General features: G+C 39.2%; 3 protein-coding genes, 1 long non-coding RNA gene and 2 pseudogenes across 4 annotated transcripts; 2 read left to right on the top strand and 4 right to left on the bottom strand.

Annotated features, from left to right (window-relative positions):
* The first annotated feature begins 8210 nt into the window (after positions 1–8210).
* LOC148742900 (uncharacterized) lies at positions 8211–13900 on the top strand. Its single transcript, XM_088749082.1, has 4 exons — positions 8211–8267; positions 9302–12128; positions 12261–12824; positions 13275–13900. The coding sequence occupies exons 1-4, from the start codon at positions 8211–8213 to the stop codon at positions 13898–13900; spliced, it is 4074 nt and encodes a 1357-aa protein (XP_088605208.1).
* A 7007-nt stretch (positions 13901–20907) lies between these two features.
* On the bottom strand, positions 20908–23247 carry LOC148742899 (ryncolin-1-like; annotated as a pseudogene).
* Positions 23248–31391: 8144 nt separating this feature from the next.
* On the bottom strand, positions 31392–45998 carry LOC148742897 (uncharacterized). The gene is made up of 12 exons (XM_088749076.1): positions 45931–45998; positions 44883–44954; positions 43815–43889; positions 42993–43064; positions 41790–42810; positions 40761–40842; positions 40135–40173; positions 38766–39019; positions 37912–38179; positions 33885–33923; positions 32288–33127; positions 31392–32105 (listed from the first exon to the last, which is right to left on the bottom strand). The coding sequence occupies exons 1-12, from the start codon at positions 45996–45998 to the stop codon at positions 32062–32064; spliced, it is 2874 nt and encodes a 957-aa protein (XP_088605202.1). The 3' UTR covers positions 31392–32061.
* On the top strand, positions 36611–37901 carry LOC148742898 (uncharacterized; annotated as a pseudogene).
* A 1262-nt stretch (positions 45999–47260) lies between the features above and the next one.
* Positions 47261–49645, bottom strand: LOC148742896 (uncharacterized). The gene is made up of 5 exons (XM_088749064.1): positions 49503–49645; positions 48839–48910; positions 48621–48692; positions 48077–48148; positions 47261–47330 (listed from the first exon to the last, which is right to left on the bottom strand). Exons 1-5 carry the CDS (start codon positions 49643–49645, stop codon positions 47261–47263), a joined length of 429 nt encoding a protein of 142 aa, XP_088605190.1.
* A 284-nt stretch (positions 49646–49929) lies between these two features.
* Positions 49930–54776, bottom strand: LOC148742895 (uncharacterized). The gene is made up of 3 exons (XR_015996788.1): positions 53675–54776; positions 50828–50896; positions 49930–50011 (listed from the first exon to the last, which is right to left on the bottom strand). It is a non-coding gene; the product is annotated as an uncharacterized LOC148742895 (long non-coding RNA).
* Positions 54777–72089: the final 17313 nt, after the last annotated feature.

Here is a 72089-nt window from a genome sequence, read left to right as displayed (position 1 = left end):
TGCTGCTGTTTCATCACCAGCAATCACTTCATGCGTCTTAGAGACTTCAGGTTTCTCTATAATCTCCGACTCCGTCTGCGTGGGTTGCTTTTTGCTGAACGATTTAAAACCACCTGTGGAAAATGTTGACCCCATTCAGCGATAACTACACTCTGAAAATAGAATGTGTTTGTGGTCATCAAAAGATTTCGTAAAGAAGACAATGTTAAATTGTGGTATTCTTTATATGCGATTTTGCAAAGAAAATTCGGTACGACAAAGACCATGCATGTAAAAAAAATATTGCTATGTCAATTGTAAATTGACTAAAGTGAGACTGGCCAACGGATCTGACCGACAGGGAAAAAAGGAGGAACTGTAAGCGGGAAGGAAGCGATCAAATAACAAACACATGCTCGACAAGAGAAAGAAAAATCGATGGATGCACTGTCAGACGGTCGGGTGGACACACCCACGAACACGGGTGTGGTCGAGTATGGACGGAGGACCTGCGCGCGGACAGGTGGCAAAGGAGATTGCAAAATATGAAAAATATGTTACTTGTCAACACTATATGTAGCTCACTAGCACTTAACGGAAGATTGCTTGTCTAATCTGATATCTTTCCCACTCCCGATTCCATAGGCACGCTAAGCTATAATTTCTATATGCTTTCGGGGTTGACTTAAAATTTTTGAGCTTGCTGATACCGGGAATCTTCCTTGCGTCATCATTGACGAAATCCTCCATGCTGTCAATTGCAACTACTCTCACTCCTTCGATGCCTCCGTGGGAAAGAAGAGCTTCTTGGAACTGACTTCCTGTCGTTGCCATCGTTTATGTAGACCCTTACGTGGCCTTTACATTTTGCCGCAAGTCTGTCTGCGGCACCTTTACCCCCCTAGGCCTGCGGGTCAGAAAAGTCGATTTCTGTAACCTAGACACCAGTAGATTCTGCAATGGCTGGACACGCTAGGATCGTGCATGATAAATGATAGCAACCGGCGTTATCTTGCCTGAAATATGCCTTCGTTACATCCCCGTGTTCAGCTTTAGGGTCTTCAGAACATCCTACATGATAGCCACAACTTCAGGACTTCCTTGACTGCACAACTGGATTTGATGGGTGAATCCCTGCCATTCAAGAAGGCCATTTACGCGTGACGATAGATTTTCACACAAATAATTCTCGGAAAGTTCTTTTAAAATTGTGATGATAGTTTCCTCGACGGATTTTTATATTGTTCTTTCACGCAAGTTTTTGAAAGCAGAAATAAAAGAATTTGAGGCGATTTTTTGTTTACCTGAACATGTTAAGCGTCACGGCTTAGGTCACGCACAGGTCAATAAACTTGATAAATTGCACACGTTGTCTAATGCTGTGAATGATCCAAATATCTTTCTTTTTCTTAATTTAAGCACGAATATTTTTGTGTATATATATATATTTGATAAGAAGCAAGTCAACACATTAATTTAAGTGTAAGTAGCGACGTTTTAGCCAACACTGTGATTGTTTTCGAGATGTTCTGAAGTTTGTAATTTCCATCAGCTGTATTAACATGTGTTAAGAGACACGCTGGCACTTAAAACGTAATCAAGAAAGATTAAAAACTACTTTGCTTTACATTCACAGCTTCACAGAAGAAACATAACGATGCTGACGCCGTTTAATGGTCATTTAATTTTTTCTGTGTATTTTCGACAAACTGACTCTATAATTAGCTTGAAATGAACATCGAATTCTGCACGCTTACATGGCGTTTGGGTGGCATCACGTTTTATTTAACTACCAAGACGAGACTTAATTTCCAACGGCCAAAATATCCAGGTGTATAGTTTGATAAATGAGCTCTCGTCTGATATGGTTTTAATGTCGAAATTTTAGGTACCAGGTGTCGTTTAAACCGGTCAAAGTTACCCTTCATTTTGTCTCCCAAAAGGACCTGCAAAATACACCATTATAAAAACGGCAACAAAACCCATACCAAAGAGAATTACAAGAAACTTGTTACGTCCTTTTATTTTGCAGTTATATTGCAATTACTGTGCAAAGTTTGATGGTGAATGGACTTGTTTAGCGCTACCAACATCTTTCTAAAGTTGCGTGACGATTTGACCGTTTAGGCAAAACGGCTATTTTGACGAATTTTCAAACTTTTTTAAATTTCAGCCGAAAAAAAATCGCTGAAACTTTAAAATATTTTTTTCAAAGCTAGTTCATAGAAAGGGATGTTTTGGTAAAATAAAAAAGAATTCGAGTTTTCGTCACTGATTTTCGATTCTCGAAATATTCTGGCGGCTTCTCTTAACTTTGTCAGATATGCTGATTTGACAATCACAGAATACGTAAATGAGAGGAAACTAAACAAGCACAAAACAATTTTTTGGAAGTAGTTCACTTTAATGTGTACAATGATGAGCAATTGTTAAAATCTTTCAAATGATCAATAGGAAAATGTGGAACATTAACTACAACTTATCCTTTTTCTGTAATTAATAAGATATACCGTGATATACCTCACAAACTATGTAACACAAGAACAAAAGAGTTCTTCAAAGGAAAATTTGAGGAGTTGGCCAAATCTGGTAAAGTTGTTGAAGCTGGTCAGTCACTGAGAGACAACCTAAAGACATTTAGTATTACTGAAAAAAGGTAGACTATTAATTTTCGTGTATGAAGTATGGAGCTCGGAGACATTATGTGATCACACAGGTCAGGACAAAACATACTTTAAGGTTATAGAAATTTTGAGGGCTAAAGAAAACAAACTAATAAGGGAAGCCTGGCCCTAATTTCTAACCCCAAAAACATTTATGCTCTTCAATTAAGTTTTTAAGGTAAGTATCTCTAGTAAAACTTCATTTTCTTTCAGTCATTTCAGTTATGTGATGCTCCCGATCTGCATGTGTGATCTACATTGAAAAATTCCCTTCTTTAACACCTGTCACATTCTACCCAGCCACCAGGGGCTACAATTTGCCGGTATGAGCTGTGGCATACCTGTGAAAAAATTCTCTTTTTGCAAGCCAAGTTATACAGCAAACATGTAATTGCTTGCAGGGCAAGCAATACATGACCCTTAAAAACTCTTATATGTTAAGTTTAATGTACTGTTATCCCCATTCACTAAAGTCAAAGAACTTGGATTAACTTTTATGGCAAAACGCCTACGTGCAATCATAAGAAACAAATGTAAGAGTGCGCAAGCCTAGATTTTCATTGAAGAATTTTTGCATCACCACTGAGTACCAATTTACAATATCACGACAGCTACCCTGTCCATGAGGTACATAGCCTACCATGGCTCCACGCTGGCCGTGGGAATGAGAATCTACAATTGCAATGGCTTCTGTCTCCCAAATTAGAACTGCCACAGTGCGGAGGCTAGAGATCATAACAGCCACTTGCTTCTGTTGCCGGCTTGCCCTTGCTTGCAAAGTGGTGATCAGAGGTGAAAAATCTCCTGATTGCAAATCAAACCCAATGGCTTGATCATAACTTGAAATATGAAAATCATCTCCTCAGCTCTCCACAGCATCTTCTGTGTCAAGATTTCTAGCCTCTCCATCAAACAGCAGATCATGCAGAGCATTTCCTTCAAACATTGCCTGAGCTAGTACTTCAAACCACTGACTTGGTAGGGTGCTTGCAGTTAACTCTGGCAGGGCATGTTTGCCAAACTGAAAGCCAAACAGCGAGGCAATAAGGGTACATGCATTACTTCCTTAACGGCCACCAACAGTTGACTGGCTAAGGTTACCAGAAAGGGGAAACTGCTTTTAAACCAGTGATGCCAAAAGGATCGCAAGCCAGACAAACTGAGTAAGATGAAATAAGGTGAAATAAGGACCAATAACATGACACTTTGAAGTTTAATCACTCCACAAAAATTGAAGGATATATAAGATTTTCTGTTGATCATAATCCCCTCCAACACTCAATATACACATCATGTAGCCAAGGCAATTCTTCTGGACTCATAGCATAACCCCTAATGTTCCCATTCATTGAATTCCAAACAATCTTTGACTGCACCTGTGTTTCAAGTAAAGTAAATGCTTCCAGGTAAAATCAACTACTTGCAACATTGTTGAAGTAACTGTTAAATTTCTTGCACTGAAGATGATTGCACTAAAGCAATGACTTAATTTTTTGTTCTGTCCTGTGTTTAACTTTTGCCAATTTGGACATCCAGAAATTCATAGTCTTAATTTTCAGCACTTACTTAGCTGACCTTTACAAGTGTAAAGATTTTCTACTGTATAAAACTTTTCTTTAAATAAAGCGTGATATAATCATAAGAAAGAACAAAAGAAAAAGACCCAGAAATACATGAACCAGCAGCTATATTTGTTAATTTATTTATTTTTATATTAAGACTTTATTATGGTTGCTTTTACGAGCCTTTGTCTCATCAAAAACTAGGACAATGCCTAATGGTCTTTCCTTTCCTGTATCAACCTGTATTTTGGTGAAATTTTCATATTCTTGCCTTTGATTAGCAATGTAGTCTTCATGGATCCAAGGCCCATCAGCATTTTTGCTAATGATACGTTGAAGATATTTGGTGCACGGTACTTGCAGGATGCCTAGGTCTCGAACAGCACGAAATGCTGCTGGACTTCTGGCATAGATAGCAAGAGCTATTAAATAAAAGAAGTGAAATTACACAAAATCATTTATGTACAGTACATTAAATTGTATAAAACAAAAATTATATGGTCTCCTTTTCCCTTTTACATGTAAATCAAGAAATAGACCAAGAGTTTTTTTCTGTGTTTATGACACATTGTCAAGCAATTTTTCTTAGTTGTTTTTGTTCTGATATTTGGACTATTGCATACAGGGCAACCCCATACTAGTAAATTCATGCCTTTGATGCATGTTTCTGGCAAAAATTTCTCTGGAAAAGCATATGAAAATTAATTAAATAAAAAACTTATCAACTCTTATCGTTGCAGACGACCATTTATTACTTTGTCTTCCAGTTTCTAGAAGAAAGAGAAAGAAATGACTCGATGGGGAATGACATAAACAGAAAAAAAATTACTTATGCACATGACCCACATGTAAATAACCGGATAGCGAACGAATATTTTCTTAAAATCGAAAAAGAACACTCTGCTTCAGACAGATACATTTATTTTTTGCCAATCTTCATTCATCGTACATAGTCTATATAGATATAGTTAAGGCAAAAGGAAACGCAGCGAGCTCTAATGAGCGTTTTTTAAGGTTCCGACCAATGATTTCAATTTAAAAGGGTGGCATAATGAGTATCACTTTACTTGTTAATTAACTGGTATCAAAGAGTATTTTTCACTGATTGTACATTTGTACATGTGCGTTAATTTGTCTTACAAACTACCTGCGTTACTACCACACTTTGTTTTTAAAATAGTATGAAAGAAATACGACCCTTTGAGTATCATACCGTAACTCTGGTGAAATATGGTAATGAATGACGTTTACTTTGTGTTTTTGAAAAAAAGGAAACTTAAACTTCTTGACTTACCATTTTTGGCCTGGTCCTTGAAAAATGATTCCTTCTCCATCTGCCACATTTCACGGATAACCGCTCCAGTGTCGGGCTTGTGATTGTCAGCCTCTTCCACTACTTTCGTTAAACCTTCTTGTCCTTCATTGCACTATTCAATTGACTGAACTAGTTTCACCAACTCGCTATTCTGTTGTTGGTTGACTGTCACAGATGTTCTACTGATCATTCGCTCCGCAATTCTTATCAAATTCTTTCGCTCTTTTCGAACGTTCTCATGCCTCAATATTTGGCTTCCGGGCTCAAGCAGGACAATCTAACTTTGGACGACGCCTGCTGTCTTTCAATGCGCCCTTCTTCTAGCAAGCTCGTTCTTCTGTCACGAACAACAAGCATTTGTCTCCTCGCAAGTCTACACTCGCTGCATATGTCGCACATTTCGTCGGCCAAATCCAGCTTCCTCGGTTTGTGCCACAACTTGCACTTTCTAGCACTTATGTGTCTCCAGGGCCAAAGCTTTTTTTTTCACGTTTGATGGTTGAATGCGAATATCCGCGAAGACAGCATCGTAGTCTGAAATTCCAGGGCACATAACAAAACCTGAATGTGGTCGAAGAACCTCAATCACTCGCTCCACAGACAATCGATCGTTCAAGTCAACTTGACCCTCGTCGACAGTTTTATGGATGAATACCTGTAATTTTTAATGCCCTGATGGACAGAAAAGTAATCTTACTGGATGGTACGTGCCAAGTTTTTCACTGAAGATCCTCTCCTTGCGAGGATAGACGCTGAGAACTGCACTTTGGTGATGGCCGGATATCGCTTCCATTTCACAGTGCAGCGAAGCGTCAAGTTGATAGACTTCTTCCGCCAGCTTTTTTAATGTCTGCACTTCTTTGGAGGTCCTGAGTTCCCGAAGATACTGCTCTTGGGATAATTCCTTGGCTTTCTTCTGTTTCTTTTCAAGAAGACCTTTTAAAGCTTTAACCGCGAGACGCGGACTTCTTCTCACGGTTTTCCCGCCGAAGGAAACAGAATTGGAGTCTTCTTCGGAAGACAAAACCTCGCTTATCTTGCGCTTACGAGTAGGACCGCTTTCTGCAACTTCTTTTTGTGGAACGCACTCACCAGGCCCTTCAATAGACTCATCCGGTATATTTATGCCGAAATCCAGACGCTTGTAAATCGCGGTCGAATACAAGGTCATGTTGAATATTCAACAGTCGCCATTGCAATGCATATTATAAATACAAGGGCTGGCGCGCTTCAATTAAGATGTGCGGACGTCCCAGGAATTAGACTTCCGTTTATTTGTAACTCTAAAAATAACTTTAGTGAAATTCACAAATCCCGGCCACGCCCTCAGATTCGCTCTCTGTCCCAAGTAGTGGCTGTTGATTTAGAGAAAGATAAACCTGGAGTCAAAGTAATGTTTTCGAAAACAAAACTCGGGTGATGACTGCTCCTGCATGAGCTCAATACACGCTGGGGAGGGTCAAGTTCAAAGCTGGATATGAAAGCAAGAAATATTAATACAACGAAATTAGTTGACACTTAAGTCAGGCAAAATATATAAAATCGTGCATTGCAAGACAATATTCTCGTCAAAATGAAATAATCCGGGCGATATTTGGATCAATTAGATTTTCTTTCAAATATATTTTACTAATGTCCAACCAGGAGAAGAAGTTTAGTCGTTTTCGGGCCGGGATACCTTGAGACCAGGCTTCTGTTCTAAATTGATTATAATTGTGAAGCCTTTGAGATATAAATGACTTTCAATTCTCATGCAGATAAATCCCAAAATTAGAAAGTGTGAAGTTTGAGAACTCGGAAAGAGTCCGATTATAATGCAGCTGACTGCAACAGCAACTCGCGGAGCGAGCTTACTGTGCGCCCGCAATACGTCCATGGCTGTTATTTGATGCTGTCCCGACCTGAAGGGACTCACTAAACCTGCACTGGGTTTACTAGGCCAATAAGGCTATTTGGTCTTTACTGGATTCTCGACTTCGTTGATGAATCGATTCTAATATTATACCAATCATCCCACTTCACCAAGAAGCAAACTGAAATCTCTGGAACGCCGATTGAATGGTGGAGAAATACAATGAACTGACTAGAAAAAGTGCGCCTTTAGTGTTTGACATGGAATATTCAAATTTTTCTGCGAAAGACTGTTGATGTAATTACGGTGGTTCTTCATGTTGCTTTGGGAACCAGCTCCTGTGAAACCACAAAGGGAACTGTTAATGTTTCGTAAGGTGGTACTGAATTGAATATTAATGTTTTTCTTTTCTTTTGGAGGAAATTAAAAGACAAATATTTTGGAAATATCAAAATACGAGAAAGTGGTGGACTGCTTTCTCTTCTCTTTTTCGCAAAATTTTTATTACCGGGTTGGGAAAAAATAGGCCCAAATAAGGAGGATTTTAATCGGTTGGTTAGTCTGTGGTAATGAAACGCAGGTTCAGTTACACCAAACTTTATCGCCACACTGTTCGTGTATTTTTCCTCAATAACCCAAAAGGGAAGCTTGAATTTAATAATTTCTTATTACAGCCAAGCAATAAGTAAGGATATCTAATAACAACTAAGGATATGTTCAAAGTTAATACCTTTCTGAAGTTGTTAGAGTCCGTGAAAGATATGTCCGGATTTGAAGCGTAAGCTTTGTTTTCAAAGCCTTGAAAACCATAAGAATGAAAATATCCGTACCGCTTAGTAATGCGTTTGAGTGATTTATTGAACATTGTCTATGGTTCTGAAAAGATTAAGACTCCGGTAAGACCGGGAAATCTTTCTGTTGTCGGTTAACAGTCAGAAGCGATGAAACCAAGAAAGGAAATCAACATAAACTTAAGGTCTTAAATGCTCGGAAAATATCTTTATCCTTCAAATGCTCAAATGAAAGCGTGAGGAGCAATATAATTCTTATAAATTTGAACCGCAGTACAGACAAGCATCACTGAACTGAGGCGACAAACTGCTAGTTAACTAAAGGTAATTCAACTACACACGGAAAGATAATAGGGAGATTTTTTATATCCGGGTTGATGGTTTGGTCAATTAAGTGACAGCTTGAGGATAATCTTTATCACAACACTGAATGTTATTATAAATCGAAATGTTTTGCAACACATTTCTGAGTCGTTCGAATAACTGAACGTTACACTTTCTCTTGAGACTTTACTTTTATGCCAAACCCTGATACATTAAATTAAGAGAGAAAAGTTTACATCCTTAAGTTGAAGTTAATTTCATAGCGTCATTAGAGACAATATTTTCTATGGAGTCAATCATTAGCATTGTTGAGATAACGTGATTTCAACTGTGCGTTTCCGTTTGATAAGCTAATTCAAGAAATCATTGTTTTAGAATTAAGGACAGGTTTGAATTATTGGGTAAAAGAATAGCACATAGAATCGTATTTTGCATAAACGCACGCGAGAAGCTGGTGAATACGATGACCTATAGTCAGTACTGTTTAGATTTCATAAACCGGCGTTGTAGGTATTCATTTAATGTTTGCCTACTGGGCAGGATTAGGTTTTCTCTGTTGGATCGTACTCACTTACGAGCTCAAAGGAGACTTATATTGAGATAGAATAAATATATGAAAAGCATATATTTTCATATATTTATTCTATCTCATTTATCACTTTCACGGGTTCATTACGAATCAACTTAACGGCCTGCTCTCAGTTGGCTTGTTAGCTCAATTGGTTAGAGCGCTGCACTAGTATCGCAGAGGTCAGTGGTTCGAGTCCCGTACAGGCCTGATTTTTTTCAGGTCTGAATTTCATGAAATTTGGAAGTGCGAAAGGTTCAAAGGTTTCACATATGGAGAGAAAAGGAAAGTTGTGCAACAAGGTGGACTTTGTAACAAATGTCTTGTAAAGGGACACATAGCTAAGGAGTGCCCCAAAGTGAATTTCAAGTGCCAGAAGTCTAGTTGTGGAGGTAACCACCACACTCTAATGCATCGTCACACTACAGGAACCGGAGGAGAAGCTAATGCTGATGCTGAACAACAATCGCGAGCAAGACAAGAAAATGCTTTGCTTCCTAATGTTACTGGGGCCGGGAATGATAGAGAAGTAACTGTAGCGGCCACTGGGGCCGGAGAAAACCGAGTTTGTCTTGGGATCCTGCCTGTCAAAGTTCAAGGAAAGGGTAGCGACAGGATGGTCGAAACGTATGCTCTGCTTGACAATGGTTCGGAGGTGACTCTGTGCCATGAAAGGCTGGCAAAGGAACTTAAGCTTAATGGAAATAGACTTAGTTTCACATTGACTGGAATGACGGGTTCAGCCCAGGTGGAAGGTTGCCTTGTAGATTTGGTGGTGAAGTCCTTGGATGAATCAGTTACTGTCGAATTGTTGAATGTGAAAACAGTCAATGATATGCCAATTTCTACAAGTTGTATAGCGAAGACAGAAGACCTTACTAGGTGGCCTCATCTTCGAGACATTGACATTCCAGTGCTAGAATATGGAGAAGTCTTGCTATTGATCGGGCTCAAAGAGAATCCTGGCCTGTTCCTTCCACTTGAATGTAAATCTGGTGACCACGATGAGCCGATAGCTATCCGATACAGCTTGGGATGGACAGTGATGGGTCCAATGGAGGGTCAGAAAGGGGATCACGGTTGCTCAGTGAATTTTGTCCACACGAAGGAAAGTCAGTGGAGGCAAAGGGGAGTCCACGCCAACACTGAGCCGTTTGATGTTAAACACCATACTGATGATGAATTCTTACATCGCCAACTCGAGCGACTTTGGAAAACAGATTTTGGTGACTCTTCCGTTGGAATAGATCCAACGATCCAACCATCGATTGAAGACAACAAAGCCTTATACAAGATGGAACAATCCCTGCAAAGAGTGGGTGACCACTTTCAAGTTGCTCTGCCATGGCGGGAAGAATTGCCTTATCTCCCCAACAATAAACCAATGGCGGAACAAAGGTTACAACTTCTGAAGAAACGACTGCTTAAAGATGGAGAGTTGCTTACGAAGTACCGAAGTACGATGCAAGAGTACATAGTTAGTGGGCATGCCCAGAGAGTTCGAAGGGAAGAGTTAGACGTGAGAGATCGACCAGTTTGGTACCTTCCGCACCATCCTGTGACCCATCCGTTGAAACCAGGAAAAGTAAGAGTGGTCTTCGATTGTGGTGCAAAGTATCATGGGACCTCCCTTAATCAGCAATTATTACAAGGCCCTGACTTGGCAAATCCTTTAGTAGGAGTATTGATCAGATTTCGCCAAGAATCTATCGCCATCGCAGCCGACATTGAGGCCATGTTTCATCAAGTTTACGTCGAGCCCAAGGACCGGGATGCGTTGAGATTCTTATGGTGGCCCAATGGAGACTTGAACGAGGAACCGCGAGAGTACTGCATGGTGAAACATCTATTTGGGGCGACCTCTTCTCCATCTTGTGCAAACCTTTGCCTCAAGAAAACAGCATCGATTTATCAATCAGAATTCGACCCTGTGACAGTTCAAACCGTGAAGAAAAACATGTATGTCGACGATTTGATGAAGTCTGTAAATTCACCAGAGATTGCAATAAGGCTGTCTTCACAACTAAGAGAATTGCTGGCGAAAGGTGGCTTCAGGTTAACAAAATGGCTTAGCAATGACCGGAAGGTGTTGGCTGAAATACCACAATCTGAAAGAGCAAGTTCAGTGGTCAACTTGGACATAGAAGATTTGCCCACAGCGTGTGCGCTTGGTTTAAAATGGAATATAGAGACTGACAAATTCATCTGGGAGGTGTCAGCCAAAATTCAGCGATTACTGGAAGAGAAGCCAATGACTAGACGTGGAGTGTTGTCAGTTGTTAGTTCATTATTTGATCCACTTGGTTTTATCTCCCCCTTCATAATGAAGGCCAAGCTATTACTACAAGAACTTTGTCGGAAGAAGGTGGGATGGGACGGTGTCATTGGTGAACAAGAAAGGGTTCAGTGGTTACACTGGCTAGAAGACCTTCCAAAATTGCAAGCATTCCAAATCGAACGATGTTTTAAGCCGAAGAACTTTGGCGAAACAAAGAATGTTCAGTTGCACATTTTCTCAGATGGATCTCGTGTAGGGTATGGAGCAGTAGCCTATCTACGCCTTGTTGACGTTTTCGACAACATCCATTGCAGCTTTGTCATGGGAAAGGCACGGCTGGCCCCCATCCACGAAATCACGATTCCAAGGTTGGAATTATCAGCAGCAGTTATCTCAGTTAGGCTGTACCAGATCATAAGTCGAGAAGTGGAAATCAAGATAGATCGAGTGAAGTACTGGACGGACTCTACTACCGTATTGAAATGCCTTAAAAATGACACCAAGCGGTTTCACACCTTTGAGTCGAATCGCCTTACCATGATCCGTAGCATATCATCCACCTCAGATTGGAGATACGTCAACCGAGATGAGAATCCAGCAGACGATGCATCCAAAGGCTTGAGGCTTGACGAGATGATCAAGAACAAGCGGTGGTTAAATGGTCCAGCGTTCCTTTGGGAACAAGAATCCTGTTGGCCAGCAACCATTGAGGTGCCCCCCTTGAAAGATAGCGATCCTGAAGTAAGAAAGGAAAGCCGAATCTACACCACTGTTGCTGTACAAGATTCAATAGGAGGTTTGATACATTACTACTCTTCATGGTGGAAATTGAAGAAAGCGTTTGCGTGGATTTTACGCTACAAGAAGTTTCTCTAGAGCAAAGTTTGCAAGCAGGAAGTATACGATGCATCTCCTCTAATTAGTTCAGGAAACATAGTTGGAAAACTAACCGCACTCGAGCTGCAAAAGGCTGAAGAGGAAATTGTTCGTCAGGTCCAGAAAGCTACCTTTCCAAGGGTGTTCGAGGCACTCAGTAACATCTCGCCTGGCGCAAACAAACGGTTGATGAAGAAGGCACTAAAGAGGGAGGGCTCCTCGATATTCCAATTGAATCCTAAGTTGAGAAACGGGTTGCTGGCAGTTGGTGGAAGACTAGAGAGTGCTCCTGTAAACGAAGATTTGAAGTATCCTTACATTCTACCCAATAATCACCATGTGACAGAACTAATTATTCGGCACAACCACGCGAATGTGGGCCATATGGGCCAGGAATCTGTGCTATCATCACTGAGAGAAAGGTTTTGGGTCATAAAGGGACGCTCTGCAGTACGACGTGTATTGAGAAAGTGTGTTGATTGCCAAAAACGAAAGGCACCCACCGGAGAGCAGTTCATGGCAAAGTTACCTGAAGACAGGATCACCCCACATAAACCTCCATTCACATATGTCGGGGTGGATCTTTTTGGCCCCATAGAAGTAAAGCAGAAAAGAAGTAGAGTCAGACAGACAGACAGACATCTATATTTATACAGGATAGCCCCTTCAGTGTAGTAAACACTGGTATCAACGGGGGTCCTGTTACCCACCCAACCCACCCCAGGGGAGGACATCCATCACACAGTAATCTCGTGCGTGGGAAATTAACGTCTCCTGCCCCTAACCCTGCAGGAGACGGGACCTCCATTTATTCGTCCCTATCCGAGAAGACTAGAATATCTAACCAATTCTTGATGTTAAAGAAAGGAAGCATATTCTTCTCAGTTAATTTTAAGACCCTGAGTGTTGGTCCGGCCGGTATTGAACTCTCGACCTCCCGCACAGCAGTCCGGCGCTCTCCCAATTGAGCTAACCAGGCGGCGGTAAGTCAAGAGATATGGATGTATTTTCACGTGCTTGTCAGTCCGTGCCATACACATTGAGGTTGCAAATACTTTGAATACAGATTCTATGATCAATGCATTGAGGAGATTCATTTGCCTGAGAGGATGTCCCGAGGAAATCAGGAGCGACTGTGGAACGAACTTAACTAAAGCAGACAAGGAGTTGAAAGAATCGATTGAAGAATGGAATCAGCAAAGGATCGATGGATTCTGTGCTCAAAGAGGAATTCAGTGGATCTTCAATCCACCTGGGGCAAGCCACATGGGAGGGGCATGGGAAAGAATGATCAGGTCCGTACGTCAAATCTTGAAGGCCCTATTGAAGGAACAAGTGGTCTGTGACGAAGTGCTTCACACCGTGCTGACTGAAGCGACTAACATCCTCAACAGTAGACCCTTGACACGAAACAGTAATGATGTTATGGATGAAGAACCGTTGACCCCAAACCATCTTCTAAACTTGCGACCATGTTCCAGTTTGCCCCCAGGAATTTTCGACAAAGAAGATCTTTACTGTCAACGCCAGAGGAGACAAGCGCAGTACCTGTCAAATCTCTTCTGGAAACGGTGGATTAGTGAATACCTCCCGACCCTTCAAGAACGAAAGAAGTGGAATGAAGCAAAGGAGAATCTGAAAGTGGGAGATGTCGTTCTGTTAGCTGACAAAAACTTTCCCAGAGGACAGTGACCACTCGCGCGAATCATTGAAGTCTTTCCTAGTGAAGATGGGCTTGTGCGTTCTGCAAGAGTTAGGACCAGTTCCACCGTCATGACCCGCGCGAAGCGCCAAAGACAGAGGGAGGTGAAAACGACAGTGACTACCCTCGTACGTCCAATTACGAAGCTGTGTCGTCTTGAATTGTCAAATTCCTAGTTAGTTAGAATCATCCGGTGATTCTTCGATCACACTTTCATGTAGCACCTTGACGTTATGGACGTGTCTGTGCAGCGTTACAAAGTTTTATTTGACGAAGACTCTGATCTAACCTTATAGACTACAATGGCCTGGCATTTGACATTTGTAACATATTTTGAACTGGTGTGGATCTATATGGACGACAAAATAATTAGGTGTATTTACGCCGGCACCTGATGACATTGATCTAAGTTGTGGTCAGTTAGTTTATATTGCTTGTATTGAGTAGCTTCGCGTTATTTCACGTTAAATCGCACTGGTCGCAAATAGCCTTTGTAAATGAAATAGTTTGTGTAAATTTCATTTAGGGGCCGGTGCAACTCCCATTGCGGGCCTATGTTCACGTAAACATCCGGGCAATCTCCCATGTGCTTTGAGAGGAAAAATCGTCACGTTCATTTTCAAGAATGTTTGGTTGCTGTTTTATTGTCATTGTTTGAAAACCCTAAGCTCGAACAGTCGGTGAGTTTTCATTTCAGTTGTTAATGTTGTAATTTCGTTTGTTTTAAGCGTGTTTTCTGTTTGCAGAAAACCTCTCCTTTACTGGCGAGTCGAGTTTTCGACTCGGGCAAATGTTTCTGTGAAATAAACAACAATAATTATGTCAAGAGAAGAGTGTTCTATTCCCCAACATTTTCAAGACAGCTTGGAAGCTGAGTTTTTAAGACAGTTGGTTTAATGTATGAACCAAAAGCAAATATTTTAACTGGGCCATTTCTTAAGACTGATATGAGGTTTCCTCTCCATTGTGACTCCTCATCTGCTCCATAATGTTAGTTGATGTGTTCTATTTTTGCCCAGAATTTGAACTGACAGCTGTTATGCTATCAAACAATTATACAAATAGTTTATTGTCGGTGACCTAAGCTGGTGTGTGCTGTTCCCTATTTCCCACTAAATGAAGTTTTGTGTCCAAGTCTTGTTATTCTGCATTGGAGCTGAAGTAGAGGTGTAACATTTGCAGTTCTTGCCTTGTAGCTTTAAGTGTTTTTGTCTTCCATAGAAGCTTTAAGGAGGGATAAAGGTTCCAGTTCCCCTCCTAGTCTTAAGTCTTGTTGGTCTTCTAAAGGGGAGACGGAAGGACTTATTATACTAGTTCTTGCCTCTTGGGCTTAATTTTGTTGCCTTCCACAGGGGTTGAAGTGAAGGACTAGGTGGTGCTTGATGGATTTCGTATAGTTGCAGTTGATCCAGAGAAGGGAAATGGTGTTTTAAGGGCTGTAGGCTGATTTATTCTGGGTAGTAAGCAGCTGTATTGTTGTATTTCAAGTTAACCCTTTTCTCTCGAGTTGCAAAGGGTCTAGTAAGATTAAAACTATGCAAAGGTTTAATAAGAGATTTCCTTCTACAGCATGCCAAGTGTACTTGAACTTTTTGCACGTGATTGACTAATAATATAATTTGTTTTTTTTAAAGCTAACTGTTGATAACTTAGTCACTGAATTCTCTCTAATGGCTTAATGCCCCCCAAAAAGCTTGAATTATTTTTTTAAAATGAGACCAATACTCCGTCAATTGATTCTGAAAAACTGCCTTTAAATGCTTTGTTAATTACCTTGTTGCATAATTTACCCCTTAAAGGTATTCAACTGTTTGAAATCTGAATTTTCTATTAGCAGGTAAAATGGTTACAAATATCTTTATGCTTTTGTTATTTTTTACCTGATTTTCCATAGCCTTCTGTTGATGATCTCACTAAAAAGACCACCTGAAAAAACCCAAGCATGCATGCTGTTAAGTACACACACGAAGCTACAGTCAACTGCAACTTACCATCTGCAGAAAGAGCTTGAGATGAATAGAGTTGTCTTCTTCATATCTATCTTAACTGGTCCATGAGATCAGCTACAGCATCATCTTTCCTGGAATTAGTAACGGTTAGTAATATCATCTTTTATCGAAGTGGAAATGTTAGCTCCCGAAAATGAGCTAGTCTCTGAAAGTGCACTTAAAGTGGTTTCTCAAACAGAGCAAGGGTCATTAAACTGCCAAAAAGCGCATTTGCCCCCGAAAATGGGCTTCTTCATGCTGCCCTAGAAGAAAAGTTGAGTGCATTTTTGCCTCCAAATGGGCCCAGAAATCCTGAAATAAAAGATGTTAGTAGCACTTACCTTCTTTCTGGAAAAAAATGTGGTATTAGTTAATGTTATGTTAATTGTACTTGTAGCCAATTTATTTCAGAGTAAGACACAAAAACACAGAGTTTTGCGAGTTCTTATTTTTGAAAATGTTACATGAATCATTTTATTAGTTAATCGTCTAGGGTAGGATGCGCTTTCCTATATGAAAAATTTAGCATCTGTCAAAACCTGAAGTGTTCTTGTGTCAGTAAATGTTGACATCCCAATTAGAACATTAATGGTGTCCCAGATGGTAGCTAGCTAACGAGTCAAGGTCGTTACCAAGCCTATATACGGTAAATTGGATGCCAATACCTGGTGTTGAAATCGAAGGCCGGAGTGATAGCCGAAGTGAATTTGAAGCTGAAAGCCGAACTCGGAATAAAATAAAACCCACCCACCTGGTGATATCTGGCAGACCTTGCCCTACCTTTCTGTGGGTTGGTTGCTGTTCACATGAGGCTGGGATGTTGAGTGAGGAGTTGATTTTGCAAAATTTGGTGACAGCCTGCAAGCTGACTCGTGAAACAATTAGCTTAATGTATGTTTGAAAAGCAAATATTAATACTGGGCCATTTCTTAAAACTATATTATGTTGTCTCCTCTCCAGTGTGATTCCTTTTCTGCTCCATGATGTTAGTTGATGTGTTGTATTTTCGACATTAATGGGCCCGCAATTTGGACTGATAGCTATTATGCTGTCAAAATACAGCATACACTTAGCCTAGTTTATTTTCTCTGTGACCTAAGGTGGTGTGTGCAGTTCCCTATTTCCCACTAAATGAAGCCTTGACAAGCGGCTTCAACTGGAGTTAAACCACTAAACACGATAGAAGTGGCAAATGAGCACACTTCCCAGTTTAATGGCCTAATTTGTCCAGTTAAATTATAGCAACTAAATCGATGTCTGGTTGAACCTTTGGCCAAAATGGGTTGCCGCAATAATTTTTACAATATAATTTGGTTGAAAATGCTTCACTAGATTGCAGTCTATGGAATTGCTGCTATCGGGTGAAACATTATGAAATTGGTATTTGAGGCGCTACCAAGCAGGGAGCTCCAGCGCGGAAGAGTGGATGTTGATGTCTATGGTTGAAGAGCCATTTTAGTCCTGGAGGATATGTGCACAGTTGATGCAGTCGTGATGTAGAATCAAGGCCGAAATTGTCTAAAGAAAAATCTTAAGCCGAAACCTAACCTAAGCCGAAAGTACCTGAAAAGGAACCCTATTAAAATTAAGGGAAGAAAAAAGGGAGGCCCAGCCAACCCCAGGGGACCCAACTATTTTAGCTAACTACATTAAATTAAGCCGAATGACAAGTTTCCAGACTTCTGTCTGAAATTTTAAATGAGGTTCAACCAGTGCTTTATATTATAGTCCCTCTCGTCCAACCCACAAGGAATTCTCTGACCTGTTGTGTTTGTCTTCCATCAGTGTCTTCTTGCTGACTCATTGCCAGATGATCATCAGAGTAAATGCATGTAACAAGATGTAGGAGACATTGGAAAGAAGTGAAGAGAAACTCGAATTGTGGTCTCATCTTCCCAAACAGTCCAATTCCCCACATCTTTGTATTTTCTCCATCTGAATCAATCTGGAAGGAGTCGGCCTTGACTTGTTATGTGTAAGCTGGGAAGCAGTAGAGTGGACTGGAGTGGCCTGGAGTGGACTGTTGGAACTGGAAGTGGACCAATTTGTGAGGATCTAGTCAGGAACTGGAAGTTATGGGCAGTAGTCAATGGGAGCTGAAAATTGATTAATGAATACATAGATTTAGCGATGTAAACTGTAGTACTGTTGTATTTTGATTGCAAGAAATTGTTTGAACATTGGCAATGGGAGGGAGAGCTTTAGAGATAGTTTCATGATAAGGATAGTCTCTAAGGTCCTTTACACATTAAAAAGAGCATGTCAATTTGACACTCAGGATAAGCAAGGACTGGTCTTTTTAGGAGTAAAAGTCATTCTGAAAACTACAAGAATGTTGTGAATATGAAAACTTAAAGTTGTAAAGAATTTCTTAGGATTACTTTCATGTCCACCAGATCGCACGATACCACAAATGTTTCTTCCACAAAATCTGCCAAGTAGATTGGCCGACACGTTGTATCCATCACGAAACTCAAGGTACATATCATCACTGCAGGGCTTTCTCTCTGAAATCTTCAAGGTGAAATTCGGCTCCACATAATGCCGTTTCGGAGCTTGCAAAAGTTGGCTTAAGGGAAACTGTGACACAACTCTGTGAAGGCATACTTCCGCCATTAGCCCAGCTGCTTATGAAATCAAGAGAAAAAGATAGGACAGTCAGGAAGGTTCCTAACTGAGATCGTGAAATATGTCAATGTCGCCAAAGCTATGAAAAGATGGCATGGCTCCTAGTTATTTAAGTAACCTGATCTGTGTTAGATCATCGTCTAGATATTCGTTACGCAATAATAATGCTATGATTTAGAATGCCCAAAAAGGGGTTATGCGCATAATTTTAGGTGCCTACTCGTTTCATGCCTCTGCGCCTGCGCTGTGGAACAGCTTGCCAACGCATATCCGCACGATTGATTCGCCAGAGTTATTTAAGACATCTCTTAAGATCTATCTTTTTAAGCTAGCGTTTTAGATCTGCACTACAATCTTATCGGTATTTTGAATTCATTTACTTTTTATTCATTCATTCATTCAATTATTGTAATTATATATTGTAAATAGTATCTTTATTGTACTTATTTACGGTAAATGTTGATTCTCCAGGATTGTAAAGCGCCTTTGATCATCCTATAATGTTAAAGGGCCATATATAAGTAAATAAGTTATTATTATTATTATTATTATTATTATTATTATTATTAAAAGGCTTGAACGGTATTCGAACAGCAGCCTCCCTGATACTTATTGGGGGGGTGCTACCAAAAGGAGATACGTAGCCACACGGTGCATATTAGACGACGAAAGAATGGACGTCGAAAGTATTCACCAAGCCAGTCAGAAAAATTATACTCGGAAAACTTGGATACTTCTCCGAAGCAGGAAAAAAAAATAGCTTGGATTGTAAAATTAACACCAGACTCACTTTTTTTCGGAGGACACTTCCAGTCGCAGGTATGGCAACTTGCTCAAATGACGAAGAAGAAGACAGTTGTATATCACAGGCGGCCCAGGCTCTGTCGCAGTCTCTGTCACAGGCTCTTTCATATTGGATTATTACAGAGTTTGTATAGTGGTTTAGTTGGACTTGCTTTTGAGCTCCGTAAATATAAAGTTGGGTGAAATAATCAAAGAAATAAAGTCTTAACTTCATAAAAAGTAGTCTGTGCTGTTCTTGTCGCGATTTGAGGCTGTTTCGCTGTGTTGCAGCTTTAAGTCCTAGCACTACCAAATAAAAGGGAAAGTAGGAAAGCTCTGTCTCACACACGCTCGTGAAAATCGTTCGAAAAACACTTTTAAATACTTCCCCTTGAGTCGAAACTTGGTAGCACGAAAGCCAAATAGTTGCCCTTCAAGTTCACCAAAACAAATCCCTCAAAAGTTGGGTTGTCGAGCAACCAGCCCAGCGAAAATCTCAAATTGACCGCCATTTCAACGCCATTAGAATGCGCGTCTGTCAAATCCTGTGCAGTCAAAAGTTCGTTGCGACGCGGTCGGCCTGGACACTAGCAAAATTAGGCCCAACGGGTAGCCCCACGATATGAATGATTAGTCATGATCAGTGTTGCTAGTGTTTAGTTCGACCGCTTCGTAACAAACAGAGCCTGTGACAGAGCCTGGGCCGCCTGTGGTTGTATCATCTTAGCAAGTGCAAGCCGAATTAACGCAATTCTGTTAAATGAAGGCAATAAAACGGTGGGAAAAGTCTTATTGAATTAATTTCAGGAATTTCTCCATATTGTGTGGTATAGATCTTCCTTTTTTTTTCGTCAGGACTTTATAAGCATTTAATTCACTTCCTCATGTAGCTACCAATAATTGATTACAAAGTTTATTAGTTGGCTTAGGAGAGAGATCAGTCGGCTGTAGCGATGATCTATACAAAAGTACTAATCTATTTTTTTCTGTTCTACTGTATTACAGACTATAAAGCTTCTGGCATCCTTATCATCAAAATTAATCCCGGTAAACTCCGTCTCGGTTAATGACACCTCCCTAAAAGCGATGTTACAATCATGATAAGCCACTGTAGTAAAGAGTCACTGTACGCATAGCAGATATCTCTAACTCTTGTAAGATTGTGCCTGCTGAGAGCTTAAAGACAACTTGTACAAATGAAATAATTGTCCAGTCGAACATATGAGGCGCTCGTAGAAACAAGAGAGGCCAGTCTTTAGGAGAACTCAACGAGTTTATTTGTACCTCAACATAGCACGCCTCGACCATGGATTACAAGCTGACAGGCCATAATCAAACTGTACACGACGCAAAGCTAGAGTTACCTTAAGAAACAAAATTCACGAAGGAGCTAAAAACAAAAATAAAGAAACAATCTCACCAAATGATAAGACAAGGCAGTATCAAAGCGGCGCGAAATCATTGTTTGAGCACATTTTCTTTCACGAACGCCTCACCAAATGCGAAAAAAAAAAAAAAACACGCTGGGCATCATGGTATTACGTAATTATAAAACCGGAACAAATATGGACACTGTTGAGGAATGGCCTCAACAGAAATCATGCTGGCCGAAGTTTGATCTTGGTGCGCTTTAACGAATAATCTAGTCCTCGAAATGAAATCCAGCTAAATCCTTGAGCTTGACCTCCACCTTGGTACAAACCATTTGGGTTGGCCCTGTGGCAACTAATGTACCACCAACCACCTTTAAAATACTATGCACAGTTTCCGACGTCACTGAGTTCGTTGTCTCTGTCTCTGGTTGTAAAATTCATATTTCTGTATTAAAAAAAAAAAAAAAAAAAAAAAAAAAAACACAAAATAACAACTTGAAAAATTTAGAATGAGCTGGATAGTAATGCTGCTGGAAGCATTGCATAACCTACTGCATTACCAAAAAAAAAATGCAAACAATGTATCCATGATCCGAGGAAAGTCAAAGAGGAAAGGAACATAGAAATCTGTGTAAAACGCAGTGTACAGAAAGTGAGTCATGCTGCAAGGAGCTATGTTGGGTCGCCAATTTAAGAAGAGCAATCATGGAATTACCTATGACATACCTCATGGACTGAATTGGAGATAATGAGTTGCTTACGGTGCCTCGGTATCCATCGATTGTCACCCGATAATAATCGCTTTCGTCGGCCACAGAAAAAGTCGTGTACTCGGAAAATCTTCGGTCGCCTTCGTAATCCTCCATATCAATGCGAAACATTATGTTGGCTGATACAGTCTGACGGTGAAGAAAATCATTCCTAAGCCAAAACTCGCTCTTTAGACTTCCGAAGCCTTCTTTGTATGATTCCCAATGGACATAAAAGTCTACAGAGCCATCCATGCACCTTTGAAAGGTGGTCCAGCCTCCGCCATCTGTTGTCATGTCACACACTACTTGGAAGGGTTCTTCTTCATCAGGGTAAATCAAGTACACACCATCACTCGTGGAACCATTTTGATAATAGTCAAAACAATTTTTGGGGTAATCTGCGAATGGAAATGTTACCGTCATTCATAGATACACCTTATTCGATGGTTTAACTTACAAAATGAAAACGTGACCAGAAAAATCTGATTAACTTGAACTTTTGTTCCTTTAAAAGTCAAAGCAGATTAGCAACCAAAATCATGATCGTTCGTCACGGCCATTTTGTCCTTCCCTCTTCCGTCCGTTTTTTTTCCTTGTTTCACTGTGTAATGCCGAGGCATACTTTCTGCGTTCAGTTGCCTTAACATAGTAAAATGGCGTGGGAGTGGGAAAGTAATGTGTCGTAATTATTTCCAGCGAAGGGTAAGATTTGGCCCTTTAATCTTTCTTTAGTAATCAACGAAGGTGTTTCAACATTCAAAACATCGCAGTCCTGTGCTGATCGAGGTAACAGATGAAAACATACGTCTTGATTAATCGGCTTGAGAGGACTTTCTCCTCTCTAACGAAAAAGACTTGAGCTGCTCTCAAACCAAAAAAAAAATTACGGATTTCCACTTACCTCTGATACGCTTACAGAAGTGAGTGTTTGATTTGTAGCTTGCGAGACATATTTCGTTTTCCTTGTACGGGTCATCTTTGCAGGTGCTCTAACATTAGGGAAAGAAACTGAGAAACGTTTTATTTTCAAATTTGGATAGCGGAAGTTTTGTTTCTTTTTGAAATTTTCAACCCTTTTTTTGATTTTACATGCAGGAAAACGGTTTGCCATTTGAAATAGTCCAAGAGCGAAAGTTATGACACTTAACAAATTGTCAAATATGTCTATAAGTTCTGGGCCTGGAGGTATAGCTTATAGTTTATGGAGATTTCGCTCCATTTCAAGTTCGCCCAACTTCCATCGTTGCGATTTCAGCCCCCTGAAGTTAAAAAAAAACTCGCTGCCATCTTGAATAGTTCGCTTCCTTGCACCCGAACGTACTCGTGCAATTAACGTAACGTGCCAATTCTTCACTTTGTTGATTAGTGCACGATTACTGAAAGAACTATGCAAAGAAACTGAAATAGAAAGATCCAGCTACGATTATGAACAAAAAGATTAAAAAATTGAGCCGTAAGGAATTTGTGGTGCACTAAGACCGATTTAGCTTACCATTATTCCTCTGTAAAGGAAATCTTTATCCTCAGTTAAGTTAACAAATCCAAAAAATCGATCAGAGTCGCTTGGCTGACACTTGAATTTCTCTGAGTCGCCATTTATGGTTCCAAAGTTGTAAGACTGACATCGCTCTTCATCCACACACTCAAGCTGACAGGAACTTTCCGTATCGACTTCTATCTCTTTTATCAGGCTTCCGTTTAGTTTTTGTCCTTCTACCTTGTCGACGAGGTTAACAGCTCTCAGATCTGGCTCTGAAAGGCGGCTAATGCCGTAAACAGCTGCACAGACGAGATTGAATTTCCCCAGATGCATGTTAAGTCTCCATAGAAAGCTTTTCGCGTGTAGTTATGTTGTATCTTCTTGGACTCTGGGCCGCGACCTTGGTTAGCAGGTGAAAATACATCCTGAAATTGATGTAATGGTTCGCAACTCTTTTTATTACGCTCCTAATACGCGAAGAGTGCGCTCGATGAGGTCTTGTAAATAAACTTTTGTCATCATTACAGTCCTCATATCCTAGGTAGAGCGGACTGTCAGAAACTAATCAGATTCATAAAAGGAATAGCCTCCGTTAACCTGTGATATCACCATCCATTTCTTCAACGGCGCAAATAATGCGCTCGATAAAGTCTTGTTAGCAATCCTCTATCATCAGTATTAAGATAATCATCGTTCCCCAGGCAGAGGGGAAAGTTGTTATAAACTATTCAATTTCATAAAAGGGATACCCTCTGTTAACTTTTGAGATCACCACTGATCTCTTTAACGGCGCGACGAATGCTCACGATGAGGTCCTGTAAATAATGAAACCATTGTCATCACTATTATTATAATAATCGTAATCCAGGCAGTGGAGAACAACTTATAAAGTAACCAATTTTATAAAAGGAATACTCTCTATTAATTTTTGAGATCACCAGCATTTCTCTTACGGCGCGAAGAATTCACTCGACGAGGTTTTGTAAATAATCCTTTATCATCAGTATCATCGTAATCATTATACCCCCTGAATGCAGGCAAACGGAAAATCACTTCCTTTAATTAACTACATAAAAGCATACCTATAAGATCATTATTTAGCTCTTTATACGCTAGCTCTTTATTTATACGCTATATTACAATCGTTAAAAACTTTTACAAAAATCACTTTCCTTTAATTAACTACATAATAGGCATACTTGTAAGATCATTATTTAACCCTTTATACGCGAAGAACCTCCCACAAGGTCCTTCAAATGAACGGCCGGCTTTTATCATCGTTAATATTATCTCTATTTCCTGTTTTTCGCTATTATATGGGTGCATTCTTAACTTCTGATTATGAAATTCCATAAAGACTAACCCTAAAGTTTTCATCCGGCTAATAAAAAAGATGTAAGTCTGAAAATCAGAACAACTCTTTTCCAGCTTGGGGCTGACCAGACTGAGTTTTTCCGGTAAACAATTTTAGTCGCAGGAATGGTTCGGATCCCGCATCCTTCTCTCATTTGTTTGAACCCCCTATGACAACTAACATCTAGCAATTGGCCGCGCGACAAACACAAAAAGGTAGCTGTACGCAGCTGCCACCAAAGCAAGCTGAATCAGCGCAATATTATCAAATGAAGGCAATCAGTAACACTGTGGGTAAATTGTTGGGAATTAATTTCAGGAACTGTTCCTTATTAGGTGGAGTAGCTCGCAATTCGTTTGTATTTAATATTTAATTTTGTCAAAACAGGGAGTCAACAGAGAGAATTGGGCAATATAAGCTGATGATTTCGTCAAGCAGCGGCTTCAAGAGGATCCAAGTGGTTAAGAGGACTCTATAAACATAATATGTATTCCACTTCCTTACATAGCTACAACCCCGGACAAAACTGTTGAGACATTTCAATGCAATTTTTAATTTCCCGCCATGCAACAATCGTTTCCAAAAGGAACAAACTTGCCCCCCTCCCCACCCCTGGTACAATGTTGTTGGGGCTTAACAGCTTAAGCATGCATTTCTTGTGTTACCGTAAACAACATTGCAATAGGGGAGGGGGGAAACAATCTTTGAATTTGCGACGGAAAGCATGTTTGTTAGGATGAGTGCAAAAAATAGGTATTTTTGAAATGTATCTCAACAGGTTTTGTCCAAGGTTGTAGCACGAAATGATGACAAACTGTAATAGTAGGCACTTAGAAAAACATTCGGTATTTCAATGTTAAATTATTAAAGTACTGAGGTGCACAAGCGAATAATATGTTATACAAACGCTAAACTCAGAATATGTAATTCTATTTTTGTTTCCTATTGCAAACAGTAAAACGTGCATCTTAAATGCCACTATACTTATGCTATATTACAACCTTAAAATAAACCTTGACCAAAATAAAATTGTGCAAATAGAAGATATCTCCATCTCCTTAAAGGTAGTGATGGCAAACCTCATCTCAGTCAATGCCACTATACTTAGTATAGGTAATCACATGATTTCGTTCATAATATGAATGAAAATATGTTAATAATATATATGAAAAAATACGAGGTAGCTTCTCATAACTACGCAGAAGAAAAGCGCGCGCATCAGGTGCAAAAATAATTTACACAAAGCCTGCAAGCGACACTGACATTGACATTGACCTTGACATTGACCTTGACATTGACATTGACCAATCATTCTGACCAATCAGAATGTCTGGTTTTTTTCTGTCTTTGCACTGAATTAACTATCTTCTGCACAGAATTAACTCTCTTCTGCACTGAATTAACTGACAACTGCATTCATCTTAACCAATCAGAACTGAGAAATTTTTTCATGTATGTTATTATACGCTATACTGCAATCATTAGAAACTTTCCAAAAAAATGTGCAAATGGCAGATATCTTTGTCTCTTGAAAGGTGGAGATTTGCTAGATATATCTGACATTTTATGTCTACTTTTCTGATGTTGTACAAATAGCATGTTCTGCAACATCGGTGCGTATCAAAGTTATTTTAACAACTTCATTTGTAAAGTCTAATTTAGCTATAAAGATTATAGAGCTCAGAATTCTTCCATTTCTCAAAATATCTTCTTCGACAGAGTAAATCTTGTCTTACTGATAACAAAGTCGAAAACTAATGTATCTTCTATTTTAGCCATTTATTTTCATTAATTATCAAATATCCCCACAATGGCTTCCATCATGTTAACGACCGAGAAATGGGGGAAACGGGGCGGGTTGGTTCATGACGTCATCCTGGGAACCGATTACACATAATTCATATCATTCAGCGAGAAAACAGTCACAATACAGACAAGGAAAGAAATATAGAATTATGCCCGGAAGGCGTGTTGTTTGAGGCTACAGCACTACAGCTTCCTTAGAAGATGGTTCGCTCTCCATACTAGCCGGTATCTGGTGGACAATCACCCTGAAAGGAAGAAACTCGTAAGGTCAATTTCTCGACGTGTCGGCGGGCCGGCGTAACTCCTGTAACCGGAAGCGATTAGAAATCTTCTTTCAAAGTTAAGAGTCGTTAAGCGCTAATCAGAATGTCTTCTAACGACCTCACTTTTCGATATCACCCTAATTGGTGTGGCTTCTTCAATATTGCTTTTGAGCATGGTTACTTTTAGATAAAATACTATTTCTCCGTCACTGTGTTCTTGTGGTTAGGTAGGGCTAAATGATATCGTCTTACGCTAGGCAAAGTTTTCTTTTGTTTGCTATTTTCCCTGTTTCGGAAAGACCTTTCTTTCCCAGTAAAATTAAATTTCTTTCAAAATTTGATCTGGGTATCCTCTACTCTTCGAGCGTAACTTGTACATATCTGTACGTTTTCAATGTACGTGAAGCGTGAGACATTTTGATCTTAGGGAGCGTAGCGCTTCCTTTATTACGAATCCTTTTCGCCTGGAAAACGACGCGAATGAAAACTCGTGTATTGGAGGGTCTCCGGCTCTTTGTAATGCGTTTTTACGTCAAGGGTTGATTCCCTGTTAATGTGTCACCTATACGCCATTTCGTGTCCGAAAATGTAATTTCTGATGCCGATTTATCAGTCGTGAATTTGTTCATCTTTTAGTTGTTCATTCGACGGGTTCCGAATGTTCTGCTTCCGTGACTCAATCTTTTATCCTTCTACATTAGTCTGTTTTCTTTTGCGACTTTTAACCTCATCTTTTTTATTTGGGTTAACTGTAAAACATTTGTCTGAATAGAGCCAAGTTGATTGTGTGGGTAGATGGCTTTTCCGTTTGTCACAGCGGTAAGGCAATTACCTAATTAAGGCTAATCAATTTTGAAAAGAAGCTGTTTCATGACACGATATCACTCGGTCGGTCGGGATGAATGTGGAACGAAAGAGGAACAGAAGTATTTAATTGGGCATCAGCTAACAAAGGGTACTTTTTGTTTAAGAGCGTGTCCACGAGAAAACTAGGCAAGGGGCGATAAACCTCAGGTCACCGATTTGGCTCAGACTTAGCACAAACGCTAAGTATCACGAGTTAACAAATGTGTGAAAATAATAGGACAAAATATTCTGTCTGATACTTACTACGAAATTGATTGTCGACCCCCCCTCTTTAATCGCCTCACCTTTGAATAATAATCTGCACTTTTGCAATTGACCAATTTCTAAGGTACATCTCGACGAAGAGCCAGATATTACTCTAGACAGGAGATTACACATCAAATGTATGCAATAAACCTCCGATTTAATATGTAAATGATTTCTATATACGTGTTAAGTTTTTTACCATTTTCTTTTTTATCGCTGTGCTGATAGGAGATCAATATATCACCGGTTTATTTCCTTTTAGGTAAACCAGCAACTATCTCAAGCTTAACAAATAACTATTCAAATATGTTGGTAACCGTAAATCCTTGTTATATTTTAAACTTTGTAAACTATAAACACAACATGCCAAATGAATGTCAAAGTTGACCGCTGAACAAAATTGCAGGCGCGATCTGATCAAAGATGGCGAATTGTCCTTTTGAGTAACATCAGCTTTTAGAGCAAATTATCTTTTTGTCACCAACACATATCATGTAAGTCGATAAGTATCATGCCGTAAAAGACCAATCATTTAGGTGGATCTTTCCGAGAGCTCTGTCTGGGTTTAATATTTCAACAAGGCAGCGAAGCAAATCGAATCTGGTACATTGTTGACATAATGGCTCCTTATCTACAAACGATATCAAGCCAAAAGTTGCAACTGAGGCACCACAGAGACATCTACGTACTATCAAGTTTCTTCCTAGATTTCTTTTGTCAGAAAGTTGGAGTACCCGCCCCTTTGATGTTCATCATCAACTGCTGCGTTTCCACGAGAATAATCCAAATATGGCTGCGAAATAAGTTCTAAAAAATGGCTCAACTTGCGCTATTCAAATATTCTCTCCTCGTTCATGTTTAAACGATAATCTCTCGGAAATTTCATGTAAATTTCAAGTTATTTTAAGTTAAAACAAAGATGTTGTGTACGGAATTAGCGGGAGGTAGATGTAAATTTCACGTCATGACGGGCTATGAAATAAATTGCCCAAAAATTTCATTACTGACTTTGGAAGTCCAGTGAAGGCTTTCACTGCTAATAAAGGAATAATGATCAGAAGTGGTTGCCAATCGGAGGTGCTGGGTCTTAAAATACCCTTATTTTTGGACTTTGTCAAAACTAGAAAAAGTCGTCTTTATTTAAGCGAGAGGTAAGAGAAGAAATGAAATGAAAAAGTTAAAAAAAATTCAATTTCCTTGGAGTGTCGCGCTACGAATCGAAAACACCTGGACTGATAAAAAGTAACAAATCTTGAAAAACAACATCACTACATTGCTTTCATTCAGCAATAAATGAATTACAGCTTTCGTTGCTCTGGCCTGCAGTTTTTCATTGATTTTTTGTAGCGCAATTTTTGATAGGTTTCATGAGAATCAGCGACTAGATCACTAAACAAGGTGAAATTTATCATCCGCTTTGACAAAAGTCACCCATATTCATGTCATAAAAGCAATGAAACACACTTTCTATCAGCTTACCCGCTAATAAACTACTAGAGATGTTGGAGGAACTCGAGAAAAAAATTTGTAAACTACCCGGCTGCTTTCATTCTTTTTGATACTGTTACGAGGATCAAATTATTTTCACTGAATTTGTCACGCAGTCCCAGACTTTTCTAGAATTGTTTTTAGTCTGTACACAGTTAATCCTTTGAAGTTTGCCGGGTTTCATAACCAGTCCCCTCGATTAACTGTGGTCTGTAATATTCCAGAAACTGCTTTCATGTGACCACAGGTGGTCCAAGCTCTGTCACAGGCTCTCTCAGAGTGAATAATTAAGGAGTTTGTATAGTGGTTTAGTTGGACTTGATTTTGAGCTCTGTAAATGTAAATTTGTGTGAAATTATCAAAGAAATATAGTCTTACCTTCATAGAGAGTATTCTGTGTTGTTCTCCTCGCGATTTGAGGCCGTTTTGATGTGTTTTAGCTTGACGCCCTAAATCTCCGTGCACAAAATACGGGAAGGTCAGAAACTTCTGTTGACACATGCTCCCCAAAATCGATCGAAAACAACAATTAAATACTTTCCCTCGAGTCATAACTTGGCGGCACCAAAAGCCAAATATAGAGTTTCCCTTTAAGTTCACCGAAAAAAATCCCACAAAAGTTGGTTTGTCGAGCAACCAATCCGGCGAGAATTTCAAATTAACGGCCGTTCTGAATTCTTCTAATGCGTGGAAGGGACATCTTGTGCAGCTGAGAGACCGTTAATGTGCAGTCAACCTAGACCCTAGTCAAATCTCACTCAACGGGTCCTTCTCATAGTCTTCTAACACCAACTCTTCACACATACTAAGGTACCCCGGGTATGGACTTAACTAGAGCGTCGATACTGTCCATCTTCACTGTTTTCAATGGATTTTTACAAATATCCTCTTACCTGTGGTACCTTAGTATGTTTACCTCAGCGTCATTCTGTGCAATGTTAAGGTCATAGCTACTCTGAAACAATGTTCACGGATTGCTCTGTTTTCTGTGGTGCTTGTCAGAATGTGTCTGTGATCAGTATGTGTGTTCTTCTTGTTAGAATACATGCCCGGATATTCCGAGCACCCACACTTAAGTTACATAACAGTTACCCCAGATTAGAATACACCACAACGTACTACTGCTCACCTGCAAATTTCCTTTGTGGTAAATGCCTAAAATGATTATCGTTTCGTTCTAATTACGCCTATCTAAAAACCTGTATATAATATGATTCACTATGAGAAATAAATCAGTTATTACTCCTAGCATTGGTTGATGTGCCATTTTGTGTAACTACTATGGCGACATCGAACTCTTGGAACGTAACACTCCTAACTGACCAAATCATTATTCTACTAGTGTTTGCTTTAAATTCCCTGGGCCTCGAGTACTTTGCTGAGAGAAATGTCTTATTACTTCATTGAAGAAGTCAAATTTCATAATGACATTCGATTCATTTTATTTCTGGCGTTAGAATTACTTTGTAACGAACACATTCTTGCTCAAGCTCTTGAAGACTCGGTAAACGAAGAAAATTGAATTTAAGTAAGAGGACGCTTGCAAACAAGTGATTCCAGTCTCTGACTGAAAAAGCACGGAAAATATTGACTCTGTATTCATGCATATGAAAAAGCAAGAGAACGCAAGAAAAAGGAAAAAGGTAGGCCGTCGCACTTATTTTACAGTAAAAAACCTTGTTCAGAAAGTTCCAGGAAAAGTTATTTGGAACTGCAATTTAGTTGGTATAGGAAACTTGTTAACGAAGCTTCAGTAAACAAAGCTTGTTGAAAAAAAAATTGAAAGATAATAAACTCCTCACCTGTGTCTTTGTCAAAGCAATAACCCGTACAGATCTTTTATATTGGTAGTTTGACATGACCACCATTAGGGGAAGGTGGGAGGGTCGTGATGATCATAATTACCAATAGGGGGAAGGGGTGGCTACAGAGCCTTGGTCGAGGTTAGGGCAATTTTATTGTAACATAACCAAAATAAAACGACACCCCCCCCCCCCCCAGCCAGCTGATAAAAAGACCGATGTCTCGATCTCCAAATGTCTTATTTCTACCGATTCACGGCTTCTATCTCGCGTTCAGACTTGCCTATTTCAACAGAAAACCGTTAGAATCTGTTTTTGTGTATTGGACATAAGACGTTTTTCAACTGATGATTTGATTCGAGAGAGAGAATATCCGGGAGACTAGTTCAAGTACTAACCATCCATAGCCGCCAAAAAAAATTCTAAACTAATTCTAAATATTTGTACCTAAGGAGGAATGGAAGGCTATTGAAACTTAACGGGGAGAGTAAGAGTGGAAGCTTGGTGCTAGAAGCGACACCATGTCCGAAAACAATCCTACATCAACTGAAATGTTTTCCAGGTGACGTTTCAGCTATGAGATATTCTTTAAACTATATTGAACTCCAGGAGGGTTCAATTATTAGATAACAAAAGAAGTGAGGGATGAAATATTATCATTATTTCTTTTAATAAGGCAAGAACATTTCACACTTTTGATAAGATCCTCACTTGGGTTACACTTTTGCAATACATTTTTTTTGTCTTTTTTGTTCAAGCTCCTACAAAATCAACTTAAGTCATACATTAACAACAATTGTGAGTAAGTAAATGATACAGACTGATGAACATGCATTATCTGACCTGTGCATTCAATACACGTGTAAATACGATTAGTGGCTTAACATGGTCATAACACAGAAGCCACCTAGTAAATAATACACTAGGGCTGAAGTCAATAATGAGTAATGTATGCAACTGAATGCTGAGTTAATAGCTAAGTCGTGTTTGTAAGTACATGTAAACTTAATAATATTGAAATAAAATAAGTTATTGAAACTTCTGACAACACTGGAAGCACGATAAAACCGTAAGCATGCCTTTAAGAGATCTTATTCCGCATACCAAACTCACTCCCTTTCGGACAACCTGGACGATCAATCAATGAAAACAAACATCCCAGGTTCGCACTGGTTACTTTGAAACTTTTCTTATCTTATCTGGCTCTGAAAGTGTTTTTGGTTAAGTAAATGTATTATTTTCACGACATAACAGTATGTAATCTTTCTACTTCTATTGCAATAATTAGAACTAAAAGGACTTGATAAGTCAGTGCTACCGGTTACAAATGTGTGTCCAGCACCATATCATCTTCTTCATCTTGTTCTGTTGAACAAAACAGTAACTCACTATCAAGACACCTCAATGACACATTGCTACCTAATAAAAAAGGTAAAACTATGAGTTTTGGAATAACGAAGAAACATTTCCTCCACCCAGCCTGATGAACGAGAAATCAATTCTCCAATACTTTAAATTTAGCCGAAACGGAGGGTGGTAAAACATACCTTCGTCCACAATCAGCTGCTGTCGTCGTGGTGACTCATTTTCCATAGACTTCTTACCCCGTTGTTGGGGGTCCTCTTTGCCTCGCTTTGAAGTTTCTTGGTTGGGTTCCTCATACATTCCTCTTGGTTTGTCTCGTTCAGTTTCTTCATGTTTAGGATCATTATGGACTTTTTCTCGGTCCTCACTATCACAATCAACTCGCTGCTTTTCAGTTTCTTCATATTTCTTTCCTTGTTCTGGTTCATCTTGCTCATTTTCTTCTTGTCGCTGTTCACCTTCCTTTTGATTTCCTTTGGACTTTTCGTCTTCTTTAGCACCATCCTTTTGCCCATGGTCGGCTTTAAGTTCTTTTTTATCTTCTTGTTGAGTGTGCTGCTGTTTGAATTCCTGGTTGTCTCTTTTTGGCTCTTCTTCCGCAGTTTCGGCTTGCTCCCGCCCAGGTTTTTCATGGTCTTCTTTCAGCTCTTGTTCTTTTGGCTGCTGTTCACTTACATCTTCGTTTCCCTTTGATTGATCTGGTTCAACTTCCTGCTTTGTAGTGGGTGCTTTGTTGTCATCTTTTGGTTCTTCGTCTCGTTTAGATTCAACTTGCTCCTGTTCATTGGCTTCCTTTTGACCTTGTTTTGGTTCTTCGTCTTGTTCTCGTTCAACTTTCCGTTGTTCAGTAGGTTCGCCTTGGCCTTGTTTTGGTTCTTGGCCTTGTTCAGGTTCAGTTTGCTGAGGTTCAGTGGGTTCCTCATTGTCTTCGCCTGATCCTGCGTGTTGCTCACCCTCTCCTTGTTCTTCTTGCGATTCGTCCTCACTATCGTCAGCGCTCCCCGTTTCTTCTTGATTTTGTACTGTGTTCAACAAAGAAAACACAAAAAGGGGAATAAGTTTACGAAGTTCTTCCTCTCGTGGCTTTACTTCGCTGGATAAGCCATGTCGTTCCTTTCAACATTTGGTAACTGCATCGTGTAACTTCTCCATCCCTAATCATTTGCGCTCCGGTTTTGCTCTTTCCGAATATCTCTTTTCTCTTTAATACCTTAAAACCGTTATTTCTAGAATTTTCACTGTCGAACAAACAAGTAGATTCCATGTTGCTAGGCGTCAGTTCAGTGGTAAAACATACCTTCGTCAAAACAGATGACGTGAAAATGTGATATACGGGGCTTAGCAGGGTGTGTCTGGGATGTTCCAAGCCCATTTTGACGTTTTCTATGAGCAATTTCAAAGTAGACCCACGGCAACATGGAATCCATTTGTTTTTATAATAAAAATAGACGTATTGTTGGTGGTGACTTCGTCTATGAGTATTTTCTTCTCTAGATAACAAATGAGAATCAATTTAGTTAAAATCAAACTTATTATACAGCGGAAAATTGCAGTCCTTAAACTGGCTCAAAATATGGAGGTAGGTAAACTTCAAACTGGAGGTCAAATAACCTTTTACACGTTCCTTAGATTATGGCAAATTGAAAGAAAAGGTCATCCCAAACTTTTTAAGTTACATGAATTTCTCAGTGTTCATTGGTTTCGTTTTTGGTTTTCGACAACCAGATGTTGCGCTCTCAAATTTATTGTAGTCTGTGGAGAGGTGAATTAAGTGCGTACCTTCTTCGATAACTCTCATTTCCATTCCCTGATGTTGAGCTGGCGAAAAACGAACAAACAAGCAGAGAAAAACGTTAGCAACAACCGCGTTATTCACTCATGAAGTAGTCATTATTTTCAAGGCGCTTAAGCCGAACTTCGTCTTCAGTAGCAAGAACTACACAAGCCTGCGACTGGATATAGATACCTGTCTCTTTCTTATTCACTTGATTAATAAAATAGATAAATAAATGAATAAATAAATACATTAGTTGTAGCTCTTCCGTAGGAGCTCTTCACCTACAATGTAGACTAACTAGGTTCTTAGAAATCCTCACAGGCAGGAGGCAGACCGGTGGGTTATTTATAGGGCGCAGCCGAAGAGTTGAATTAGGGGCAGCCGAGAACTAATCTAGTGAATGGCAGGGTAGAGAACTCGAGCCCGGGACACCGGATTGCAAGTCCAGCACCTTAATCACGCGGCCACGCCGCCTCCTCCAATTTATTATTAATTAGTTAATCTGATTTATAAACGCGACGCCGCATATCTGTGCTTAAGAGTGAATGTTACCAACGGGTCACACATTTGGTGGCAACAGCTGAAAAATAAATTTCGCCCATACTTCAAAGCTAGATGGGTCTTTGTTTGGCTAAATATCGATTTATTTTCGAGAAAATCCATGATAACTGAATTTCGCCAAAATGCCGCTTTTGAAGCTGAAAATTTTGAGCAATTCTTGATTGTTTATTTGCACCATCTAATTGAAGTTATCCGATCATCTCCTAGTAAGATAAAAAATAGGTCAAAAGTAACCGGCTATTTAAGTATGTGCTAAACAAAATAATCGACTGAAAAGCTGGCTTTTGGAAGCCGAAGGTCTTCACAACACTAGCAGACAAAGTAAGTGTGCAATCGCGGCTCACCACTATTTAATACAACGACAACTTCAACATCGAACGTAAAAGGAGTGAGGCGAAAAACGACTCGTTAGATTTACCCCAAATAGCAATAGATATAAAGCTAAATAAATAAGGAATAAAACCCCCTTTCATGAGGCCGATTTGTTCAAAGCCTACAGAAGAAACTGCGTACGTTTTGGTTTGTTTTGATACGCGCAGAAGTAAATATGGCGGTCAGCCGCACTCGTCCCGAATGGTGTTTGGTGGAATTACAAACAAACATTTTCACAAGTCAGTACTTTGTTAAATTCAGGTCATATTGGCAGTGATCATTTGACGGCGGCTTATACCAGAGAACGATAGAGCCTCCCCCTCTTTCCTAGGTGATGTAGATAATTTTGTGAGTTCATTATATAGAAAAGTACGTGTGAAGCTCTCAATGCATATGATTAAGAAATAGAAACGATAAATAAAAAATAAAAATAGGTGAATAAAATACAAGCGTGGTGCGCTTAAACTTTCCGGTAAAAATTTTTGCTGTTATGGAGACAGATTGAGTGTTAAGTGTTGGTTTTCTGTCTTTGATAACGAGCATTTCATAAATTAAACAATCCAACTTCCGACGGCATTTCTTGAGGATGATAATTTGTTCACGAAGATCTTTGTTCCTTAGATTGTGTACGTCTCGTAGGTGTTTACCAATGAAAGAGTGCTTGTGCTCGTTGATGCGCTGAAATAGGTGTCGGCACGCAGAGCCGACATAATCTGCGTCGCACAGATCACATTTGTATTCATAAACAACACATTGTTCGTCAACAAGAGGTGGTTTGGGTTCCGTCACTTTGATCTCATCAGCAGTTTTCTTGCTCGTAAACACCGGGCACACATCGCTGTTAATTTTCTTCGCGAGATCGGAGAGCTGTCCTCGTACTAAGTCGGCTGACCGTTGATTATTAAATAATATAATAATCCGAACCGGGCTTAATAACCTCAAGCGCCTGTTTTCGGTCTTGAGTCTCTCTTCTGTCTCTGACGACAAAAAGGAGTAGATCGCAGCCACACTCCGGTCTATTGTATTTAACTACAGTGAACGGAAAAGTCCAAGACCGCCTAGAACGTTACAAAGATCCCTCCACCAACTGAAAAAAAGGGATGATATCAAAATCTCGAAACCGGACAAAGGTGTTGGGTGTCAGGTGTTGTCGTCATGGACAGATCTGAATATGTATGATTATCAAGTGTGGCGTTCATCGATCAGCGATGAAACGAAATTCAAGCCAGTATCCTTGGAAAGACCAAGTACAAGGGGTAGACCACCCCAACATTATCACCCTCTACTAGGAAAAGAGAAAGATCTGGAGTCCGTGGTTCAAAAAAATCTTCCTAAACACATCGCTGATTCTATTTGCCAGAAAGGCTCGAGACTGGCACACCTATACGGTCTGCCCAAGACGCATAAACAGCGATTGGCTTTGCGACTAATCTTGTCTGCCACAAACACATATAATTATGCTCTTGCGAATTGGCTCGATGAGAAACTAAAGCCGCTTTCGGTTAACACACACTGAATCACTGATGTTTTCCAGTTTGCCGATGATCTCAAGGAGGTGTGGTTTAGTGAGTGTGATTTTTTAATATCATATGACGTATCTTCTCTCTTCACTAATGTGCCCCTCGAAGAAACAATAAAGATCCTCACTAACAAAGTTTTCACTGAGAACTGGTTCAATGTGACATACAACCTGAACATCAGCCGAGATGATCTCGTTGCCCTTCTAAGAGCGGCTACAAAACATCAACTTTTCTAGTTTAATGGCAGCTTCTACGAATAAATAGATGGTGTAGCCATGGGATCACCACTACGACCGCTCATGGAAAATACATTCATGTGTTCCATTGAGGAGAAGCTTCAAAGAGAAAGGAAACTACCCTATTTCTATAGAAGGTACTTGTATGACACCTTAGCCGTGGTACAGGACATTCCAATTGCTAGTGCCTTTCTTAAAACGCTGAATAAAGCCCACCTTACACTTAACTTTACCATCATGGAAGTAGCAGTCAATGAAAAACTTCCTTTCATCGGAATGGAACTTATGAAGATGTGTGGCCAAGTTAGAACATACTTCTACAGGAAAACAACAGATAAAGGTCTTCTTTTCCATTACCAAAGCCACGTGGATAATATTTATAAACGATCTCTTCTAAAGACTATGTTAAATCGTGTACATCGACTCTCATCTTCACCTGACCTTTTCGCTGCCGAATGTGACAACCTCAAAGAGAACTTTCTCAAGCTTAAGTACCCTGAGAGACTCATTAACTGTGCAATCACCAGATTCATCGCTTCTCAAGACTGAAAACAAGCGCTTAAGGTTAAGAAGCCCGTTGGAATCATTATACCATTTAAAGATCAACGGTCAGTTGACTAAGTACGAGGACAGCTCTCCGATCTCGCGAAGAAAATTAACAGCTATTTGTGCCTAGTGTTTACGAGTAAGAAAACTGCTGATGAGATCGAAGTGACGGAACCCAAACCACCTCTTGTTAACGAATAATGCGTTGTTTACGAATACAAATGTGATCTGTGCGAAACAGATTATGTCGGCTTTACGTGCCGACACCTATTTCAGCGCATCAATGAGCACAAGCACTCTGTCATTGGTAAACACCTACGAGACGTACACAATCTAAGGAAAAAAGAGCTTCGTGACCAGTTTACCATCCTCAAGAAATGCCGTCGGAAGCTGGATTGTTTAATTTCTGAAATGCTCTTCATCAAAGACAGAAAACCAACACTTACATACATACCTACATACATACATACATACATACATACATACATAGCTGAACTGACAACTCCCCAGAGGGGCTCTTCAGGGCCAACACCCACCCATCCCACCCAAGGGAGGACATCCACTACACAGTAATCTCGTGCGTGGGAAATTAACGTTTCCTACCCCTAACCACTTAGCACTCAATCTGACTCCATAAAACAAAACTTTTTATCTGACAGTTCAAGCGCACCACGTTTGATTTTATTCGCCTATTTTTATTTTTTGTTCATCGTTTTTTATTTCGATGTAGATAATTACACAAAATATCACCGTAAACACTCTTCATTTCCTGATTGCAATGTAAAGAATTGTACCTTGTGTGGAGTGAAGGCTGACATAGTGTACTTCATGGATGTGTCCCAACACAAGTGTCCTGCTTTTGTCAACAGGACATTGAGGCCGTAAGATAACATCGTGAGTAGGATTAAGACTGCTGACCACACGAATGCAAGTTTTGTAGCGGTTTGCAGCGGCACTTAGAAAAACATGGTCACCCCAAGCACCATCTTGCTCCATGTACGTTAAGTAATCAGTCCATGACTGATGTCCATGGACGAAGTTAAACAGATTTGTTCCATTCGGCTGAGAGGAGAGTAAAATAGAGAGAAAAACTTAGAGTGTAAAGTTAATGGTAGACTGGATCAGTTTGAGTATGTTGGAAGGAGTCATCGAATGAGGAATTAACAAAGAGATACTAAACAACGGTAAGAACGAATAATAACCAATCAGAGTAATGAACACAAAGATCTACATTGGACGTTGCAGTCTCAACTCCTGAACATCTAGCGTCCACCTTATCCAGAGTCAAGGTTATCCAATTAGGATTGTCCCGTCTGTGGGAGATTCAAGTGAGAAGTACTTTTAGAAAACCTTGGGTTAGCCCTTTCTCCGCAAGACAGAGTCCTTTAGTTTTCACAAGGAGGTGTGAATTCATCCGTGACCCGGACATGGTCTATACTAAAACACTTGAACAACACAGAGTGTTTTCACGATAAATCCAGAAATATTACAATATCATTCGTGGAAATAAAGGTGAATAGGGGTGGGTATGTACCGAGGCAAAGAGGCAAGGTGATTATCCATCATTTTCACCGACACTGAGGTAGTTAATCTTTATGGTGCTCCTAAATTAACAGTGGTTAACCCAGAGTGCAAGACATCAACTTACTAGCTCCGGGTTTTTTCGGAGGTACTGGACCAACATTTGTCTTAATTCGTCATGCTTGATGTTGATTCTCATAGCAATTTCCAGTTGATCTGACAAAGCATAGAACATGCAATTTCCTGATCCGTCATTGTCCACAATTCTGAAGCCCTTGTCTGAAGAAATTTTCTTCAACTCATTTTTTAGGTCTGTCTTGTCATTTACTTTGCTTGCATCGAGTTGCATCTGCTGAAGCTGAGCAATTAACTCAGCAGAACCTAAGTGAACAAACGGATGAATGAACAGAGGATAAATACCACCATGCCCGTGATTAAGGAGGACCAAAACAGAAGAATACTACATTATAAGTACTTTTTCTCTAAGCTTCTACAGGCTCCTGGTTATAAGTTTCTTTGATGTATAGAGGAACTTTTTAGAAAAGGAAGTAAAAATGAATCCTTAACGGCCAACTGAGACTTCCATTGAAGAATGAAAACGAAAAACCTTTACATCCTGATTCGAAGTACTTCAGCTTGGTTTTCACGTAAATTGGGGTCAAAGTGGCAAATATTACTTAAAGTAACTAGCTAACTCTCCGTATTTCATCCAGATCAGAAAATCAGAGAAAAGAAATTATGTTACACACGACTAGCGTTTGAACACAGCTCAGGCATCCATTTCAGCACGTCTCACTTGTTCTTAACATCATTTAGGGGCAGTCTCTCCAAAAGCGGTAAAATGCATTTCGGCAACCTTCCGCTTACAGTTGGTTCGCGGTTCGGTTGAAGACTTTTTTTTTTTTTTTCTTTATATATATATATATATATATATATATATATATATATATCCTATATATCTAAACAAAAATCTCTCGAGGTAATTACAGCCTCCTTTTCAACGAAATTGGACAGGTATAGAGAAACCCCGAGACACGATTTGTAAACAATCGTTATCAGGAGGTGTTGACTATTCTTCCCAGTTACATTTAGGTTGAATGCAGCTACTATCGATTTTCTAGAAAATAAATCGATATTCAGCCAAACAAAGCAAGCAGTATATATTTTTCGTTGTAAGGCCCATCTAACTTGAGAATATGAGCCGAATCGATTTTTGGCTGTTGCCACGATATTTGGAAAATAATCGATTTTTGGCCACATTTGCTCTCAATAAGGGAACTTTCATCTTTGTTATTGCTACGATTGATTGTATGTCAAAAATGCGACAAACTAAGCAAAAATTTCTCTGTCAGGGAAAAAAAGGGTTTGGAAGGGAAAAGAAATTAATGGTTCCCACTCCCTAAATGTGCCTTACCGTAATCTTGTGTTGCCTAATTACCCGAACACTTCAGAAAAAATCAAGCGACGTTTTCTTGAGCTGAGTAAATGTTTGTTACCTTTTCCGATGACTTGCATTTCCATGCCCTCCTCTTGACCTTTGGAAACAGCGATGACATTTATTTAACACGTTCAAATGCTTTTAACCTTATTCCTCATAATTGCAAAATCGTTATTTCATATATGAAGCAATAATCAGCATCATCAGAGATAGTGATTTTTTAGGCTAATCATAAAGATGTCCAATCGCCAGGAAGTAATTGCGTGGCAATAAAACTCAATCAGATTTGCAGAACTTATGAAATTGAGTGAAACAAAATTGTACGACCAGTACTGTACAATCAATTTAACCTCTGACATCACAGAAGACAACTCTTAACCCTGCAACTCCTCACTGGACTCTGATGACGACTTCGAATTCCGCACAGGCTGTCATTGTAACCGGCACTGAGCAGTTCTTTCCAGTGCTACCCTCGACCGATGAAAATCAAACTAATTAGAAGTACCTTTTAAGATGTTGTACCTGCGCATTTGTTCAAGTGAGAAACTATCTCTCATACCTATGGCTGTTCGAGAGATAAAAGCTGTTCAAAACATTACTTGACGTAAAGTAAACTTTCTTGCATTTTACTGCACAAGAAAATAACTGTCCTCATCTCCGAAGGATGGTTTTCGATAAACTTACCTTCATTGTTCTGAGTTCGTACACATTTTCCCATCAAATAGCTCCTGAACTGTTGGAATTTAGCGTTCAAAACACGTCGTACCTAAATGTAAGTCATCAAGAACAAAAGGCAAAGAGAATATTTGAAATACTATGCGTGCTGATTGGTTAAACACCTATCGTTGCCTGAACTGATCAATCCTAAACTAGTTTTGAAAAATAATAACCACACAACTCTCTTAGGATGTCTGTAAAAAACTCGAAAATGTAGTAGATCCCTCGCTTTTAATTCCTGATTTAAAACTCTTTTTTTAAGTCTCCCCAACATCTCGCGTGGAATGTTATGCTGCTAAGCCCACCGAGAGTGCGGTCTATTGTTTACATGATCGACATGAAGGTTTCAAATGCTCAGAGTACTTTGCCACTATTGCCTGGTGTGAGATTCAGAAACAGAACCGATTTGGTTGGTTGTGACTCATTTTGTTTCCGTGAGATCTTTTTCACCTCAACAGAAGTTTTATACCTTGAAAACAGACAACGTTATATTTCACTAGCTACGCAATTTAAGATACTTTTTTAAAAAAAAAGAAGCCGCTAGTATTTTAGTTTATGGAACTAAGCGGCTTAATAAGACTGCTTTATCTAATATCGAGTGACACTAATATATTTTTCGTTGTAGATGACCGAACAGGGAAGGGGCATCAAATTGACAACTTTTAACTGTTTCATTCCTTATAGCACCTTCCATTTGTTAGAAAATTTTCCTGAGTTCTATAATACACCTTACTACTCAAAAGGATGACACGAACTGTAAGAGTTTTTTCTACGTGAATCTTTTTTTTTTGGCAGATGAAAGATACTCCGCAAAACATTCAAGTATCAAAGCCCGATAAATTTTCTTCGTGCCAAACGGAATGCTTTTGCTTAAACTAGTTCAGCTTACATTCTTCACAGCATAGAACAAAACATTTATAAAAGTATCCTTTAATCTCAGCTGATCCAGAGGCAGAAAGAAGTTTCAGTATAGATTTGAAGGTTGCGTGTTATTACCTGTTTTGTTGATAAAGTGTAGAGAATGGGATTGATGGCAGAGTTAACCGGCAGAACAAAGACTGCGATCCAAACTGCCAGGTCACCAGGTGTACGGAAGGATTTTTCCAAGAGAGACCTCAATCCAATTACCACAATAGGCAGCCAGCAGACACAGTCGGTAAGAACAATGAAGAACACTCTTTTGGCGAGCGAGGCCTCCCTCCTCAGATCGGCTGCCCTTCGCTTGGCTTTCATTTTCCTCTCTCTTTCGGTCCCTTGCTGAGCCAGGCGCCGGTTTGATGTGCAGGATTTGTAGATAATCATGGAGTAGGCCACAATGACGAACAACACAAGAGTAAAGTTTAAACCAACAAACATGGCAACAGAGTACTCCCAGCCTGAGGGCTTATCAGCAGAAAGTTGCAACGGGAGACATACAACTGATCTTCCATAAAAGTGGTGACCTTTCTGGCGACTACCAAAGTAGTAGATGCCCACCGTGGGAATAAATGCAATTAACCCACCAATAATCCAGATAAGGAAACACAGAAGGTGCGTAACCTTGATTGTAAGGGACTTTCCACGATAGGGGAACAGAATATTCTTAACCCGGTCGGCGGATATCAAACAAATCGTCATAACAGACACCTCACTTGACAACACGGCAATGGCACCTGTTATCTGACATGACGTACTTGAACGCCAGTTATAGTCACGCAAGAAATACTGCCCTGCCCAAATGGCATCCATTACACCTATTATGATAAGGTAGATACCCATCAGTCCATCAGACCCGGCCAAATGTATCAACATGATAGACTGTATCTTATTTTTCTTCTTTGCCTCCTTAAACACCAACCGCCACACGATAACAAACACAGCACCGATCAACGACATAATTCCGACCACCCAGAGACATATCCTGGGGGCTCGATCTCTGAACATAGTTTCACAACTGGCGAAGCTGTCGACATAAGCAAAGTCGCAGTCTGCGTCCTCCTTCGTCAAATGGCAACACATCAGGTTGGTGTCTACAGTCCTACGGTTCATAAAAAGAGTTGACATGAGTCACAAAAGGGGAGGAAAATATAAAATTTTGATTCTGAATTTAAGACAATGAAAGGGTGATAGTAATACTCTACAGGTTGCCTTATTGTATACTGATAAATAAAATTTCTCAATTGGACATCTCCAGACATCGAGAACATTTCAATGACTTACGTTGTTATTAAATACTCCATGTTCGAGAAGAAACCGGCCGGTAGTTCTCGCATTTCGTTGTAATGGAGGTAACTGCAAATTGAAGGAAAGCGATTCGATTTAACATCACTCGCTTATTATAAAGATGTTGCTGTCCTAAACCTAAGTATTTTCAAGCTTTTAGTCTCTCTTTTTTCCGTTGCTCCATCCATCTCTCACTCCTCCCAAAAATTTCAACTCTTAACGCTTTATGTGACTCCCTGGGATTCAGAGGACAAGGAGGAACGGTAGGGTGTACCACTGTCAATGAACAAATTTGCCTCAATTTCGTTGATACCCATACGGAAAGTAACCAAGACCCCTTTACAATGTAGTCAGGCTTATCTGAGTAAGAATATTCGTTACGGAGTACGTAAAACATGCCTAATATGTCGAAATGTGTCTACATGCAATATTACAACTGTAATCTACTTGAGAGGGACGTTTGACAGGAGGAATCGAAGCCCTCATTAGTTTTTCCTAAAGTTCTCAGTGGCCAGATCTGATTGGTTTTAGGAGTATATAATTCACTCGTGAATAATGGTATAAGCTTTGTATTGGTATACAAAGCTTATCCTTGTAGAGGTATCAATGGGCAACTCGAATAATGCAATTCTTAACTTGCATGATTAGGCTAGTTGGATTACTTGTCCGTGAAGATGGCGGAAGGGACGCTAGTCTGAGAGCAAAGTTAATAGCTTTGTCTAAAAGTTATGGGCATTATCCCCCTTGAATTTGGAGTTAACTCTCCGTGAAGCTTAATCACACGCACACCTTGAATAATAGCAGTTTGTTCATACTCACAGGAATCGAATACTTGGCGCGATATCTTTAAATTGCTCGTTGCTCACTGCGCGGATTTTGTTGAAATAAAAGCTCCTTTAAATGACGATAGAATGAAAGGGTAACTCGTTAATGACAAACACGAGAGCATAAATTTAGGTTAAAAGAAAGCAGGATAAGTGATTGTGAGGGAGCAGGAGTAACACCGAATGACCACGTGTGACCACCACGAATGACCACGAGTAACCCCGACTGATCATGATTGACTACGAGTTACCATGAGTAACCACGAGTGACCACAGTGACCACGAGTGACCACGAGTGATTCCGAGTGACCCCGAGTGACCCCGAGTGACCACGAGTAACTCCGAGTGACTATGAGCGACCACGAATGACCACTACTTGACTCGTGTTATCAAGAGTAACTAGTAAGCAGTAACCAGAGGAAGGAAGGAGTGGTCTCATCTTCCTGCTCCCTGCCACACGAACCTTTTATCCGGCTTCAATCACTCGTCATTCTTCTCCGTCAACTTTTCATCTTTGCTTTTTTGGTTGTTTAGTTTTTATCTTTTATTTTATATTTTAACGTATTTTTTGTATTTATTGCTCGTTTTCTTTCCATTCATTTCCCTAATCCCTTCCTTCTGTCTTAGGAAACTGAGCCGAAACATGTTCATCACGAAACAATTGATGACAGCGAAGTAGCTCTGGGAACTAACCGGCTTTCAATGAAGGAAGTGATACATTGTTTGCATTTGTCAGTCTCCGTAAATGGTTTATCTACGTTGAAGTCACAAGTTTTTGGATGAAGTCACCTGATGATAATGAGATTATGATCTCAGCCAAATTTATGACTTCTTGCCCTTGATCACGTGTGGCCACTCGTGGTTGTTAACGGTCCCTCTTAGTTGTTAGTGGTCACTCGTGGTTATTCGCTGTCAATCGTGATCACTCGTGCGTAATTTTTGACACAACCTGCTCAAATGACGGAGATGTAGAACATGCGGACGACTGCACTTTCACAAGACCCCTGTTTTGCAGAGCTTCACTAACGTCGATTAAAAATGCTAATGAGAAACAGAGACTTACATAGACTGTATGTTTGTTAAGCCTTTAAAAACTCCAGGCGGCAGGTACTGAATATTGTTCTCATAAACAGCCCTGAATGACAAAGAGGACAGGTCATTATTACTTAAAATACAGAAAACTCTAGAGGCAAACTTCCATTCCAAGAAAAAAAAAAGCAATAACTTCTAATAGCTTTATCAACTCTTCCATGTCTTATTACAAAAACATCTTTGTAATAACAAGTAAACAGGCTTGTTAGCTCAATTGGTAGAGCGCTGCACTAGTATCGCAGAGGTCAGTGGTTCGAATCCCGTACAGGCCTGATTTTTTTCAGGTCTGATTTTCGCTATTACACAAATAGCGCTATCTTCTGCGAAGGATCGTGAATCATACGAATTTAATACCGCAGTTCAAATATATGAGGTTGATATATTCATTGTATCAAAAACATCTCTATACAATATGTGACGCCAAAAAGAAGATTGAAAATACCTCACTCCTTGGGACTACATAAAAAATTAGGTAATGGCAGTTAGCGGTTGCCTTGCTTAATCCAAGTATGAGTATGCGCTGAGTTGGGAAGAATTGCTACATTCTTTTAGTAATTATCTTTTTTATCCTGTCACGTGACATCATGCCAAGGAGATCAGAGTTGGCAGTTGCTATCCTGGATGTAATAGCAACTTCAAACTCGAGCAACGTCATACGTGACCTTGATAACCTCCAAGGTGTCAGAATCTAAGTCAGCCAAGGCACACTAGGTTGAGTAATTCAAAGAAACCATGGGTGGGTGAGGGAAAAAGTCTGCTCACTTTTTTGTACCACGCCACAGACGCAATTTAACTTATAATTCAATGTTACTTATTCCTCAAGTATATGTTCTTTTTCCTTTCGCAATCGCACATCCTCTAATAGAAAATTTAAGTGAACCAAATAATAAGACAGTCGCTAATGAAAATTGATTACAGATGATCAGATATCTCGTGTAAGGTCAAGAACTTTTACTAGTGTAATTAGATATAATTTCCGTACGCTATCTCGTTCATATAAAATTGCTAAGTTTACTTACAGGTCTTTCAATTTGGACAGGCCTTGGAACTGATCTGGTGATAGGGTTACGAGGCTGTTTTTCTCCATGTATCTACGCGATAAATGAAATGCACGAGACGCTCTGTATTGCCATTTAACAGTAAAGATCATTTTCAATAATTGGTCGGGCTTAGAAACGTTCATTGTCGGGTTCGGCTAATATCATTCATATCGTTTTTTCCACCTCATATAAATGTTCTTCTTTAAAATATTAGTGCCTTATTCTTCAGCAAACTGTTTAACTGCTCATCAAAGTTGTGAAAAACTTCATTAAAAAGCATCACCAGACTGCTTTTATCGAGACGAGAACATTTGATCACGACACGCTTGTACTGATTGTTCTGACTGCCGGTTAAATAATGGCTTAACGACGGTTTATCCCCAGGGTGTACATCGTCTTTAAGCTGATGTAAACTGGCGGGTCGGTTTTGTGCCTAGTTAATTTTTCGATCGAGCAAAAGCTAGTATTTAAATTTCTTATCGAAATACAGTGTTCAAAGCTTTTGAACACCCCTTGTTGCTTGAAAAATCCTGAAAATTATAGACTTTTAGTCCTGATTAACATTCCACTCTAAATTTAGATTTTAAAAAGATTCCCTAACATCTAGTAGACGTTTTATCGAAGAGATTTTGAATAGTCATGAACCCAAATGTTTTGTGATAACTATTAATCCACTTGATTAACCGCTTTGCTTTTCCTTTGTTACGATTTTGAACATCATCATCATTATCATGTATCGCTTTAGCCTCATGGAAAGGCGTCAATAAAGTAATGTGTGGTATTATATTTTGGTATATAAACACTAATGAAATACCTGGCGAGCTTTCGCGCACAGTGAAAGTAACCCGTTATCTTTACAAGTTAAAATATCGCCGTCACTAAGGTTCCATAGCAAATTGTACCTTTTGAAGCTAAAGCGAAATGGTGAGCTTTTTTATTCGTGTTTATATAATAAGTAGAATATTCATGGCCGATTAGAGATACGAAATTTGTTTTCTCGTGTTGAAAAGTATTTTCCAAAACTCGAAGAGAAATTTCGTATCTTCGCGCAGCCATGTAATATCCTCCATGTGTTGAGGTGTCTTGAAAACATGGTAATTGTGGTTCTTATTTTCTGCTTTTATTTTAAAAGTTACTGTATATTTTTTCGGTTAAAATCCTTAAAACAGCTGTTAATTAGGTCACGAGAATATTAGAGAAATAATAGGTAGGCACACTGATCCTCTATCTCTAGACAAAGCTCCCTTTTCATCAATGCTCATTAAACAAGACACGTACTAAACCAGTTTTCATTACAAACACGAATCACTTACAATGTTTCTATCTCAGAGAGATTGTTGAACTTTGGCAAACGCTGAAGTTTGTTATTGGAGAGAAAGCTTAAAAAGAAGAAAAAAAGTGGAAAACAGTTGAAAAACAAGGTAACTGCGTTGGTATTTGAGACTCACGGAGAATATTTTTTTTATCACAGAAGGGACCTCGGGAATTGACAGTAAAACTTATCTGTTTATTTTTCAAGGTAATACATCTTAAGGACGTAAAGACAGCAAAGTGTTAATACATTGAGAGTTAATACATCTTAGCTGAGTAGCTAAACCTTTTACTTCTGGACTTTAGAATAGGAAAAACTGGTGCCATTTGTACTTCCGCTGTTTAAATGGTCGTTTGCATATCATGGCATAAATTCCCTCCTCAGTATTGGTGCATTGAAACTATGAATTCGAAGAGTTGCTCATATCGCAAATCGGTCCTGTGGTAGTTGGGCTGTAATAATTTATACCTTTCCTGATCGTTTGGCAAAAAAAAAATTAAGTCACAGGTCAAGTGGAGAAAAGCGCTAAGCGAGACAATCAATCTCACTTTTTTAATATATATTTTATTTTCACAGCTGTTGGTGACCAAATCCACTAAAGTTAGCATTATATACCAGAGCGGGGAGAGGTTCCAACCTCTCCTCACTCGGTTATATACTGAAGCTAGTGAAGCGTATGGAGCAGTTTACGTTGATATTTTTATTATAATAGCATTCTATTTAGAATGGCCACAATGCGAAGGTTTAACCAAAACCTCTTTAAAAAAAATGTACGGTTTCACTCGCTGTAAAGGCGTACAAACTGCCACTTACAGCCTTTTCAACTGGGTAAGGTTGCTAAAAACATCTTGGGGAAGACGCTCGACTTTGTTGTTTGACAAATCCCTTTGAAACAAATAGTAAGCTAACATTTAACAACATAAATTCTATTTGGAAGATGGGAAAGTCCTGCCCGGTCCCTAACCTTTCTGTAATCTGAGCTAAATCGGCTGGCTAATAATATAATACTAGTTATTTTTAACCAAATAAGGAAATGAAAAGCCTTTTTGAGTGTCTGTAAAAATATCAGTTATGACCAAGAATCTCCAATATGGAGCAACTGGACTTAATAGAAAGATATATTCCACGCTCAAGGCTGAGAAACCTTCTGTTAGGACAATAATGGCAGAGAGACCTTTCACTGTACTACGACATCTATTTCTTAACACTTTACTCAGTGATTTCGAATTCCAAACGAACAAACTCAGTTCGAGAAAGCTAGAAATAAGCGATATTCTCAACTAGTTTGGACCACCACCCAGGAATACTAACACTGACCTGTAAAAGTTTTTTTCGTACATAGAAAAGTCCTACTTACAGTACTTTCAGGTTGGTATTACTGCTTAGTATCCCTCGAGGCAAACTCTGCAACTGATTGTAGGACAAGTCCCTAAAAAAACGTGTTTGGAAAGTGAGATGATTGAAAAAAACAAACAAACAAAGAGTCATAGATCACATACAAATGCAATGTAGAGGAAAGGAATATTTAATGTTGACGAAGAGTTTTCGACACCAAATCACAAAATTTAGACTTACGCCTCCCTCAAGGCGGACATTCCTTGAAGAATGTTTCGAGGCAGCTTTTCCAGCCGATTACCACTCAACCGCCTACACATAGAAAATGATAAAAAAGATCTAATTGGACGAAAGATGCTTCAAACTTGACACAGAGATTTTCTGATTATCTAACTGTACTTGGAATATTCACATCATAAAAGATTTCCCCATTTTTGACGTGATTTTCTAGTTAAAGTCTGTATTAGAGCGCAAAATTTATGTTATATCATTCGCTTTTAGTTCCAGGATATCGTTGCAATTTTGTTGCCTTTTAATACGATCATTGTTTAGTAGGTGTTAAAGAATAAACGTAGAAAACATTCTCTCGAAAAGAGCCTTGACTCCTTTGTTTATGTTCTGCGGGTCACCGTCAGCCTCGCTATGGTGTTTACCCGGTTTATTTTCCGACAAGGCGCCGGGGATTTTAATAGGGTTTTTCAAAAATTTCTGTTCGCTTCTTACTTTTTAACTCTAGTCATCGAATATACTACAACTGATTTTAATCAAACAACACAGCGTTTCCAAAAGCCTCTTGCTCCATCTGAAGTAATCTAGTGCATGCTCAGAAAGTAACATGCTACAGGACACTACTCCCTCTAAATTAGCACCGACAATTTATTGATAGAATCATTGTGTTAAAAACCTTTGTTTTTCTTCTTCATTGACTCTTAATAAGATACTTGAGCCTGCAGGATACAGCGTATTGTGCCTTTCAAATGACCTGACTGTGTAACTTGTTCGAGATTTCCATGCTAAACTGTTTTTAATTTCTTTAGTGCTAGTCATGTTTAGAGGTAGATAATTATTCATAAATGTGTTGCGCACGAATGTAATTAGCATCCTAGCTCAAGCACCCAGAGATGCGCACGCATAAACATGTAACTACCGTACCACCACCACAAATCCGCCCTACTTAAATCCCAAAACGTTACGCTTTTGAATGATTACACTTTGGATACAAAACTAAACGCTTCCAAATGAAATCATGTTCACGCTGCTGACACATGCCATCCCGTCAGAAACAAAAGAGAGAAAACTTAATCACTTTCCCTAATGTTTGTTTGAAAAGGTGCTACTCACAAATATTTTAACTGATCTTGCCCAGCGAAGAGATCTTCAGATAAGTTTTTTAAGTTATTATTTCCCAGCCACCTGTAAAACGCATTTAAGTTAAATATCCGTCCAAATTTTAGAACGAATTTCATTCCTTGTACTGACTAGACTTTGCAAAGCGCGCAACTATTTGCCAAGGGCTTGTTCTCGATGGACAGAGGAACATGAACCGTTTAAACCTGAGGCCTGTGAATATGGAATTATTTTTTAATAGATTATCATATGTCTAAATGATATGTCATCCGAAGTAAAAGAAAGGATGTCTCTTTCCCCCTAAATGTTAACTATGTTATTCAGGACGATTTACATACATACATACATACATACATACATACATACGTTACTTGACCACTCCCCATAGGGGCTTTTCAGGGCCAATTCCCACCCATCCCACCCCAGGGGAGGACATCCACTACACAGTAATCTCGTGCGTGGGAATTTAACGTCTCCTACCCCTAACCCTGCAGGAGACGGGGCTTACGGTTTGTTCGTCCTTAACCGAGAAGACTAGAATATCTATCCATTTTTTTTATTATAGATAGGTAACAAACTCTCCTCACTTATTTTAAGACCATGAGTATCGGTCCGGCGGGGGCTCGAACCCTCGACCTCCCGCACAACACAGTCCGGCGCTCTAGCCAATTGAGCTAACCGGGAGGCGGTTTATACAAGAGCCTGATGTTTCTCAAATGCAGTTATTCGTTAGTATTTGTTCCGATTTTCAAAACCAGATTTAGAAAGGTTTGACTCGGTCGTGGGTAAGACTCAGTTTTAAAAAAGACGACATTATAGGAAGGAGAATCGATCCATGTCAGCGGCAGTCAACTATATTAAGCTACAGAGCAAATAACTTACAGATCAGTTAACTTGTATTGCTTGAACAGATCACTTGGAAGAGTGTCAAGTTTGTTGAAGTCCAGAGTTCTATAGAAAAAGACACATTTATTTTCTCGACAGTCCCAGATTTTTCAGTTGGGAGTGTATGTTTCTCTTTTGATCTTGTCCATAAGTTTATACAAAATAGAGACAGGCTGCGGTTGCACACTAAAGTTAACATAGAAAGTTACAAGAGTAAAATGTTTGAACTAAAGCCTGCACATTTCTCAACAATATTAACGCAATTGAATCGAAATCAATACAACGTTTACTGATGACTTAAAAGCAGGAATATTCAAGTGAATTTCAAATTAGTCTGATTATGTAACAGAGAAAAGTCTGACCGTCAACAACAAACATCAATAATAAATGACAAAATTTTAAATATATTAAATTCATCAGCTCTATCATATCAAACTTCGCCTATTGTTATGCTATGATTCATTTTCGGCCAATGGCCGTATTGTTCGTTTTCCTCCGAGACCTTTACACCAGGGCCCGGTTGTTGAAAGGGCGGATAGCGCTATCCAACGGATAAATCACTATCCAGCGGATGTGTTACCAAAACGTACTGCGCCATCCACCGGATAGGGATTTATCCACTGGATAGCGTTATCCATCCTTCGAACAACCGGGGCCAGATGGTTTACATCGCGATTGGCAGTCATCGAGTTTGGGCAAGAATTTTTTAGGTGTAACAATTTTTGCCTCGGGGTAGTATCCTTGAGAATTTATGTAGCCCAAGAGATTTGAAGTAAGAAGTTGTGCGGGAGAGGAAAAGTGATTGATTGATTGATTCACTAAACTGAGAATAGCCCTGATTTCACAGTTTTTATTGTTACGACTATTTTCTTTTTCGTCTTCTCTGACTTATTCAGTTTATGGGTCCAGTTTGGGTTTTCGCTATCTGAAGAAGAATCAGAATGCATTTCATTCACTGGAAGGGAAGACACCTGTTATGCCGCAAACTAAACATCCTCAAGAAATACTGCGAGGAAACTGTGGTTTACCACAACACAGCTGAGGATGGCCCCATAGACTTCCAGCTTAATATCATAAGTTGACTCAATAGCATTACGATGCACTATAAACATTGAGTTACTTTTTAGGAACAGAAATGGAGAAAGAGATAGCCTTTTGGTTTTTCTGAGGGTGCCAAAAACAGAAACCAAAGGGAATTTATACTTGCGCTCTCAGTTTCCTGAGAGGACTCCAAAATCTCTCTGGAATTTTTGAAAGTTCTTTATGAATTCGCTCTAGTATGGAAGAATCAAATTGATTTAAAATTAGGTCTTTAGGCTGTTATTTATGACTGAAAACCAGATGAATGCAACAACGAGCGACGTCCCAGTCTCGGTGAATCGTGTAAAAACCTTGTTTATTTGCTTTTCTTGGAATCCTTCAAAATCAATTTAAGGCTCTAACTGTTTTTTAACTGTTTCTTCCCTCCTTTCAAAAATTTTAGTTGCTCTTAGCATTATAAAGTATGCCTTTACTCAGTGGTAAAAGTTGTTTCAGAATGTCAATGATCAATTTGCAGTTCGTTCTGGAATTTTTGATCAGCTTAAAAATTCGATTGACGTAAAACAGAATCTATTGACCAAGAGTTGATTATGTATGTAAAAGAGCTGGGTTTTTCTCTTTTTAAAGCGCTAGACTAACCAATCAAAACTTACTTCCTACAATGGAGTTGTTTCAAAATGTCAATGATCAATTTGCAGTTCGTTCTTTGCAGGAATTTTTGAACAGCTTAAAAATTCGATTGACGTAAGACAGAGTCTGTTAACCAAGAGTTGATTATGTATGTAAGAGAGTTGTGTTTTTCTCTTTTTAAAGCGCTAGACTAACCAATCAAAATTTACTTCCTACGATGAAGTTGTTTCAAAATGTCAATGATCAATTTGCAGTTCGTTCTTTGCAGGAATTTTTGAACAGCTTTAAAATTCGATTGACGTAAAACAGAATCTATTGACCGAGAGTTGATTATGTATGCAAGAGAGCTGGGTTTTTCTCTTTTTAAAGCGTTAGACTAACCAATCGAAATTTACTTCCTACAATGGAGTTGTTTATCCTCAGTGATCATTTAACGAGTGAAACTTCTAATCATGATCAACACTGAAACATTGTGAAATTGCACTTTTAAGACCACAAACTCGACTAGTTAAGAAATCTGACCGCACATATATTCAGAAAAAGAATGCAAATGTAAAGTCATTATTCAAGTGCTGTGCTCGATCTGCGAGTTCAATTTTTAAAACTCAAGCAACAGGTACGTCACTGCGTAAGTTGCTCAGAGCAGAGCTACATAGACAACTTACTTGCATCTAACTATAGAGATTTAACATCTAAGAGCTTTCTTAAATGAACCACAGAAATCCAGTAGCCATGCAATCAACATCGAACAAGTAACCCATTTACTTTGTGGCGCAAAAAAATGGAAACAACCCACTTTCGTGGTAAAGATAGGCAGTTTCCTTTCCAAAAGTCATGATCACATCTTTCTCAACTTTATGTATTACCAAATTCTTTAATTCGAGGACGCTTTGCCCGCCGCCAGTTCCAATTAATGAGTCCTTCCCAGTGTGGCGACCGCAACTTAACATGTACAGTCATCGCAATTCCTTTTAAAAAATTGCATGGTTCAAGAATCACCAACAGAATCAAATCAAAATCGCTAAAATTATCTGAGAATTGACAGTATAAAAGTGTTCGTATTTCCGGTCAATATCTCGGAGGAGGATATGTTGCTAGATGTATCTTAGATCTTTAGATTTGGAAGAACTACTGATCCAAAATGGAGAAAGATTCCGAAACCGCATAACTTACAGGTTCCTAAAGTATTTTCCCCCCGAATATCCAAGAGGTAGTTGGCCAGAGGACAAGTTCTTTATGTTGTTGTTGTTCAGGAAACTGCATTCATTAGGAAAGAAGGAAAACACAAGAGTTCAAAAACAACTACTGAGTTAACAGTTTGATTTCCTTTGTGCTGCTGGTTTGCACCTACAAGAATACAAGAGTTGTGACAACATAAGACGTCTTTATGAACACTTCGTACAGCAGGAGTTAACAAGTGCTCTTGAAAAGATTCTCCTTAAATGAAGGCGTAAATGACTAGAATGTGAGCCCAGTCTGTATGGCTTTTCTCCTGCCGAAGAAAGGAGACTGGTGGAAATCCATTTTCAGAATGCTTCCTTACGATGAAAATAATGCCTTTTTTTTCTTTTTAAATAATATCTGCCGTACACAGTTTCAATTTACTCCTAGCACTACTTCATCTACTTCTGTGTTTTAAAGAGCTCTCTTTTTCATGATTTGGTGCCACGGTATATAACACCTGCCAACAGAAAATTAAATACTTTTCTTGATGTCTTTGTTTCAGTTGATAACTAGGTGCTTGAAGAGAGTAGTGATAGAAGACCATTTAAAATGGATTAGAGTCTATTTAGAAATTAAGCTTGATGGAGAAACGTCTGGAGAGAAGTATTTGGATAAGCTGGAAATAAATTGCTATGTGGTTTAAATTCTCTGTTTTCTAACTGGGAAAAGAACGCTCTCCAGATATCCGTCCGTTTGAAAATAACAGAATCAATTTCAGGTAAAGACCTTTGCGAACCAAAAAGAATAATCCCTATAGTATCATCTATTATATGTCTGAACCCGCCAAAAAAGACAAATGGGGGACCTTATCTGCTTCATCAAAATATCAAAATGACTATCTTCAGATATTTCTTCCATGTTGAGGTTTCAAGTTGTCTTTATGCTTGTTTCCTGACAGGGTGTAGCGTTGAACTCAGAAAAGGAATGGAATAGGAATCAAAATCTTAAAGCTGCACAACGCTGCATGTTGCCAAGAACTTGCACCAACTAGCGCTGTATGACCTTCAAGTAATTTATTGGTAAAGTGGAAACCTGAAAAAGCTACATTGCGCAGTCAGTTGATCATCGGTTCTCTTTACCCGAGCAGGTGATCTATGAGTTGTAATCACCTTCAATAACAGATATTCTGTACAGAATGAACACAGGGATATTGGTGTCAACAGAAGAGGTCATAACTCTCCCATACATACTTACCTGGCACAGTTGATAATATGGTTATCGCATGGCCAAACAATAAACACAAAGTATCCGTCCGAGTAACCACATGAACGCGATAAAAAGGAAAAACGAAACAAAACAAAACCGATAAAAAAACTGCTTTGCTCTAGGTGAGCACTCGCTTTTTTTGTACCTGTTACGTTTTTAAAACATATGTTAAAATGACTGATCTACGCGGGACAAATTTAAATTGCGGTCAATATCGGTTTTAGCCAGCCAAATAACTCAATTTGGTTTAAACCAGTCCTTCTGAGATATAGCCATGAATTAAACAGTTTTTTTTTAATAAAAATCCTACGAATAGAGTTAGTTGAGGTGAGAAAAATGATATACAGTCCAATATCAAGCGAAACAAACGTCTACTTACAGTTCTTCAATATTCCAGTTACGAAAGAAGATACCTACAGGTAGCTTTTCCAGTTGGTTGTAGGACAGGTCGCTACAAAAGGGCAAATAAGGAAACTCCAATATTAGGAGATAAAGAAAAAGTATTAACATGCACAATAATTTCTTTAAAAGTGCGTTACCCTTGCTCTGGAAGTCTCAGCATCTAAATTGAGAGTTTTCTGTCTTCGGTGATCGAGACTGCTTACAGCAGTATTCAGCATGCACCGATAAAAACACGGAAAAATCATGCGAGTGATTGGTGTGCCCACTGCTCTTTTACTCAGAAATGTTAATTAAGCAACTTTTTATTCACTTCGGTTAGGAAAACTGCAAGTTGAACCTACGTGCTTCAACAATAAAGAACAACGGCCGGGTTCTAACTTTGTGCACTTTGTTTGTAATGCACGCACATATATTGCAGGCTTTTTTTCGGAGGGCATGTAGAAGATCTAGAGTACATTCTCAAAATAAGAGTCATACGAGAATTGGAAAAGAAGTTTTACGAATCCTACATACGGCGTATGCTTAACTTTTTAAATTTTGAATTTACATCGAGATCGGCCCGCATAGATTGTTTTTCCAAATTCTTTTCGACTATTCTAGGGGTATTTTTTAAAATTCCTATTCTGGACATTTTATTTCATATACAAGATAGTGTCTAACATATTTTACTCTTACCCTTTGAAAAAGTTTATTAATATTCTAAGAAGTGTTCATGATACAGTTCTGTCATAGTGTCGTAACGGTGGTTTTAACGCAAAACGCATCCCATAGAATAAGAAAGAGGTCATGATATGCACTCCTCTTCTGCTTTCCAGTCACCTCGAATAGGAAGATGCGTGATAAAGTTACTCATGCTCGATGTTGCGTACAATAAGATGACTTTTAGTTCCCCTATCTCTCATCGGTCATTATTGAGGGAGGGGATTCCTTCACACGTGGACGTACCGTTTCAGCGAGACAACTGTAAAACATACAGGGACCTCTGATTAAAGTAACGTTTGAGGCTCAGAGTGGGTGGTTTAAACATGGGACTGCCATGGATTATTGCTCACTATTTCAAGATTACAGAATAGAGCCCGAGTCTTATGCGAGGTGTTCGTCTACACCAGACGTAATGGAACGTGGTTCATGTTGTATTCTCAGTTTTCAATGTCTGTGAGATTGAAAAGGCTTCGGATGCTGATGGATTTTCACATCGGTAAGACTTGAAGCAAGGCTTTTCGTGGACTATACAGCATCAGACAGAGTAGAAAATTCCTCTCCGTGGAGTCGACAAAGACACTGGTCCTCGCTTTTGTATCTCCGTACCACGATTACTGTAACTCACTTCTTTTTGGTCAGCCTAAATATCAATTTAATCTTTTAAAGAAATTTCAGAACGCCACAGCTAAGGCTGATTGTCCAGATTACGAAATCTGTACACATTACACCACCTCTCATAGACCTACACTTGCTTCCTGTATCATTCAGAGTTCAATTAAAAATCTGCTTCTTTCTGTTTTTAAGTCGTTAAACAATCTGAGATCTGTTACCTCTGAAACCTGCTTACAAGTATGCTCTTTGCTAGTCTACACACTCTCCTCTGTTCGTTCCAGGGTCACCTGCTCTGGACTTGAGGATCGCACTTTTGCTCAGGCTGCTCCTGCCTTATGGCCCTTGTTGCCACACTTTACCAATCAGATCCTTTAGCCGCATCGATAGTTTTAAGGAGGAACTCAAAACGTTTCTTTTTCGGAAAGCGTTCAGTACTAGTTCATGATACATGATAAAGCGCTTTTAAGAACCCATTTACGATACAGGCAGAACAAAGCTCATTTGAACCAAAGTCTATGTTTCACCCCTTCCTGTCTCTTTTCCTTCTTCTTTTTCTTTCCTTTTGATAGATTCGTCGATGCGCTAGTAAACATTTGCTTTGTATGGGGGTGATTGTTTGCAACTTTATCATTTGGCAATTAGTTACGCCGCCCATAAATTACTTTTGATATTGCATGAGTTCACCTACCGTTTATTCAATAGAAGTGACCTCAGACAGTTTTTGTTCTTCTGGATATTGTCTATCCGGTACCTAAATGTACATCTATTTGTGAAAACTGAACACCTTTTCACAAGAGTGATTTTGGAAATTGCTCGATCAGAGGATTGGCAATGTCGATAGCGTTTTGTTTTGTAAAATGTAAGAACAATTTCGTTGTTCCGTTACCATTGTAATCAGCTGCAAACAATAGCCCTTTCCCTCCGTGTAGCTCTGTTATACAATACGCCGAGGTCTCTATATGCCTAGGTTCATTCCAGATTCCAGACTGTTGGATTTTGAGGCCTTCATGATGTTGATACAGCCATTTTTCACGATGACCCACACGCTTCTGTTTGCAAGTTGAATATTTCGTTCACAGCGAGATGGATTTCGCCGAGGTTAGGAGGGAATAATCAAATTTGAACAAAGGTATATCATGCGCGTGATTGACCGTCCTAATTTGGACATGCCATGTGTTTATTGATCGCACTTTGAATGTGAGTGAATCTGTAAAAATGAAGCCCTTGAGATTGAAACAAGAAAATGATGGTTCATTTCTTTTGAGTCGCCGTGCAGGTAGTTACAATCAAATAGTGAACGGTGATTACAATCAGATAGTGCCAACTAACGCCTTATTGCTGACACTAAGATTATAGGAAGAGGACCGGAGTGAAAACGCATTCTTCATAACAAACTCATAACAGTATGAGGAAATTCTGAACGCGCAGTTTTTCGCTTTTGCAAATTGGACTGTCATCATCTATTAAAGTAACTTATGAAATCAATAAGGTCGTCGATTTGAGGCTCCATTTACCTTTAAAAGCTATAAGTTCTTCATGGAGATCAAGTGATCGTTCGCCATATCTCGCCGTAGCGTGCAGTGCGCTCTTTGTCATATATTGTCTGAGATCCCAAGATCGCGGTCGACATATACCGAACAGACGGTGTGGTTGTCACTTCTAGTGATAATCATATCCAGTGTATGGTTACAATCAGTCATCGCTTCCGACAGTTCTACGTTCATTAAAACGTGGCTCTGGAAACTACAAAACTTCGTCAAAACCACCTTTTTGACATGCTTTTTTACACACCAAACGAGAAATACGATACTTTTTTATCGATTTCTCTCACCTTGGTGAGTCCTGAAATAAGTACCGACTTTCTTCATATAAGAAGGATTGTTTTCAGACAAATTCAAGCAGTGGGATTCAATAATCCAGAACAACCAGGCTCTAACCTGTTGCATATAATTCGTACTGTGAACGTTTATGGTGCAGACTTTAGAGACCTTAAGATACCCCGAAATCGGTGTACGGGTAGCGCGTAGCGCCATGTTTTTTTCACTTTGCGAAGACGTCATCGATCTTACCCGGTAGACCCAGCCGTTTTTCCGGGTTAGACACCAGTTTACCCGTAGAAGAATTACGATTACAAGAGTACAAGAAGGACGAGCTACATTATGGAGAAACGAGTGAGCTTTTTTTAAGACGTTTTGAATTGTTTGACTGCTTGGCAATGTTATTGCAAGGCTGTTGAAATATTTTTGCCAAATTTTAAATTTTAGCAGTAAAAAAACCGCGTCAAACTGGATTGACTTTGAATCTCAAACGCGAGGGTTGAACTCTAAGTCGATATCTGTTTGTGGCGGTAGTTTAAGGGATTTCTGAGAATTTCTCCAACGGTTGTGTCTTCAAAAAGCACTAGCATTGACAAATATGGCATGGGAGTCAATGCTGAAGTTGACAATCAAAGAAATTGTTTGGTGATGTGCCTCGATCAAATGGCGGGGTTTGCGATAACAAGTGTCGCGCGCTCGCGGTTTCGAAGAAAAAGCATATCCTTGACGTACTTTCTAAAGACAGAACATTCGTAAAGGAGAATTTTGGACACATTTGATAGACTTAATTAAACAATTAAGATAACTTATTTCTGAAGAACAAGAGCAAACCTTGCCGCCGCGGCCGCCATTTTTGTAAACAATCGCTACAAGTCCTGCGTGTTAACTCCTCGGGTATCTTAATCAAATTAACTACGGACATAAACAGTTTACGTGTACGGGTACACTACCCGTACCCGTACACCGGTTTCGGGGCATCTTAAGGTCTCTTTTCTCTGCAGAGGTAAGCTTGGAATACATAGGTAAGGATGGACCCTAGCGTTAACAAATTTCAGTTCACTATGATTTCCTATCTCATTTGAGACAATTAACATTGATGGATTAGGTTTAAAGGAAGATCTTTTCGATGAATATAAAGTGGGATCCTCCATAGAACTAGCCAAGATAAAACTCTTTGGTAGAAGTATGCTATAGACAGATAATTGAGGATTTTTCTGGTTTAGTGCAACAAAAGGTAATAGTGAAAATTTAGACTTTTATGATTTTGAAATATTAAAAAGAAAACTATATGTCAGCTTGAAGAGTGGTATGTCACTCGCAACAATCAGATTGCCGCATTTTTGATCTATCACCAACCAATCAGACTGCCGCATTAGGGTATGAATCACGACCAACCAGATCACAACATTGGGGTATGCTTGCACAATTCAGAATGCTGTCCCTCATGCCTATCATGTCAGAAAAGTAGCGTACCAGGATAGGTTGCGATGGAATCAATCCAATATTAACACACGGCCAAGAGTGGCATTAACAAGAAGCGTGAGCTCATCTATCCATTGTAATGGTTCATGTCCTTCGTGAGAACTTTTTCGATGTGACCGGTCAAGATTAGAAAGGTCGTCAGGCCGGAATTTGTCCACCATTAGAAAAAGTAAAAACGTGTTTTGTGCACTGGTCTTTCACTAACAGTGCAGAGAACGTTTTGGAAGGGCTAGTTTTGCTGACTCAGGTAAAAGTTGCGAAAAGCATTTGCATAAACCATATTTGATTGTTAATATAATTTTGCCTCGTGGTTGCTCTTGTTGCAAAGGTAAAAAAGACCACCAAGCTAAATTTAATTTCTGCGTCGAATCCCTTGCTACTATCCGTTTTTTTTGCCTCTAAAAGTTCTCGGTGAACTAAATATTGTACTTTCTCTCTACAAGTACGTGTTTATTTTTTACTCGCCACTATGGACAAGACCTTCTCAGATGAAGTGCCATTTTCCAGTAAACATCGTACGTTTTATGACACATTTTTCTTTTGATTTGTGTCCATTTTTCTCTTATTATTTATTTATTCATACAATATGAATATACCCAACGTGAACAACTAATTCTGAGTGGTCCAAGCGAGTTAATTATTAAAGGAAAAGATAACCCCCGCGGGTTGTAAGAAGTCTTAATGTGGTTTACGTCAGCGTGGGCTGTAAGAAGACTTTTAAGTCTTAAAGTTGACCGCTGACGTAAGCCACATTAAAATGTGGTTTACGTCAGCGGTCAAAATTAATGAAAACCTTATATTCTCTAACCTTTAACCCTATCTCAGACTTTGCTAGTCTTCAAAGGTGAAACGGTCAAGACGGACTAATTCTGAGACTCAGCTAGAATTTCTTCGCTGGATTGCTGATTTAGGGTTACTGTCAACATGAGATGGTGCCTACCCGGAAACATCGTCCCACGTGCGCTTCTATACAATAAACCATGATGCCTACATACATAAACTTTATCTGTACTCGAATTTTAGAGTAGCTATATATAGGTAATGTATAAATATAAAGGTAATCTATAAATATATGTATACAAAATAGTGATAATAACGATAATAATGATAAAAAACGTATAAAAGTAAAGAAAAGAAAAACGTATTTACAAATTCTCAATCTTAAGTTTAAGTATGTCAAGCAAAAAATTAATCCGCTTAAAGGTAACATCCTGCATTTTGCTTTTAAACTCTGCAAAGAAACTATTACGAAAATAGTCTGGCAGCGCATTCCACTGCTTAGCTGAGAAGTAAGAAAAGGAATTAAGACCAAAGGTAGTTGTTTTAAGTTTACTGAGTGGAAGAATGTAGTTACCACGAAGATTATAGGAAGAGTACCGGAGTGAAAACATATTTTTCGTATAAGCAAGAAAATGAGCGAGAAACAAACTCTTAAATAACAGTATGAGGAAATTCTGAACGCGCTTACAAAACTAGTTCTAATATCGTATAGATTTAAAAAAAAACAAGAGTTTTGATGGGGTTTTTTTTTTTGGTTCGGCCCGTGAAAACCTAATAAAACTGACGGCGTTTGTTTAACTGAATTACCAGCCTTCAAGCTACCACGGACATCCAAACAAACTGCACTGTATACCTAAAGCAGCTGAAAGGCTAAAAAAGATGTGAGACTTTCCTGATATTCCTATTGGTTCCAGAGAGAATCGATCGATAGTGAAGTCCAACAAAAGAAAATATTTCGACTAATATTCTGGCCCGCAATTTTCGTCAAAATCTGACAAAACTACATACCCTTTGAGTTCGCTTAATTAGAGTTAACTCGCGTTAACTAAAACAGATATCAAGTTTGTGGCCTCCAAATAAATTGAGTTTAGGTTTTTGTCGAAAGTCAAGAGTAAAATGTCAAGGGTTCAAGAGGATTAATTGCTATCTATTATCTATTCATTTACTTTTTTTTTCTTATTTTTACACGTACCTTGTGGTCGGAAATGTCCGGAAGTTAGCTCACGCGTCTCTTATTTTCTACTTGCACATGTTTCAGCGCGTTACAAAGTTCGTAGGAGAAGGATTTTTGACAGCGTATTACTGTCTAAGTAATCTTTTTTTCGATTTTTTGGATGTCTTTTGAAAGCTGGAATGCTAGATATGGAACAGAAACTAGAGAATTTAGGGTTTGAAGTGATATTCAATCCGCCTGAATACGGGGACTGCTTCTATACCTCGGCTGCATAGGCTCTGGGCATTGAAACTCAGAGCTTAAAGAACGTGACTCTTCTATCTCAATGTTTTGGGAAATGTGAAAAATCATGATTCACTTATTTTGTGCGGTGCAGTACAGCTGTTAACGAAATGTGCAAATCGAAATCTTAGACGAAAGTCCGGGAAAACCCTCAGAAATTGCCAGACTCAGTCCCAAAGAGAAAAAACAATGTTTCACTGCAAGCGCATCTCTTTTGGATTTACGTTTGTCCAAAAAACAAAAATGAGGAAGGGAAATCAGTGAAACTATTCACTCCGACGAAGTGCTAACGCTCGAGACCTCAGCTTTTATAATCGTAACAGTGGCCAATTTACCATTTCAACTTTGTTGATATATTCAAATTATTTCGAAACCTACTTAACTCTCACTTTTATTTGCCCAGTTAAAAAGGAATCATCAAGTGAAAAAGTTTGAAATGCGCTGTTACATAAAGCTTTCAATTTGCCCCCACCTGCCCTCCTCCCTAGCTTTCTTTAACGCAAATAAAACTTGTTTCTATCACCACTTTATCCTCAACTTTTTACAGCTGAATCTGCACAAGCTAATAATTTCTTAGTAAGTTGCCACTCCTATGAAGCACCCTCATTCCGATAAGCTCTCTATTTTTCAGCCAAGATTTTGAAGAAGTGCTCAAGCGTTTATTCGAGGAAGTGCCTTAAACAGAATTGGTTGACTAGGTTTGACAGTGGCCATGCAACTTCTCAAGATAAGATTCCCTGATGAGACTAATACATTTACAAATAAGTCAAGATATCACTGACTTTTTGCAACGCAGTTTGACACATTTACGCCCAAGAATTTATTAGTAATTATGCCAGAATCATGCTCGCTCCTCTAACTACGGTATTATACACAAACTTATGCCGGTATAATTCATTTGGGCCTATCCGTGACCATCAAATAGCTTCAATTAAGGTCTTTCAGATCTCACCATTTTTACCGTCGTCAGTTCTGGATCTCAAAGACTCTTTGAATCTGAAGACTGGGGGACCAGTCCCCAAATGTTTCTAAATATGCTAACTTTAAAATCATTTTTCGTATTAAAATTTTCGCCCAAACGCATATTTCATTGAGAAACACATCGTCTCTTCGCTTCTTACGATTAGAATGTTCTCTGCCTAGCATACGAGAGAATGGCTCAGACTGGGTGTATATCATCCCTTCAGGGAATAAAGTGACACGTGTCTCTGGGATATTAAAATAAACGTCTTGCTATCTAATTTTTAAATTGAATCAGTTCTTGCTAGGTTCAAAATCCGAAACAGTCACGTCGGACAAATTCCAAGAATCAGCAAGATTCTTTTTGAAGGATTTCTGAATTTAGCAAACTAGAGGCCTTAACTAATATTTCGGTAGGGATGGGTGTCAATCAGCCACATTTTAAAAACCAGGCGGCAACATTGTATTATGAAGGACAATGGAGTTACCGGCAGTTTGAATTCCCCGTTCTATTACCTCAAATCGCCTCTATACGAATTTGTGGCTGGATAAATGGCGATCGCTAAAAGTGCGAGAAACACTCGTACAGATGTAATTAAATGAAAAACTCTGATCTTTGAGACCCAGTCAAAGACTTCAATCGATGTCACTGTCAGGTTATATTCGTACGGCACCCGAACTAAATCATTTCTGAGATAGCGATCGAGAACAAGAGATTATTCAAATACAACTGAATCAATTCACCCTTTTTTTGGCCTTCACATATCGGACTGTCATCGGAATTTCACTGTGAGGTTATGGTTTTAGCCAGCCAAATGATTCAATTTGGTTTAAACCAATCCTTCTGACATATGGCCACGAAAAAAAACAGTTATTTTTTAAAAAATAACAATAGAACTAGGCAAGGTGAGAAAAATGATCCACAGCCCTATCAAACCTTCAAGGTGTTCTTTTTCAAAATCTTTACGTCTGCTTAAACGGTATTTTTCGAAATTTTTACTCTGACATTTAGTTTCACATAGAAAATAGTGTCTAACAGATTTCACTTTCGTCTTATTTTAGAATTTATTGATATTTCAGGGTGTTAATGATAACGATCTAGAATAGGGTCGTAAAGGTAGTTTTTGACGTAAAACGTATCTCATAGAGTAGTAAAGTGGTCAAGATAGGCACTCGTCCTCTAGTTTCCCGCCATTTCGAATACGAAAATGCTCCTTGTTGCGTACAATAATATGACTTTTATCTCTCTTTGGTCAATATTGAAAGCGGAAATCATTTACACGTGGACGTGCTATTTCAGTGAAACAGCCGTGAAACAACTGTGAAACAAACAAGAATCTCTGAGTAGAGTGACGCTTGACGCTCCGATTGGGTGGTTTGAATACGGAATAACCGAGGATTATTACACGACTCGGGCCGTCAGAGGGCCAATAACTAAAATCAACCAATCAAAATGCTCTATTGCCTGTCAATATTCTTTCAGTATTGGACCGGGCACTGTCCAGAATGGTCCCGAATGATACCGCACTTGTGTTCCTTTGAACTTCAGTCGTATAATAAATCTCTTATTAACCAAGCTTGCTCGGAACCGTACTGGAAGAATATCGGTCCTCGGTCTTTTTTGTATGGACCTCGCTGCGCTCGATCCGTACTGACAAGACCTCGGGCCGATATTCTCCCAGTACGGCCCTCGCTCTTGGTTAATAAGATATATCTATCGCTCACCAGTTCAAGATTAGAGAATAAGGCCCGAATCTTAGACTTAACAATTATTCGCCGAAGGCGAGGTGAATATCCTCGACATTATTATCCAACTTCACCTAGACGAGTACAAATAACGTCATAGACGAGTACAAATAGTACAAATAATCTCTAAAAGTGCGAAAAACACGCTTACAGATGTAATAAAATGAAAAACTCTGATCTCTGAAGCCCAGTCTAAGACTTCAAGGGATGTCACTGTTAGGTTATATTCGTAAGGCACCCGAACTGAATTACTTCCGAGATAGCGATCGAGAACTAGAAATTATTCAAATACAACTGAATTAATTTACACTATTTTTTCTTTTTGGCCTTTACATATCGGACTGTCATCGGAATTTCACTGTCAGGTTATGGCTTTAGCCAGCCAAATGATTCAATTTGCTTTAAACCAGTCCTTCTGAGATATGGCCAAGAAACAAACAGTTATTTTTTATAAAAATCATACGAATAGAGTCAGGCAAGGTGAGAAAATAATCCACAGCCCTATCAAACCTTCAAGGTGTTGTTTTTCAAAATCTTTACGTCTACTTAAACGGTATTTTTCGAAATTCCTACTCTGGACATTTACTTTCATATCGAAAATAATGTCTAACATATTTCAATTTCATCTTATTTTAGAGTTTAGTGATATTTCAAGGTGTTAATGATAACGATCTGGAATAGGGTCGTAAAGGTGGTTTAAGAGATGGCCCAATCACATGCCAGCTTTATTGACAGGCTAACATGTGTGCTGGCGCGTAACAGAAATAAGCACCACCCACTTTGGTTCGGAATTTCTGGCTATGACGATCTGGAATAGGGTCGTAAAAGTGATTTTAACGTAAATGAATTTTATCTCTCTTTGGTCAATATTGAAGCGCGGAAATTCTTTACACGTGGACGTGCTATTTCAGTGAAACAACTGTGAAACACACAATAAATAGCCGAGGATTATCGCTCGCAAGTTCAAGATTACAGAGTAAAGCTCCAGTCTTATATTTAACAATTATTCGCCGAAGGCGAGGTGAATATCGTCGAACAATCCCCGAGACGGAATCGAGGGGATTATTCGACAATAACCACCGAACCTGAGGCGAATAATTGTTTTAGTATAATTTCAGAGCTGAACAACAAAGAATTTTCTAAAATCATAACATTTTAGTAACATTTATTAAAATTTTATTTTAACATTTTATTTAGAAAGTCGTGCTGAGAACTGAACGCAGTCAAGAGAGGATAAAGTGTCGCCCCTTGGCCCATTTTATAGATACTAAGGAGTCTTGTGTGGATTGTCAAGATGGGAGTTAATTAGATGAAAAAAATGAGAATTATGGCGGCTTATTCCGTTCGCTCTGTCTATTTAACTTGCCATTAATCAGATAAGCGTGACAAATTCAAATACGTGGAAGACTTACTCTAAACAAGGCATTCTGTAACTTGAAACGTCAGGAGAGAAAGCACAGAATAAGAAATCTAAGGAGATCATCGTTCGTTGCTGATCTTGTGACACTCTAGGTGCTAATTAAATCATTCCAAATATACGTCGACTCCAGGAACTTCCTTCTTCGGAGAGAGATTTGCTGCTGATTCCGGCGGAGCTGCTAGAGTTTACTAATCCTTTCAAAAACACGTCTTAAGGAGTCCACACTCGAGATATCAGCATGCACTCAGCAACTTGTCTAAAACTGCGTTTTCCTCGCTCTGGTAGCCTCAGCATCTAAATTGTGACATTTCTGTCTTTGGTGATCGAGATGGCTTTCTACAGTATTCAGCACGTAGCAGCATAATCGCACAAAAGTCATGCGGTTGATCGGTGAGCCCCCTGAACAAGATGGCATCCGAAATGTTCAATCAAACCAATTATTTTAGTCACTTAGGAAAACTATCGTGATTCAGCATTCCAGAACAACGACCAGGCTCTCACACGTGTAACCTCGAGCACATAGTTCGTAATGCACGCAATATATTGCAGGCTTTTCCTTCGAAGAGCATGCAGAAGAGTGTATTCTCAAAATAAAGGTCATACGAAAATCGGAAGAGACTTTTCACAAATCCAAGTATCAAGGTTACAACACGATCAACCTTCAAGGTGTTGTTTTTCAAAATCTGTTCGACTACTTAAACGGTATTTTTTAAAATTCCTACTCTGGACATTTAGTTTTACATAGAAAATGGTGTCTAACGGATCTCTCTTTCAGCTTCTCTTAGAGTTTATTGATATTTCAAGGTGTTAATGATATCGATCTGAGATAGGGTCGTAAAGGTGGTTTTAACGTGAAACGTATCTCATAGAATAAAAAAGTGGTCAAGATATGCACTCGTCCCCTAGTTCCCGCCATTTCTAATACGAAAATGCTCCTTGTTGCGTACAATAACTTGACTTTTATGTCTCATTGGTAATTATTGAAGGAGATTATTTAATCGTGGACGTGCTATCTCAGTCAGACAACTGTGAAACACACAAGAATCTCTGAGTAGAGTGACGCTTGAGGCTCCGATTGGATTGTTTAAATATGGACTGACGGAGGATTATCGCTAACAAGTTTAAGATTACAGAATAAAACCCGAGTCTTATCTAAGGTGCTAACCCACACCAGGCATAATGGAACATGATTCCTGTTGTTTTTCAGTTTTCAGTGTTTAGGAGATTGAAATGCTTCAGATGCTGATAGATTTTCACATCGGTAAGATCTAAAGCAAGGCTTTTCGTGGACTCTGCAGGCATCAGACAAAGCAGAAAATTCCTCTCTCAGTGTGTAATCGACAAAGACACCGGTCCATGCTTTTGTATCTTCACACCTTGATTACGGCAACTCAATCCATTTTGTTTCAACTAATTATGAATCTGATCGTTCACGGAACGTTCAGAACACCACAGCTGGGATGATTTTTGCGATTAAGAAATTTGAACACATTACACCGACTCTCATAGACCTACAATTGCTTCCTGTATCATTCAGAGTTCAATTTATTTTTACTTCTGTCTGTCTTTAAGTCGTTAAACAGTCTGAGATGTGTTATCTCTAAAACCTTCCTCCAACTATGCTGTTCGCTAGTCTACAAAATATCTTCTGTTCATTCCTTTGTCACCTGCTCTACACTTGGGGACTGCGCTTTTGCTCATGCTGCTCCTGCCTTATAGTACTCGTTGCCGTGTGTTACCAACCAGATCCTTAGCCGCCTAGCTACATTCAAGAAAGAACTGAAAATCTTTCTTTTTAGGAAAGCGTTCAGTACCAGTTTATCATACACGATAAAGCGCTTTTAAATGTACACATAACTTTTAGAGTTATTCAAACTTTTTTTTTTGTTTATCTTATTAAATATATCAAAGAACTCATTTACAATACGGACAGAAGAAAGCTCATCAGAACCAAAGTTTGTTTCACCCCTTCCTGCTTCTTTTCCTTCTTTTTCGTTCCTTTTTAATGGAATTGTAAATGCGCCAGTTGACATGTACCTTGCATGGGGGTAGTTGTCTGCAACCTTATAATTTGGCGACTAGCTACGTCGCTCATAAATTACTTTTGACACCGCGTGAGTTCCCTTCCAGTTTACTCAATAAAAGTGCCGTTCCTAGTCTGTTACAACGCTGGTGACATAGCTAACACTGCAAAGCTGACCTTGGGCAATTTTGTTCCTCTGGATATTGTTTATCCGATATCAATCCGCGGAAAAGTATTAACTAAATATAACTCTTAGTTGTGAAAACACCATTTCACAGGAGCGGTTTTGGAAATTACTCGCTCCGCGGACCGATAATGTCGATGGCGTTATGTCTTGTACAATGTAAATAGAATAATTTTGCTTGGCCGTTACCATGGCAATCAGCCGATAAAAAAAAAAAGTCCACTCTTCTGTGTAGCTCTGTGTTACAATGTACCTAGGTCCCCCATATGCTAAAGTTCATTCCAGACTCCATACTGTTGGGTTTTTGAGGCCGTTAGGATCTGATACAAACATTATACACAATGACCCACACGCTCCTGTTCGCAGGCTGAATATTTAGTTCACAGCGAGATAGATTTCGTCGAAGTTAGGAAGAAACAATGAAATTTGAAGAAAGGTATATCATGTGTGTGATTGACATTTCCCAATTTAGTGATGCCATGTGCTTAGTGATCGCTTATTGAATGTGAGTGAGTCTGTAGAAAGGAAGCCCTTAAAGACTGAAACGTGAAAGTGATGGATGATTTCCTGTATGTCGCCGTGCAGGTGAATTTGAATTTTTTCAAAGAACAGTGATTAGAATAAAATCTTGCCAAACAACGCCTTATTGCTTACACTTAGTACAGCGTAAAATGAGCGTTATATATAAAAGTTATAAATCTCCTCAGTATCGCGGAGCCGTTCCTCGTCGATAGGTTAAATTTTGGATGGTATGGGTTGCCTCAGTTTCTTAACATTTTCGTCATTTTCGGAACACCAATCATTTTCAGTTACCATGTACATTATCGCTTTCGCGTTACGCTGTATTTCTCCGTAAATTTTCATCGGTCGCACTCCAAAAATGACGAGAATAGGACATATTTCGATATTTCTTCACAGTTCTGTGCAGAAACATTAACATTCTGTTAACGTACTGTTAGCACTCTGTCATTTGTAAGGACCTCCTAAGGTAATTGTTTGTACTGTTCTCAAGAAGCGTTGCATAAACTAGGATTTCCTCAGAGTGCCACGGTTTGCAGTCAAAATCAATTAGCAAAACTCTTAATCTAATTAACAAAAATAATTGTTAAGAGTGCAGCGTTAACTCATTTACTCTTTAAGTAATTGACACGCGACTTCTTGAAATGATTTCAAACCTTTTACAAAAGCTCACGAGCTAGTAATGAAATTGCAACATATGAAAATGGGTAAACTAGCTGTGGGGGTTCATTGGTGATCAGACATCGACATGGAGAGGGAACCATATCACAATCATTTGCCTTGAAAAGCACTTCTAAGGTGTGTGTGCTATGTTATTCAAAATGCAAATGTATTTAAACTGTCAAGAGAGGTTTTTTCGACTCCCTGTAAATCCGTGTGGCTCCCAACAGCCTCTACAATTTTTCCTGGGTGATGTATATGGAATCAGTAAACAGCTTGAAAAGATTGTTGTTGGGATTCTAGACAAGATTTTAAAAGTTAAAGCAAAAACTTTCGACCCCTTTCTTTATTGTCTGCTAAAGGATCTCAACATTTTGAGAGGTGACCTGTCTTATACCTCTCCACGGAACCGTTGAAAATGAGGTTCAGAACAAAAGTTTAGTTTTAGAACTACAAATGGTAAGACATGTGTAAATGAATAGCCAACAGGTGGGCAAATTTAGTAGAATTCAATTAGTATTACATATGTGACAGACCTCTTGTTGTAAGATCATGAATTAATCAGATACATGTATTGAAAAAAGTTTTCTTTCTTGGTATATAAATAGGAGCGAGTTTGACAATGATCACTTGAATGATGGTCGAATGAGCCTGCGATGCTGCGCATTCGGAGCCTACACTTTATTGTACATAGTGATTAAGTTCTCAGATACGTTGCGTTGATAAGGCAACTTAAAGAAATGTTGAAATGATGAGAGAGGTTTAAAATAATTTCACTTCTAGTCATAAAATGTGAAATAGCTGTTAACCCTTTTCAGACAGACAAAAAAACCTTATAATTTGGCCGTACAAACCTTAAGCTCACTTTGTTTGTCGTTGTATGAGGTAACCCTTAAAATATTTGTTGTTTTGAGACACCCTTGGTTCAGAATATGGGGTCACGTGACTTAGATCATGTAGAATGGAGCGCCAAAATGCTTTCATGCAAGCTTGGCGAGTTCACAAGTGAAGCCGTGTCTCTTGCCCATCTGTGGATGGCTACCAGGACCTGCCAAGGCCTTTTGGGCCAGTTTTGAGTTGCAAAAGTCTCGATCGATGTGATATTTTGCTGGTAGGACTGGGTGGCCCGACACAATAATTAGTTAAAATGGAAATGTGAGGTGTTCCCTTCTCGAGTTGTGGTGGAATTTCCCAGAACTCTTTTCGGTCATAAACGAGGCAAAGGTTGTGTTTTAGACACTAGCTTTCGTGAAATGGAGGAACGAGGGCTAGCGGACAAAAAGGCCGTTTACACGGCAGAAAAATCGGGTACGGACATGTCAAAAAAGTAGTACGGACTGCATAATCTTAGCCGTTTACACCGATGATGTTTTATCACGGGTCGGACAAAAAGAGGCAGAAGGACCAAGCTAGCAAGGTTGCATTTACACTGCAGTTTTTGGGGGACCGGAACAATTTCCTGCATGATGCATGAAACTGGTCCGGACCCGTGTTTTTCCTGGTTTTGGGGCCATAAACGTTTATGGCCCCGAAAAACACGGGTCCGTGCACATCCCCCAAAACATAGTTCGGATTGTTTACACGGGCAAAAATGTGAGGTCCGTACTCTTTTTTTGACACGTCCGCATCCGATCTTTCTGCCGTGTAAACGGTCTTAAAGTAGGAAGGCATTTTCCAGCCGAACAGCAAGATCTGGCCCTGAGGTGTGTTTTGAACGAAATTTTTTAATTTCTTGAGCAAGTTTTGATCTTACAAGATCGACACTTTTTCAGTGTTGTTCTTGGAGCAGAATGCTGGATTTTTAGGATTTGTTGTTATATGAACGGTTCAATGCAATGGAAATCGGGAATCATTGTGGGTGTTTAAGGTTGCAATAGGTGTCACATCAAACAGCCTTGCAATGTAAACACTTACATAATGTTGTCTCTTAATTTGAACAAGAAACAAATAACAACAGTAATAGTAACAATTACTACCATGTCTGCGTGGCTTGTGGACTAAGAGTTAAGCAATTAATTAACAAAATCTTCCTTTTGTCACTATATTGCTATTTTCATATCTCTAACTATGGAAACTGCTAACTAGTTAAGTTTAGGGATTTAGAGAGGGAGGAGAGCTGTCAAAAGCCTTGCAGCGCTCAATTTGGGACTGGAACAAAAGGTGGAGAGAACAGTTTTTAAATTATCAAGTTAGTGGAAACTGTTTTGGGCTCAGTACGACCAGTGCCATCCGGCCATTTGCCCCAGGGTGCTGGAGGGCAATGAGAATGCTTGTCACTTGACTTGTGCTATCCCTAACACTAACCCAACTGTAACCCTAACCCTAACCCAACTGTAACCCTAACCCAACTGTAACCCTAACATCAAATACTCGAAAAAGGTCAATGGAACTCAAG

The sequence above is a fragment of the Stylophora pistillata genome, chromosome 1 (genome assembly GCF_964205215.1).
Source record: "Stylophora pistillata chromosome 1, jaStyPist1.2, whole genome shotgun sequence".
Lineage (NCBI taxonomy): Eukaryota > Metazoa > Cnidaria > Anthozoa > Scleractinia > Pocilloporidae > Stylophora > Stylophora pistillata.
This window is presented reverse-complemented; position numbering and strand designations above follow the sequence as displayed.

Excerpts from the sequence above, each read along its gene's own strand:
- LOC148742900 (XM_088749082.1), top strand. The coding sequence starts at position 8,211 with ATGCGTTTGAGTGATTTATTGAACATTGTCTATGGTTCTGAAAAGATT. Across the intron at positions 12,129-12,260 it reads TGTACAAGATTCAATAGGAG|GAAACATAGTTGGAAAACTA; the intron begins GTTTGATACATT and ends TAATTAGTTCAG. Across the intron at positions 12,825-13,274 it reads AGAAGTAAAGCAGAAAAGAA|ATTCTATGATCAATGCATTG; the intron begins GTAGAGTCAGAC and ends CTTTGAATACAG.
- LOC148742897 (XM_088749076.1), bottom strand. The coding sequence starts at position 45,998 with ATGGAGAAAAACAGCCTCGTAACCCTATCACCAGATCAGTTCCAAGGC. Across the intron at positions 38,180-38,765 it reads TCCGAAAAAACCCGGAGCTA|CCGAATGGAACAAATCTGTT; the intron begins GTAAGTTGATGT and ends CTCTCCTCTCAG. Across the intron at positions 33,128-33,884 it reads AATGAGAGTTATCGAAGAAG|TACAAAATCAAGAAGAAACG; the intron begins GTACGCACTTAA and ends TGTTGAACACAG.
- LOC148742896 (XM_088749064.1), bottom strand. The coding sequence starts at position 49,645 with ATGACTAGCACTAAAGAAATTAAAAACAGTTTAGCATGGAAATCTCGA. Across the intron at positions 48,693-48,838 it reads ATGTCCGCCTTGAGGGAGGC|GGACTTGTCCTACAATCAGT; the intron begins GTAAGTCTAAAT and ends ACGTTTTTTTAG. Across the intron at positions 48,149-48,620 it reads AATACCAACCTGAAAGTACT|GGATTTGTCAAACAACAAAG; the intron begins GTAAGTAGGACT and ends TTTGTTTCAAAG.